This window comes from Aythya ferina (genome assembly GCF_964211825.1).
Source record: "Aythya ferina genome assembly, chromosome: 17".
In the NCBI taxonomy this organism is placed as follows: Eukaryota; Metazoa; Chordata; class Aves; order Anseriformes; family Anatidae; genus Aythya; species Aythya ferina.
In genome coordinates, this window is record NC_140316.1 from 11024713 (window position 1) to 11096422 (window position 71710).

General features: G+C 46.9%; 2 long non-coding RNA genes across 4 annotated transcripts; one reads left to right on the forward strand and one right to left on the reverse strand.

Moving 5' to 3' along the window:
- The first annotated feature begins 10022 nt into the window (after window positions 1-10022).
- Window positions 10023-12995, forward strand: LOC311446238. Its single transcript, XR_014698811.1, has 4 exons — window positions 10023-10516; window positions 10667-10883; window positions 11097-11115; window positions 12177-12995. It is a non-coding gene; the product is annotated as an uncharacterized lncRNA (long non-coding RNA).
- Window positions 12996-14387: 1392 nt separating this feature from the next.
- Window positions 14388-21377, reverse strand: LOC311420658. 3 transcript variants are annotated; one of them, XR_014684452.1, is made up of 4 exons: window positions 21175-21377; window positions 20722-20814; window positions 19979-20083; window positions 14388-14731 (listed from the first exon to the last, which is right to left on the reverse strand). It is a non-coding gene; the product is annotated as an uncharacterized lncRNA (long non-coding RNA). The 3 variants fall into 3 exon arrangements; XR_014684453.1 differs by lacking the exons at window positions 14388-14731; window positions 19979-20083 and adding an exon at window positions 20405-20543 and having other exon boundaries at window positions 21223-21377; XR_014684454.1 differs by lacking the exons at window positions 14388-14731; window positions 19979-20083 and adding an exon at window positions 20405-20543.
- Between the last annotated feature and the right edge of the window lie 50333 nt (window positions 21378-71710).

Consider the following 71710-nt stretch of genomic DNA (forward strand, 5'->3'; position numbering starts at 1 on the left):
TGTTACCTTCCTCCTGGTGTGTGGTTTCATGAATGCAGGAGAAAGCCCAGCTCTGCCTTAGTACTGTGATGCTGGTGCTGCAAGAGTGGCTCCAGTCTCATTAGGGTTGATATTATTCCCCTGCATATGAGGTGACCTGGTGCTTGACCATAAATAAAGAGACAGATTCCCTGTAGGCACTTTGGAGACATCAGCATCTCATGGGGAATCTGCTCGCTCCTCTACATATTCTTTGTCCTATTTTACTTTACAGAATAAGAGTGATATAGGGGTATAGGCTATCTCCAGTCCTTTTATTTTAATACACAAGATATATTAAAAGACAGACCTGAAAAAGCCAATACTTCCAGTGGTGAAAAGAGCAGGCTAAAAAAATGCTGTATGGTCCTGAAAAAACACCTGGTTATTTTAACTGCAACTGAATTAATGGGGAACTCAGGAGTTCAACTGATAAGCACACAGGTAATAATCAGCAGGAGTGATGCTGGTAATCCTTCAAAGGACAATGAAGAGACTCAAAGGACACCTGAGGTATCGCATGGTAAAAAAAATGCAGGACAGAAAATATCTAAATATAGCTTCTAAAAGTAAGTGGGATGAACTGTGCTGACAATAACTACAATGTTTGTGCATGTTCAGTGTACGGATAAAATCATTAACCAATTAGAGAGAGCATAACAAGCCATGATGGACGATAATTGCCATTATGAATGCATAATTCAGTATATAAGGGACCATTTCAGTATCTCTAATGAGAAACCTTAGCTCAGTTTCATTGGATTTAGACTGCTGAGAAGCTGGACCATGCTATGCACCGCTTGCTTGCTGATACACTGGGCCTGCTGAAAAGGGCCTGGGGGTTATAGTGTATGCCAGAGTGAATAAGAACCAGCAGTGAGCTTTCATTGCAATTAAAACAAATAGCACCCTGGGCTATGTTTGGGAGGAGAGTGGCTGGCGTGCTGAGGTTATGCCCCTTTACTCAGCACTGGGGGAAAACCTGCCTGCAACACTGTCCCCAGTTTTGAGCTGCCCCCATTCAAGAGAGATGCTGAGAGACTGGAAGGGATCTGCTGAAGACCCACCAGGGTGGGCCAGGGTTTAGAGACCCTGTCCTGCAAGGAGGAATTGTGAAGCTGGAATGCCTTCATCATCTAATGAAGAGGAGGTGCAGGGGTGATCTGATTGCAGCGTACAACTACCCGAAGGAGAGTTGCAGAGGTGGTGGAACCAAACTCTCCTCTATGAACCCAGATGATACAGCAAGGGACAATAGTCATTAACACAGACAGTAAAAATGCTCTTTATGTCTTCATTCTTTTTGAAGGAGCAGGTGTAAGAGGCTTATGGGTTGTGAGCGGCAGTATGGTGACCTGCCTGCAGGACCTGGGCAAGGTGTGAGCACATCAGAGGAGCTGCTGATTAGCCTCATCACCTGAACTTCAGCAGTCGGCCTTGGAAAACAGCACACGAGCAGCCAGTGGGTGCGTATTACCAGCCTGCTAGCTGCTGTCACCTCCCGGTGCTGGCTGTAGGAAATCCTGTGAGCAGCAAACCTCTTTCCTCTTCTCCTTCCCTGGCATCATCCGAGCAGCACAGCATCTCCACTGTCTGTCTGTGAGCAGCTCAAGGACAAGGACTGAGATGTATAACTTTTTCCTTTCTCAGAGGAGTAGAACAGAATAAGGAGCAGGAGGAGTGGTGGGAAAAGGAACCAACAAGCATAAGAGAACAGCCGGAACAGAGGGAGGCACAACGAGCCTCCCAAAGTGACGTGGGTGCCAGGCTGTGGTCCTTGGGTCCAGTGGGTGAATGGCAGGAGGCTGCTGGGCTTCCTGAGGCTTCCCTGAGCATCCCTACTCCACACATCCCCCTTTCCACAGAGCTGTGGTACCACTGCCTGCCCCGTCTGCTGCATCGTGGAGGGTGAAGAGGGCTGTGAGCCATTGTACTTGGACAGGAGTTTGTTGGGCTGCAGATGTTGTGCTCCAGAAGCACTGCAGCTTCTTTCAAGCCACAGGTTTGAATATTTGGGGATTAGAGACCCACAGACAATTCCTAGGCTGGCAGTATCGGCACTGCTGTGACCCCTGGAGACCACTGCCACTGGGCAAGCGGAGGGGCTGCAGCTCCAGGCAGCAGGGCACTGCACTACTGCGCTGGTTCTCTTCAGCCTGCTAAGATATTTCTGTGCTCCAGTAGCTTGTTCTGCAGTTTGTGAGTATGCCTTGCTGGTTGTGAGTAATTTATGTATTTATTATGCCCCCTGGCAGTGCTGTTTTACTAAAGCTGTCCCTTTTTTTATGTCGCTCTTTTATCCCTCTGGGAACAGGGTTTATATATCTTTAAAGAAAACAGAGTTATTTCATATTTTTTAAATGGGATTTTAAGTGGAGTAATGCAGATGAAGGGGAGCTCACAAACACAATAATGCTTTGTATCTTAAATAAAAAATACCTTTCTCAGGAAGGCATGCAGTGGTGATTTTTCTCTTGGGCTTTCTGCAGAAAGTGCTGGCTGTTAAAGGACTTTTCTATATGTCTCTAACCAATTCAGAGCACATTTTTCCTACATAGTTCTGCTCTGTACTAAAGAGGAAGGCTTTTATCAAGTGCCTTTTGTGTATCCAGATGGTTTCTCTAGGTGCTAAACAGGGCTTAAGAAGATGCCGGAGTCATTTGAGATACAAAGGGAAGGGAGCAGGGATGCTCCCAGACACTGATCCTGCTTAATTCAGGGAGTAAATGAGATCCACCTTATGCCTGGGGAGGGTCCTGCTGCCCCTGGCTCACCCAGCCTGTCACTATTCCTTCTCATCAATCTTAACTGCCTCTGGACAAACAGTTTTAAGGCTTTCCTCAGTGACACCAGGAGCATTGCAGGAATTTTGCAGTTGCTGCTATTTATAATGCAGTGAAGTGCAGGCTCCTTTGCAGCTCTCCAAACTCAGGGCCATTTTGCGCAGGGCAAAGGGAAGCAGTTTCTGCAGGTGACAGGACAAGCTGAGGGTCCCTCAGCCAGCCCCCTGCCAGCCTTGAGCAGGGTGTGGGAAAGAGGGAAGCGATGCTTGCAGGGAAGAGCTGAGCACTGGTTGTGCTGGCTCCGTGCCCACCTGGCAGGGATGGAGGAGGGATGGATCCCTGCTCCTCATGGCTAAAACAGGCACTTCCAGGTGGGCTATGGACACCGCTGTGGTCCCGTGTTTCTGGGAGGTCTCACCCAGCGACAGGGCTTTGAACATCCACTGCCTGGCCTCAGACATGAGCCGCTCAGCATCACCAGGGCACAGAGGTGAGGGTTTGCCCCCAGAATGAGGTGTACACCTTTTGTGGCACTGCTCCCTTTCTGTCATGAGTTCCTGGTTCAGGCTCCAGCCTCATCTCTGCTCCTCTGTTTAAATCTAAATTGTTGTTTTTAACTACAACCCACCTTTTTCACTTAATTTCTGTTCTAAGCTGCCTGGAGCAGGTGAGGATCCCTCACCACTCCCGACCTATGGGAGTATCTCTGAGCCATCATTAAAGGACAGAAGATGCAGCGTGAAAACAGCCTCTGGCAGCGCTGCTGAGTGCCTCCTGCTGCTGGCCTGGCCCTGCAGCTGCCTCTCCCTGCTTCATGCACAGGTAAGGGCTCAGGGGGTTTCCTTGAGCCTGATGTGGGGATGGTGAGGCCTCAGGCACCAGTTGGCAGCAGGGTCTGTAATCACATTTTTTTGGGGGGGAATGGCATTATCCCCACCGTGCTGAGCACAACACTGAGATGTACGGGACCAGCACAAAATGAAGATGGAAAACCGATGTCGGATGTCACAGACTGCACCCAGGGGCTGTGGCTGCAATCATGGCACCACAACCTTGTTTGCATTACATATGATGTGGGATGTTCATCGACAGTGCAATGCCATGAACCCATCCTCTTGATCAAGCTGCTGCCCTCAATATTGGCATTTGTCAGCACAGAGATTGTAGCCAGCAAACTGGCAGCAGCCATGGCAATGCCAGTCCAGCCCAGCTCCCTCCTCCCAGTACATCCCTGGAGCAAGGACCCAGACGCCAGCCCCAAAACCATCCCACTGCCCCAGGGGACCCCTCGCCATGCACAAGACCCCAGAACCTCCCTGGCCCCGCCAGGACACCCCTGTTCACTCTCACTGTGGCTGCAAGCAGATAGGCAGTGGAGGTCCAGCATGGCATTGGGTGGCAGCATCATGTCAGTAAATCATCTCTCTCTTTTTTGTCACCTCCTCCTAAGCAGACAGCTCTGTGCTGGAGGCATTTTGTTGCCTATTCATTTCCCAAGTAGCCTGCCCATTGCAGAGCTATTATCATCAATGCTGGCAAAATCTGGGGACTGGATCTAAAGGAAGGAGATGCTCAGTCACAGCACAACACCCAGAGGATGACAGGCAGACTCCCAGAGAAATACTGACTCAGCGTAGGAGTTGCAGCATTAGGTAAGCACCAGGCTTTGCCTCCTGGAGAGCAGGTCCAAGTTCAGCAGCCTGCGAACTTCAACAGTCCTCTCTCAGAAACCTACCCATAATTTATCACTCTGGTAAGCAGAACTAAATCAGAGCTACACCAACACTTAGCTATCAACAGCACCTTCAATCAGAGAGCCCACAGATCTATGTAGCACGCAATTAACCTTCTAGCTACAAAAGTAAATTACAACACAGGGTGAAGAACGACTCAGGAGCTTGCCTCAAAAAATGAGGTCTGGATTCCACCTTCTTACTGATGTTCAGTCTGACTACACCCTCATTTTGTGCAGCCACATAGGGAATGGCAGCATGAGGCCAGGGACAGAAGGCAGAGCTGTGCAGCACAGTGTGGAGGGCATCAGAGAGGGAGGAGGGCTGGGACTGCCTGGGCATGCCACTGCCTTCCCCTCTTGCTGGTGAGCAGAGGAATCACCCTCCTCTTCCACTTCACGGCACTGCAGCAGTGCTGTGTTTGTTGTGGACTTGTCCCACTTCTTCCCTCCTCCTTCACCCGTGGTTAAGCACATCTGAGTCTGGCACTGCCTCATTCTGACTTCATGGTGCTGACAGCTTTGGAGTTGAAATGAGCGGTGTAGCACAGCAGCAAGTCAGACCTAGTGACTCATCCATTTTCATGCATTCATCTCACACCCATATACCACTATTTCTCTGTTATTTCTTGCTTTCTGTTTTGGCGATTTGAGAGAAAATTCCTGCTTTCCCAGCCATGCTGGAAAAGCCACTCCATTAACTCGAAGCAGTTTGACTGTTCCATGGACTCTGGCCCATGAGCCAAGTAACAGTGAGCATGCACAAGCAAGGATGAGCAGTAGGAGAGAAGATGCCCAGAAATTACCAGACGTGTGAGACAGGAGCAGTGCACACCTGCAGTGCTCACATACTCATTTGTGGCTATGCCCAGCACTATGATTCCCAGGTACAGAGCTGTTCTTACAGACCAAGAGTTCATCTTTATCCACAATGAACTTACACTGAAGCCAGAAAACCACATATATATTTATATATATATATAAAAGCTGGATTTTTTTCTTTACACAGATATGCAAGCATTGGGGTTTTCAATTAGAAACAATAGAATGATTTACTAAAAATCAAGAATATATGAGCTAAAATGCTGGTGTCTGGGCAGAGACATGGGGCAGATTGCAAAGCCAGTGTTAGAGCCCCTGATCTGCCAGCATGTTAGATGCCAAAAAGGAACATTTCTGAGCAAAAAGTAGAAGAGGAAAAAAATCCGAAGTGAAACACCTGGAAGGGTGGTGCAGGAAAAAAATACCATTTGCAGACTTCTGAATGGTTCCCAGACCTTTGGGAGCATCTGCAGTCTCCTAGAAATATGAGCCCACTGCATTTTACTGTGTTCAAATGCAACCTGTGTCAAAGGCAGGTCCTCCCGTGGTGCAAAGGGAGTCACAACACAACAGGGAACAGGGCTGGAAGGAACTGCTTGGTGGCATTCAGCTCATCACCAGCTGAGATAATTCCACCCCCATCAGCCCTAACCTTTGCATTGAAACATCCAGTGAAAGAGATCTCATCACTTCCCAAAGCAAAATCCCTCGCCCTCTTTCATTATGGGAAGTTTTCCCTAATATTTACCCTAAATATATCCACTGCTGCAATTCCACCCTTTTCTTTCTTTTTCCTAAACATAAATGACAACATATTTTTTCATCTCTGCAGCTACCATTTGTACAACTACAGCTGGCATCATGTCTCCCCTCAGTCACCTCTTCCAGCGATGACAGTTCTGCCAAATGTTCTTCTAGACTGATGACTGCCTTGCTTCTGCCCTCCAAACTCATCCATCTTCTTATTGAACAAAACAGGCACGTCAAGACCCAGGTTTCTGGCAAAGCCTAACAGGTGCTGAGCAGAGCAGTCACTTGTGCAGGCAAGCACACTCGTGTCACACCGCAGATGGGTGCCCCTCTCTTCCCACCACACCGTGATGCTGTGGGATCCTCTTTGCTGGGCTCCCTGGGATGGTTTCCTGCAGTGCTGGGCGCTCCCCACCCTGTCTCTGGGCTGTCGATTTTTCCTCTTCCTTGAAATCACGACACATGACATCCATCACTGCTCATCTGAGGGTAAGGCCTGTTTTGCTACCATAGGAGGATATTAAATTGATTTTATGTGACTTGTTCTTGACAAATCAAACCTGGCTGTAATTCCCTGGCTCGTTATCTCCCAGGTGCTCACAAGTGGTTTGTCTGTTAATATCTTCTCCTTCTTTTCCAGGTATTTCAGGCTGCTGGCTGGTCGATAGATCCCCATTTCATCATTCCTTTTTTAAAGATGGGCTTTGCGTTTATTTTTCCAGACCTCCAAAATTTTATCCATTCTCCACACACTCTCAAAGATAAAAGCCAACTGCTCTGAGATTGATTCAGCCTCCTTTGAGCACCATATAGCAAATGCTGGCAGGCCCAGGCAATTTGAAACCCTCTAATGTACCTAAGTGCTCTCTCACCCATTCTTTCTCTGTTGCGGAGTAAATTCTTGACCCTTTGTCACTAGAGCTGTTTGCGTTAACCATATCATTGTCACCAACTCTTTTAGTGAGGGCTGAAACAACAGCAGATGTCTTTTGTCTGGGGCATCATTACTCAAGCCTTCCTCAGCCCCTTGGAGTAGCAGTGGGCCAGGGAGGACTCTCTTTGTCTTCATCCCAGTACTTATTTCATTATAGGAAGTTTCCTTGTTAGTCTTTACATCCCTCACTAGCTGTATGTCCTGTTGTGCTGATGGTGCTTTGATTCCTCCCCTTACCTCTTCTCCCCTTTTGTATCTGCTCTTAATAATCTGCCTGGTTAAAGGTCACCTTTATCATTACTCTGTCTGCCTCACACCTCCAAGCTGGGAATTTGACAGTACCCAGGCCATCGTCTTTCTGTCTCCTGCAGGATGCACCCTTTGTCCCCTGGTCCTGAGCTCCCTGCTGCAGAGACAGCAGGTTTCCTCAGTACTGCTTTGGCCACAGGTCAGCCAAATCACATTTAGGTCTAGTTTTGTGCCCATCCAGCAAACACACATCAACAGGGGCCAGGACCTTGGTCTATATAAAGCCTTATCTGCACCTGAAGGGTGTGCTGCTATGAACTGCAATTTAAATGTGCACAACTAAAATGATGCCAAGCCAAGATGGATGCACTTATTTTAATAACGAGAAACAGTAACAGGCCCAGGCTAAACACACACGAGTTATTTTTACTCTTAAACCAAAAGGATCCTCAAGGCTTGGCTCGAACCTAAAAGCACGATGCAGCTAATGCAACCCTTCCAGGTGGGGTGGGGGGCAGATGAGGGCACCCAGCCTCTTATGGGCCCGCCATGGATGTGTTGCTGCTCCTGATGGAGGAGATGAGGGGTACTTGTCACACCAGTGCCACTGCTGTCCAGAGCCACACTTGCTGTCTCTGCAGCACTCCCAGGAAAGAGGACAAAAAGTGGCACTTGTTATGGCTTTAAAAGTCATCGACTCCTTCTGTTCCCAGCAGGGTAGGAAATGGAATAATAGGAACCAGGAGCAATCAATCCCAGACTGTTAAATAATGGCACTTTGATAGGACCATTACATCAATTAATTCTAAAATGATCATTCAGTTTTAGGACCATGTGTTGAGCTGCTGTTTGAGCCTGTGTTTCTGCTATCTCATCCATCACCCTATGAGACAAACATGCCCCGAAGGATGTCAGCAGCCTGGCTGTGATGGGAGGTGTCAGCATGCGGACAGACCCTTCAGTGCTTTGCAGGCTGAGCGCCTGGAGGCACTCAGGGGTGGTGGGCAGATAGGCCTTGGCACAGGCTAATCATGGTAATGAAGGAACACATATTGTACATTCCTTTGTTATTCATAGCTGAGATCCCCTCGCGTCCCATCCCCTCTTAACGACTTCATGATGATGATATGGTCATTAAAGTTGGTTACTCGCTTAGGGCTCCTGCACATGAATTACGAGAGTAAAACATTAAATGGAGAGGTTCAGAGCTCTTGCAGGGCCGTCAGCTCTTCATGACTGCTAATTAATCCAGGGTGTGATTAACTACAGGCAGTGACACTTGTGTCTGCTCCTTTCAGAGCTGTACTGGGAGCCCAGCCGTGGGTAGAGTTAGTGCATCACCAGACTAGGAGCAGATCATGCTCTGGGCAAGTCCTGCTTGCTTTGTGGTCCTTGGGCATTAACTCACGTGGTCTTCAAGCCATGCTGAGTAGTTTGCAGCAAGAGCTGCTGGGCTTAGTGCCTGAGCTGCATCCCTAAGGTGTCTCACCAAGGGTTGTGGCTGCTGTGAGAAGGCTTAGCTCTGGACGATGGATAAATCTTGTTACATCCATAATAAGTCATTTTTCTGGCATTACAATGAGTGTCCAAACTGTGGAGGGCCTTGCTGGTCGTCAGGATCCAGCTGAATTTGATCAAGTGGAGCAGGACACAGGTGCCTGATCTCTTCATGCCCCGTGTTCCCCTTTGCAGGGGCTGCAGAGGGATGTTGACATGAATACATTGTGGAAGACCATTGGTGCTCTGCTCCCATGGGGCTGAAAGGCACAATGACCCCAGTGGGGCTGGCTGCAGCCCCCTGCATGGGGCATTCTCTGGGTTTTCCCTGAGCCCGTGCTGCATCACACACCTCCATGCAGCACGGGAGCCGAGAGGATGCCGCGCTGCAGGCGTGTTGCAGAACCCACTCACAAACTCTGCGTCCCTCAAGGATCCTGCCTCTTCATCTTGGTTATAGATCCTTTTGTTTCCTCATCTGTAATATTTACGTCTGACCTTTGGCACTCAGACATGTGTGCATGAGCTGTGGAGGAAAAACTGATGAAAGATTCCAGAGTCCTTCTGGGCCATAGGGGTGTACAGTGCTGCAGAGAAGTCTACCAAAGTACTATTGATTTCTCAAGGATCCCCTTGGGTTAGCTATGGCCTCATCAGTTTCAGAGAGAACTAATGGGCTCTTTCTTCTGCTCCAGGGTTATGAACTTGTCTTGCTGACAGTCTTCTACTTTGCTGGGATGGATTCCTGGTATCTTTGCTGGGATTTAAATCAGGCACACCCCATTTGTCTGCTACCCCATTCCCTTCCCTGCTCAGTACTGTACAGAGGGTAGTTTTTCCCCTTTTTTTCTCATCCCCACTCTTCTCCTGTGGTTGCCAGATCCATAACCGAGCACACGGAGCACCTCTGCTCCAAGCTGGCACTGCGGCAACGTGCCCTGGGAGCAAGAGCTACCGTGTGAGTGCAGGTTTAGTGCTTCTGCAGAGTAAAACAGCGATGATCCACAATGCCTTTTGTTCAGCACTCGACACTGTAATGTACTGTATGAACCCTGGAAAAAAGTGTTTGGCAAAAACACAGCAGTATGAAAACAGCACAATTCCTCAATGGATGCTCCCAGTGACCTGTGCGGTGACAGTCGTTAAATAAAGGCAGTTCTCCAGCACTGCTGTCGGACTGCTCGGGCTGTGCACAGCTCCAGAGCAGCTCAGGATGCAGTGCCTGTGCCTCCCCCAAAGAACCTGCACCATGGCTGTGCACAGAGCTACTATGGACCAGAAAATGGCAAAGCAGAGTTTGGGGCTCCAGCTGGACCCAAATGCTTCCAGAGTGTGCATCTCTGCAGCTCTTTCCCAGAAGAGAGGAAAAGGAGAGCAGGTTGGAGACTTCCCACTGATCCAGCGCTGAATTAGCTTCTGACCTGTTTGGCTTGTTAACTTCTCTGGACCTTACAAGGTGAATCCATGAGGGACCACAAGACCCACAGCATCTTTGCAGAAAATCATGTTCCAGGAGCTTTTTAAATGGGGCTCTTCACGGATGGAGTGAGTGGAGTCAGCTGGGCCAGGACTTGATTTAACCCTTGGTTTAGAGTTATTAAGCTCTGATTTTACCACCTTGCAAATACTATGAATCTAATGAAAACAGGTCCCTAGGAAACCTGGGAGATGAGTGAATCTTGTTGGGGCAGCTCTGAGTCTTGCATTGTAACTCTGTCTTTGGACTCAGAGGCCGGTCTCTGTTTTCATGTTCTCTGTGATACATTAAGGGTTTTAGGCTGGGCACTGCCCACAGTGGCACCCCAAAATACTGGAAACATATCCAGCCATAGGAGATAGAGATTACAGAAAACCCCTCTAATCTGGTGTTTTCTTCTTCAGGGATCCCAAGAGTGGGTGAAATAAGTGTGAAGAAACCAAGCCCAGGAGCACCAGGCAGGATGGTTCCCATCCCTGCAGAGACCACCAACGCAGGTCCTGTGTCCTTCCTTGGTGGTAGAAGACACTTCTGGAGAGTGCTGGCCAGGTGCAAACAAAGGCTTTAATTTTGAGGACCATCCATCCAGAACAAGCTGCACAGGTGTAGTTTGGACCACAGGTGAGCTTGTACGATATTTGCCCACTCTCTTAATCCTTGTGAGGTCTCATATTTTTATCACAGAGTACATAAAATGAATTCAAATAATGTAATACATATATTTAATGAAAATTAGGTCTATAGTTTTTAAACTTAATGAAAAAAAAAAGAAAAGAAAAAAGATAGCTTTAATACTGAAATTCCTGCAGCCCTCCCTTATTTCTATTTCCACAGTTGCTGATGGCAGGGTGTCGTGGTTCCGCTCGAGTGGGCAGCCGAGCTCCACCACAGCCGCTCTCTCACTCCCCCTCCTCAAAGAGGAATGGGGAGAAAATATGTGAAAAGGGCTCAAGGATTGAGATAAGGACGAGAAAATCACGCAATAATTATTGTAACGGGCAAAACAGACTCGGCATAAGGAGATAGTAAGATTTATTGCCTACAACTAACAAGCGAGAGAAGTGAGAAAACAAAGGAAAAAAAAAAAACAAAAGCACCTTCCCCCCCCATCCACCCTCTTCCACCTCCTCCCCCCGAGCGGCGCAGGGGAACGGGGAATGGGGGTTATGGTCAGTCTACAGCACTTCTTCTCTGCCGCTCCTTCTCGGTCACTCTCGTCCCCTGTGCTGTGGGGTCCCACCCACGGGATGCAGTCCTTGATGAACTGATCCGGCGTGGGCTTCCCACAGGCAGCAGCTCTTCCAGAACTGCTCCAGATATGGGTCCGTACCACGGGGTCCATCCCTCAGGAGAAAACTGCTCCAACCTGGCTCCCCTACGGGCAGCAGCTCCTGCCAGATCACCTGCTCCTGCGTGGTCTCCTCTCCACGGGCTACAGGTCCGGCCCGGAATCTGCTCCGGCAGGGGTCTTCCACAGGCGGCAGCCTCCATCAGTGCAGGGCCACCTGCTCCACCGTGGTCTCCTCCACGGGCTGCAGCGTGGAACCCTGCTCCACCGTGGTACTCCATGGGCTGCAGGGGGACATCCTGCTTCACCATGGTCCTCACCACAGGCCGCAGGGGACTTCTGCTCCGGCGCCTGGAGCACCTCTCCCCCTCCTTCTACACTGACCTTGGTGCAAGGCTGTTCTCTCATTCCCTTGACTCTCCCGGCTGCTGTGTGGCGCAGCGTTTTTCCCTGTCTTAAATATGCTCTCACAGAGGCGCAAAACAACATCGCTTATTGGCTCGGATCTGGAAAACAATGGGGCCCTTCCCAAACATGGGGCAGCTTCTAGATCTTTCTCACAGAAACCACCCCTATGGCTCCCTGCTACCAAAACCTTGCCACGTAAACCCACTACACAGGGACAGGCATTGGCAAGGAGCAGCTGGAAGCCCCAGGACAGGGCTGCCCTTGTTTCACCCATGAGGAGAGGGCAGCCCAGCTCTGCGTGCAGGGAGCATCTCTCCTGGCTCACTCCCCCCTGCCCCTTCCACCACCTGGGCTCAGAGCTTGAGCACCAGCACAGGAAGGGTCTCCAGTCCCACCAGTCCCATCACACCTTGCCAAGGCTCCAGTTCTGAAGCAGAATACTTGTCCTACCTTGCAGAAACACCTCTAAGTGACTTCCACTTCTGCCTGCAAGACATGGAGGCATGGGATGGTTGATGGTTCCCTCCACGCCGGGAGCTGGGGTCCCCTCAATGTGTTCCCCAAACCTGGCAGGCCTTCAAGGGCAAAACTGTCAGTCTCAAGAATCATCGGTGTGTGGTCTCCTGTAGGCAGGAAACAATTTTTAGAAAAGAGAAAGCTCAACATGCTTCGTGCAGCCCTTCTGGAAGGGTGTAGTGTATCCCTGAAACTAATCTTTAGCATCTATTTGGTTGTGCACCAGTTAAGTCCAGAGGAATACAGCCATATCAGCTTTGCAGTATAAAAGTAATTTATGAATTTATCCACTTCTTAACTTTCCATGTGCTGTCACATTTTTATTTTATATACAAATAAAAATATATTGGTGAGGAATGAAGTGTAATAGCTCCAGAATGGATGAAAACAATTTCACCAGCAGAGAATGAAGTGCAGGGGCTCAGCTGCATGTGGGAATCCTTGGTCTCCTGTTAGTCAGCAAGGGAATGAATCCTTCACTCTAACTAAATAAATAAAGAGACCAACTGCCTTGGAAAGAATAACATGTTGTATGTCAAAATATATTTGAATGGGCCCATGCCAGCATCAAGCTATAAAACACGGTGGATGGAAGCTTAACTGCTCCTGTTTTCGGGAGCTCTTGTATTTCTCTCTTCTGCAGAGATGTTCCTTAAATAGGTAAGGAGTGAAAATGAACTTCAAAAAGCTGCGTGTGTGGCTCTGTGCCTTGAAAGAGAGGAGAGAGAGATCAAAAAAAAGTTGATGGAGCCTGTGAAGGCAATACTGCATGTAGACAAGGTGCTAAAGCACAGGCAGTACTGGTAGGTGGAAGAGGGCAGGATGATAAATCCCATCAGCTGTGCTCAAGCTGCAGGCCAGCAGCAGGCCTGCAGCATCCATAAACATACACGAGCAGGTTCCTGGGTCACTGGTGTTGAGGAAAGTGGGGATGTTTGATCTGTGTAGGCCAGTGTGGGATGTTGAAGCACACCTTGGGGTCAGGAGGAATGGCCGCAGTGTCTCAGAGCTCTGATTGCACCCTGATGCAATAGTGTGGGTTAATTCTTGTGTTATAGGATAGCCCAGGCATGAGAGAACAAGACCCCACTCAGGCCAGTGGGTTGATCTCAGGCCAGGATGGAGAGCCAGGAAGGGGTTTGTAGGGTACTCACAAGCTGACTGCTTCCTACTGGTAAAAGAAGTAGTTTCACCCTGGGACCCCTGCACTGGCAGCAAACAAGGTTAGACAATCATGACAATTGCATTGGGGTGGGAGGGGGCATTTGCCTAAATCATGAAGTGGACCAAGCTGGGCAGAAGATGAGTAGAAGGGAGAGTACAGATTGCAACCCAAATGGTCATTAAAGGGGTTCAAAGCTCCTACAACTGATCAGGCAGGAGGCCCGGCCGACAGAGATCCTGGCTGCTAAATGAAAGGGGGATGGAAATTGGATAATCTGCACCAGCTGCTTGTATTTTTACAAGCTCATTCACTTCAGAAGAAATCCTCGCAGGCTGGACGGTGGCCAGCTCCTGCTACTGAAGGGAGCATCTGGAGGCAGTCCCAGCAGGACGCAGACGGAGGACCTTCCCTGTTTTCTTATCACTGTTGTGAAACAAACTGTCGCTAAAAGGGAAGCAAGGCGGGCGACTTCTGATGCTTAGGAAAACAAAATGCCTGAGACGTGAGCACTGATTCCTGCAGTAAATTATCACCTCTGAAAGGCTTTCTCATGCTGTCTGCAGGTCTGCCTCCTGCACAGCATGCTGCAGTTGAGAAGGACCTTGTATCTGTTTACAAAGTTTGCTAAATAAATTAAAAGACAAAACAAAACAAAAAAACACCTGGACTGCTGTTTTGGGTGGAGAAAGGGCTGCGTTTTTTCTTTCTGCAATTTAATCCATTTTGGTTTTAGGTTTTAATAACAAACAAATCTATATGTTCACTACTGATTACTGCCCATTTAAAGATATTCAGGCTGCCCTGCTTGTTAAAAACTCTTTCCCAAGGAAGAGAGCCCCATGGAAGGCCATGGATTTGGTCTTTTCCAGGCCTCCAGAAACCACTCCTTCTCTGTGTGCTCTTGGAGATGGGGATCATCAGGTCTGAGACTGCTCAGATCAGCCTGAAACACTCTGGGCTGAATTTTGTTGGGTTCAGACAATCTAAGAGTAGGAAAACTTTCATAATTCTTCAGTGCTTACTTCTTTTTCCATTTCAGCCCCATTCCCACGGCTTTGCCACTCTTGTTAGCTGCTGGAGCAGTCTGGCTTTCTGCAAAGACAGAGGAAAGGCATTAAGAGCTTTGCTTTGTGTCCTCTACTGGGAGCTTTTCCTGCCTGCTGAGCACCAGGCCAGGTTTTTCCCTGAACTGCCTCTCACAGTTTATGTGCGTACAGAGCAGCATCTCCTGCTCTTGATGTCCCCAGCTGATTGTTTCTTCTTTCCTGCCCTGCCCTTTCTTTTCACACCTGCAAATCTTCCTGTTATTGTTTCACTTTTATTTATTTATTTATTTATTTATTTATTTATTATTTTTTTCTCCTCAAGTTGACCCAGTTTCCAATTTCTCTGAGCAACTTATCTGCATTGGGAAGGTCTGCTCCAAAACACCTAATACAATTCACTTGTGGTATTACCAAGCCTCTTTAAGTGCTTTTCCCCTAAGGTTATTGTTTTTTTTTTTCATGAAAACTTATCAGGCATACTTTAAGGCCACTGTCTTATGTTATGTTCCCTCCTCCCTCTTTTCTTCACAGTGTTTATCATTTCATGGCCATTTCTGAGCTCTCTTTAATAAATTCCCTTGTTTGCAGCTGCTTGATATAGAGTGCAACACCTGGCACCCAGAATTGTCTTCAATTCCTGAGGACAGAGAGTGGAGCTTTTAAATGAGAACAGAGGACAGCAAATTACCAACAGCAACATATGAACTGCAAATAATGAATAATGAAAAGCAAATATTTGGTGAGGCACGCATGCACACGTGCGCACACACACTCACCACAATTCATGAATGAATAAAAGCAAACAGCCACTCCCGAAATACCTCAGCAAACAAAACCGGTTGACATAAATATTTGCAAATAGCACATCAGAGGCTGAGCCAGAGGGGTTTGCAAACATGGCCTGAAAACATGCAGACAGCCCTGCCCTACATGTAGCTTTATACCTGGCACTCCTGTCTTCTCACCAGTTACATCCCTCCCCTCCTCTCCTGGAAAGCCATTGCCAGTCTTTGTTCTTCTTTGCTTGACTCCCCAAGGAAGAAATTCCCAGTCCATAATGCCAAACTTCATGAAAGCAGGAGGCAGAGGGATGAGATTATCAAGAGCATCAGTGGGAAAGCACAAGGCTGATCAGGCAAGACCTCATGAGGCTGAGGATTGGTGCACTGGAATGGACATTTTTCCAGTAAAAAGTGCAAATTGAGATTGTCATAACTGAACTTTTATTGCCAAAATGCCCATTTTCATTGACCCAAATGGCAGCAACCAAGATACCATCCAGGTACTGCTTCCCATCAGCTGGTGCTTTTTGGCCATCCAGGCCTCAGCCTTGCATGTTACTGCCTTGCAGGGCTGCCTTAATTAAAAGAACCCAAGGTACCCTGACTGTTGAATGTGTAAAGATCAATTCTTAGGGGTTTCTTTAGGCATTTGACTTTCAGCCCAGTACGGTCCCTGGGAAAGTGTTCGAAGTGACATTTTTGGGCCAGTGCCCACACAGATTACCAAAGCTGGCAGAGATTCTCTGGCTCTCTCCCACCTGCCTGCATTTTATGTCCCCTATTTACAAGGTCTATGCACAGCTCTCACGTGCCAATTGGGCTAGTTTCAGGACATCTCTGTTTGTCAACATCAGTCCCACTGGAATACCAGTTCAGAAAGATGGGAAGAACCATGGGGAGATGTTGCTTGTCCAAAGCTGTGCCCCACTCCATGGCTGAAAGTGGCATTGCAAGCCCAGGGACACATTTCTGCAGGCAGGCTGCCTGCTTCTGCAGCAGCATCCTGCCTTCTGCTTTGGGTCCAGATTCCGGATGCACTGTGACGCAGGATGCACCGCTGTTTGGGCAGAGCATCAGCTTTTTCTGTCTCACACTTTGCAGATGGTAATTAATAAAGCTGTTGCTATTATGATTTGTTCTGAAAATGAGAAAGTTCAGATAAACAGAGGTGTGGTGTCTCAATTTTCTTGATACTATTTTTGAATGTGTGTTTCCACTGACTAAACTGTGCAGAGAGTTGAAGCTGTGTGAGGAGCACAAGGGACATACAAAGCAGAGAATGAGCACAGATCACAGCAGAGGATGTTATTTGTGATTTCTTCCATCTTGTAGTGACCCTGTGATCAGCTTGTCAATGCTCTTCACTAAATAAATCTGCTAGCTTTCTGTGGGTGGCAGTCAAGTAACAATTTTCATTTCTCTCCTCCTTCCTTACCCAAAGAAAATAATTTTTGGGAACACGCCTGAGTTTCAGAAGTCTAAAATTGTCTCAAAATTCCACATTTCACAATGTGATTTGTGTCTCACCTTTATCTCACTTTATAGGGTCTTCATTTTAATATTATTTTATAGAGCAGTGATAGAGTGGCAGAACGTGTATGGCTGTCAATGTCATACAGAATAACTGAGTAAAATCTGTTAAGTTCTATGTAATTTTATCTGTTTTTATTTTTAAAACCATTGAGAACCCTCTGCTTTTTCCCAGAGGAAGGTGTCTCCTGGTCACTGGGATGAGTCAGGCTGAAAGGCACAAAGTAGTCTTTGGTGTCATCATTCAGGCTCAGCTCCTCTCCCTCCAGCATCTAATAACATCTCTTTCATCCTTCCCTACAAGCCCTTTCATTTTGCTCATTAACTTAGCAGCTTTGGGCTGTCCCATTCTCATTTTAATGAGATCTTTCTTTATACTGGTAGATAAACCTGTGTACATCATTAGGTTCATGAGAGCTTGGTCCAAAGCCCCTGATGAGGACTGATTCCAAATGATGCTCTGTGCCCCAGGAAAGCAATATCACTCAATGTGATCAACACTTGGCTTGAAACAACATCAACATCTCTCTGCCCTCCATTTATGAGTTTGTCCCAAAGCATTCAGCAGGCTATTTCCAGGTCTACTGTTAAGGGCAGACCCTTTTAGGATTTACACTACTTTTAGGATTTACATTATTTCACCCTGGCCTTTGCTTTGAGCACAACAGCCCACCACACATAAACACTGGTCCTGCATAAAGTCCCGACGGCAGGTGTGGCAGCATTTTCCATCATGATTTGCCATTTACTCACCATGTCCTCCAAAAGCTGCGAGTGGCAGCTCCATCATAAGGAGAGCCATGAGGTGGCAAGTCGCCAGTTTAACTCTGGAAAAACTGGACCTTTCTGAACAAATTCCTCCAGCTTTGTCTGACATGTCTTGCAAACTCAGTCTGACTCACACCTTTCAAAAAAATAGTTTTCTATATGTATCCTGAAGGTACCCAAAGACATTGGTTTCTTGAGTTCCTTTTCACAGGGGTTTGGCACCAGGCTGGCAACTTGCTGTTTCAAGTAAAACTGATTATACGTATCAGAATGAAACACAATCTCACTGCTACCTTCGTTATTAAATATTTGGTATTAAACATAATGATCTTGTTGATTCCTGACTTTGTATGGCATTTAGGGATGGAGTCCCCAAACCTTTGGGGCTTTGCTCTTCTGTACTGGGAAGGCCTTAGCAGTTACTACTTGCTGTGATGAATACAGATGAGAAGGCAGCATCAGTACTTCACACGTTACCTTTTCCGGAACAAGTAATTTCCAACTTTCCTGCCTTCTAACAACTCTAGCGATTATCTCATTGTTAAGCACACCAGATTATGACACTGGTTTAATGTGTTACACTGGTGATAATAATAAGCAGCACGGTGCATCATTAGGTCTTAAAATATTCACTCAAAAGAGGGTAAAACACTCAATTTTACAGAAAACCAAGGCATAGAATAATGACAGGCTTGTGATGATGCTTCAGAGCAGCTGCATAATGTGGAGCAAAAACCCAAATTTCAGGGTCAGCTGTCACATTAATTGGTCTCTCTTTGGCAGGGTTAACATGGTCATGGTCTCATTGCACTGGCCATTGCATAAATCTATTGTCAGACATAGTCCCAGCTCCCCAGTGACTGTTTGTGCAGGTTGAAATAAGAGAGGGGCATGTGGTGACAGAGCATGAGGGGCAATAGCATTACAGCTCCCTGGACAGGTACTTATAGCTTACTTGTCTTTTAACATGGACATTTCACCCTGTCCCTGCTAGAGATGCCCACCTATGCTATCACAGTCAGCATTTCTAGAGAGCCTCTCTGACTTTTTGAAGGGCAGCTTTGCAGATTGTTTTCATGCACACACACACACAAAAGACAACAGAACAAAGAAAAAACCCTGCATTTCCTTCTCATGCACACCTGCCTCATGTAGGAAAAGTAAAAAGATCCTTCAAGGAAAAGGGAAAAGTTCACACTGTTCTGCAAAGAGAAGATTCAGTTGGGCAATTCCCAAAGGATGGCTGTCCCCTGGTGATAACCCTGGGGTGCTGTACTGCAGTACTCTCAGGTGCACTGTGCTCCCCATGGCTCATTTGGATGCCTCTGATTGCTGCACAGGTGCTTTGGGTCCCATTGTGAAACACACAGTCCTCACAAGCAATGAGACATCACTCCTGGTCCTGGTCCCCACTCCCAGGCACAGCCACATGGAGCTCTGCATCTCCCCACCATTGGGGTGTTTCTCTTCTGGGCAGCAGGAACAGCTGCACTGCTCTGTCACCCTGGCATTAGCTACAAAAACACCCAGGGCAGTGAAATGGACAGACACTAGTATTGTAGATTGTTTTGGGGGCAAATACCCATACAATTCCTAAAGTGTTTTACATATTAGGTAAACCAAAACTGGCCAAGGATGCATCCTGCTACATTGCTGCCACCTGGCCATGTATATACCCTTATTCCAAGCACCTGCTTCTAGGCAAAAGGGCTTCAGCAGCGGTAATGGAGGAGACCAAATGTTGCAGAACTGGGGTAAAATTTCTCCATGCAACAAGACCCCATCAGGCACACAGATCACTTACTCGTCACATTCATTAGCCTCAGCTGGGAGATGAGTGACATTTGTTCTTACCTCAGGAAGAATTTTACCAAAGAAAGGCCAGAGAAATTATGACATATTTCTGGAATGAATCAATCACTTTAATTAGACCATCCAATATACCTGGAAAAAATCCCGGAGATGTTTTCAAGCACAAAACCCTTTGTTCATTGCGGGACCCAAATGGCTCATTTTTTTTTTTCTTCGCCATCTGCACTCTCAGTCTGTTGGAAGCCACCACCTCTCTTTGCACCTTAGCCTCACTGACACCATCACACTCACACCTATGACAACAGTGTTTGTACAAATAATTTCTCTCATTCTGTTCCAATCTTGTCTATCTTTATACTTTCCTTTGTTCTCCCAGCTAGAGAGAGCAAGCAGGATCTTACCTCGTATGCATCCATCTGCTCCAAATACTGTTCCTTCCCTTGTGCTTGCTGCCTGCATCGCAGCCATCTCCATAGTAACTTGGGAAAATGTCTTCTCTCCAGGACCTGGACAGAAGAAACCGTGAATGCCACTGGAAGACCCAGCAGACAGCAACAAAGACTAAGCATGCCTTCTCCATCTCAGGAAATACATGGGGAAACCAGTTATTTTAAACAATGGGTCAGCTACCTCGTTAAGTGACATAGCTGGGACTGTCTGTAGGAAAACTGAGTTATTTTATAGTCCTTGACTATAGTCCAGGTTGCCAACTGATATTTCTAAAGAGTAAGAGCCAACCTTGAGAAGAAATCTAGCAAAGGATGGAGGGATGATAATGAATTTCATCCTCACAAAGAGCCGTGATGCTGAACGGATTTGCTAAGGTGAAAAAAGTAAATCAAAAACCACCAAGCACTGAGTTGGAAGGTTCAGAAGAACAATCCTGAGGTTTGTAGCAGGATGTCTGAAGCCAGAACAGGAACTTGCAGGAGCACTACTTCATACGGACTTGTTCCTGGAGAGAACCTAGATGAGACGAGGATAGGGGAAAGCATGAGGAATAGCCAGAAGATTGCTCTGACACTAGAAGCACTTCACAAAACAAAGAAAAACAAAGCTGATTTGTCCACGCTTACTCACTTTACATGTTGCTTGTCTGCAAAGCAGTTCCTACAGCAGTTAGGGGCACCTCTGTGAGCCTTACCTGGACCACACAACCCTGCTCGTACCCCATCCCTGCTGGGGATGCTGTGCCAGAGGAAGAGCTCTTGCTTGCAGGGTTGTGCAGAAATCGCCCCTGGAGCAGAAAGGAGAAGATACCCACCTTTCAGATCTTCCCTAAAGCTCAGAGTTCCCCACCTCTGCTCTGCAGCAGAAAGAAGCCCCGGCCCTGAGTGGGGAGGCACAAGAAGGGCTGTGACAAGCAGGGGTGTTGAGAGGATGTGGCTGCCTCAGCTGATAAATGCACGAGTGTGGGAGAAGGACACCTTTGCAACCCTCTGAGCTTTGTTAAACCTTTTCCCCCAAGCCTTGGTGACCATTTCCTTCTCCCTCTTTCAGGGAGAAACTCCCCAGAATGTTCCCATGAAGTTTTGTAGGGGCAGAGGTGAAAATAATGGTGATAACATCCCACTGACAACCCTTGAGAGTCCCTGACCCATCTGATGTGGAACAGTGCTCTTTCTTAATGGCTTGGACTCATTACTCCCTCATTGCTCAGGTTTCTTTGTCTTTCTCTGCTGCTCTGGGTGAGGCATTTCGTGTCCTGGCCTCCAGCTTCATTTGCAGTCCTTGTAGCAGCACCCAGCCCAGCCTAGGGGGATCTGGGTGTGGAAAATCTGTTTTCATCCTGGTTAAATATCGATGCAGCCCTCTGAGCCCATCATTAGATGCTTCCTGTAGAGTCAATATAAGCCGTGGAGACTGGGTGCAATTAATTTCAATTAAGGTGATTGGCTACATTTGATCTGATGAGTCACTGTCCAAAATCTCCTATTTTTTCTCCACAGGAATAAGGGGAAAAAAAGGGCACCCTGGGTGACTCTGTGTTAAAGCTTCCCGTTGACTTTTTTCTCTTTGACTATGGTTTATAGCCATACAAAAAATGACTCTTTCATCTAACTAAGGGTTTAGTTAACATATCTCAATTGTTCTCTGCTGGAAGGACAGGTGCATGAATTCATTTTAAATTAGAAGTTGGAAAGAGGTGAAAATCCCATAAAAAATAAATAGGCTGGAACAGGGAAGTGCAGAAACAAAGGGAGAAAATGCAATGGCATTCGGCTTGTATAATGCAAATGGGTGTGTTTGCAGAATAAGCACCACAAGAAAACAGTTTGATCATCTTTAAATCTAAAGGTGAGACTGCGTGGCAGGGTAGAGGTGGCAGATGGCAACAGGCAGTGCTCAGATCAGTCCCAGCACAGCGTAAATAGCCCGGAGACAGCAGGGCTCATGCTGGGAAGCCCGGCTCTCAACTGCCTTGGCAGGAGACTTGGGCAAAGTGGTGAGGATTTCCAGACCAGCAGCACCCACAGCACTGAAATGGGGAGAAGTGAGAGAAAGACACGGATGCATCTGGCTTGTTGAGCACACAGACTGAGCTGGGCTGAGGAAGGGGGAATCCATCGGCAGAAGAAAGGGTTTTCTTTGTGCTGATACACAGGACATGGACAGAAAATAAAACACACTCTTTTACCGAGAGCAAGGTAATGAGCAGAACCATTTTCCCATGATGTATAGCTGTGGCTGGAGGTCTGTTTGTTTGCCATTTCTCTAAGAAGGAGGAGGAAAACAAACACCGGGGTGGACTTCCCAGTAGTACGGCGCCGCAGGCTGTGGGACTCATTTTGGAGAGAAGGGCAGGTTATTCCATCACCTGCAACGCTGCAGCCCAAACGTCAGCAGGATTGGCCTCCCCAGGCCGTTAGGGAAGGACTGGACCATTTCGTGGAGCTTTTCTGCCTCCCTCCTTTGAAGCCATGGCTGTGGTTGTTATTTTCCCTTGCAGATGTCTCCAGCAGATTTTTTTTTTTTTTGTTGCCCATGAAGCAATTCATGTGAGCAAGCTAGCTGTGTGGGGTGGAAATTTATTTTACACTTAAACAGCTAATGTTTTGTCTGTACACATTTCCATGGGGACAGGCAATAAAGCATCTGGGACAGCCCCTAAATAATGGCAAGATTGTTGCTGGGTACCCAGGGATTTCACTGAACAGATGTGGCAGGAGAAGAACAATTTGTAAATGGGTTGATGGTAATTAGTGTCTGGTTTTTCCACATGATAGTCCAGGCTGATGGTGGGCAGCAAGTTCAGGTGAGCAGCAAGGAAACAAAAACAGCTTTTGCCATTGTTTTTCCAGGCTAGAGGAGCTGAGCTACCAAGATTATTAAGTAAAGTTATAGAGAATTTTTTGGTCATTCTCTCCCAATTATTTTTGCAGTTTTTAGGCAGGGGTTGTGACTCTGCACCCACTCTGTTTAGGGCCGGTCCCTGCAATGGTGGCATCAAACCCTGCGACTGAGTGGGGTTCTGCATTCAGAGCAGCACAGCAAAGTCCCTGAGCTGTACGGGCTTGTATCATGGTCCTTTGCCCAAGGACCTGGACAGGAAGGCAGGAGGCAGAGACGTGGCTTTCCCTTTGTCTTTCCAGAAAGGATTTGGTTGGGTTTTGGCCACCAATGCTGCTCTGCTGGATGGTTTGGACACTGCCTTTAGTAGCAGTCCCATAGCTGCTCTCATGTTGTGACCGCGGATTTGTACCGTGTCTACTCCACCATCATCCTACAAGGACACAATTAAAGACTCACCCCCAGTGCTTCTCCTTGGCCTGTTTTTGTGTGGCCGGGCCATCCATTTTTCTATTTCTGTGACTCCAGCAATGCCCAGGACTGATTTTGTCCCTCTCATCCTTGCAAACTGACCCAGGAGGCATGGTGCTCGCACACCAATCTGTCACTGATGATCGGTGTCACTGGCACAGGTGACACCTGTCCAGACAGGGCCCTGTCCTTTCCTTTCCTCCCAGTCATGACCCCAAGAGCACACCAGGCCCTCTTCCTTCTGTCTCCTGGTGGATTTTGGAGGAGAATGGCTACTCCTGCCTCAGTACCCTTAAATCAGGGTGGTTGACAGAGAACTTGCTCAACGTCTTGCGAATCCCACCAGGACTGAAAAAGAAGTTCCCCAGGGTAATGTCTACAGCTTGTCCTGCCAGAATGGGTGTCCCACGTGCTGTGCTTGCACAGAAAGGGCAAAAAAATCAGTGCCCTGGGAGGAACGTGTGGTGCGTGGGGCTTACAGGGACTGTGAGGGCAGGAGCCTAAGGACCTGGGTACAACTGTTCCCCACCTGCCTTCAGATCTGTGCTGGGAGCGCAGGGAGTGAGGAAGAGTAATGATTTCCTGGGAAATGGAGTAAAAATCCTGCAAGGTAATATAAACCCAGCATGAGTAATTGAGTCATGTTTGGCAAAGATTGAGTCTGCTGTAAAAAAATCTGTCACGCTATTTTTGTAAATAAGGGCTTCTGCCTTCTCCCACCTCATGGACATGGTCCATGAGGCTGTGCTGGTCTCACCCTCACACCAGCAAGATGCTGGGGTCCTGTCCATGCAAGCTGCATTGTGGACATCATCTGTCCTCCTCCTTCCCCCATGACACCACTCTTCTGCGAGGGGGGATGCCTTTTACTTCACCAGGGAACACAAGCACCTCTGTTTAAAAGCCAGGGATAGCTGAAGACTTATTTTCTTCATTTAATTCATGTGTACATGATTCCATAAAGTGGGGTGGAAATTAATTTACTTTCAAGTCTCCACACCGGAGGGAAAAGAAAAATAAATCAGCCAGACTATTTTGTTTTGGTAAAATAAAAATGTTTGATTCCAATTTTAGGTTTTTGCTTTTTGCAGATAATCTGAAATAAAATAAATAATGCAAAAACTAATTTGGAAAAAGAAAACAAAATGTTCCTTTCTGAGAAAACCAAAATATTTTGGGTTTGTTCAGTTTTTCTTCTGAGTTAAAAGCTGAACAGTCTTCCACAAATTATTTGGCTTTCAGTACGGATGGTTTGCAGGCAGGAACAGGGTCTTCAGCAAATTTCTGTCAAGTGCTCTTAGGAATTTCTCTGTAATATCGCTCATGAATTGACCATTCTGAAATATTCAAGACATATCTGATGAAAATAAGAGAGAGGCTGTGATTTGGCAGCTTGAAACTCAGCTCAGGAACCTTATTTCCAGATGAAAATTTTCTTAGTGATGAAAAAAATAAAAATAAAAATCCATACTACTAATTTGTTCTCATCCTCCCCACTCTTCACAAGGAAGGTATCAGAAAAACAACACCCTGCAGAGCCCCAGGCGGTCTGGTGCTGAGCAGCAGCACAGCCAGCCTTTTACTCTAGAGGCAAACAGGGAGTTTGCACCCCAAAGGTTGCAGACAGGGACTGCCTGGGGAAGCACAACTGAGGGTGGTTATCTGCTCAGAGCCATGGTTCCTCTGAAGGAGGCCAGTGGCTCACACTCAAGGTGATCGTGGACATTGCTGCTGTCCACACCAAAAGCCCAGCTCTGAGACGCGAGGTGTGGTGCAGCAAGTCAGGTCCCTCAGCTCTGCCACGGTCCTCGTGGGGTCTCTCGCTGCCCCTCGAAGCGCAGAGCACACCTAAGAGGAGCCAAACGCATGCAGGACCTGGGCAAGAGGCAGAAGCTCTCCTGCTGGCCTCGCCAAGGCTCTGCTGCAGCCATTCCCCTCCCACAGGTTCTCTGCTCTTTATGCAGAGCTTCACCTACTTCATCCACATGCAAAAAGATCTTGCACAGCTGAAGACCTGGAAGATGGGATCAGTATGGTGTTTTCTCTTACAAGGAGCTCCAGCTTCTGTTTTTGCTGATGACTCTACACAAAAATGCCTTTGACTTGGCTAGGAGCTACCAGACACAGCTTTACTCCTTTTCTGGTCAAACACTGGAAATTTACAGCCATGCTGGGATACAGATAGAGGCAAGGTTAAGGAGGAGGAGGCTGGGTGATGTTGGTCTCCTGTTCCCCTCTGCACAGGAACAACCCACCCACAGGCTGGTTTCTTTGGTCCCCACCTCAACCTGCTGCCCTCAGACTGGGAGAGCAGGGTGCCAATGCCCAGCATCGCAGCCACTGGGCAAAGGGTGAAATGCTCCGAAAATAATGGACAGCTTTTTGGGGATTAGAATATGATTTGAAAGGTGCAAGGAGTGAAGTCCTTCTCCATGCCAGAAAGTGCTTTATCTTTTCTTCAGATTTACTTCGCCGTGGGGCAGCAAGGTACCTTAACTCTTACCCTCTGCCCACCACACAGTTACAGCCTCCTCTTCTCACCTCCTCCAGTGTGGGGTTGTGTTGTCCCTCCCCCCATGACCAGTCCCTTTCCTCATCACACACATTTCTCCTTGATTTATTTCCTTTTCTTCCCTCTCCATGCTGCAGACAATGGCAGCGTCTTTCCTTCCCTTTCTGCCCCAAGCTGCCTGGCACAGTGGGTCTGTTCGCCCACTCCCAAAACGAAGTGTGAGCACTTACCCCTGGTGGCATCTCAGAGCAGCGTGGGAAGGATGGTCTTTGTCCTGGCACCAGAGTTGGCTCTTCAGTGGAGATGGGACAGTACGGATCTGGTTTGGCACCGCGAGCTGTGCTTGTGCCACAGGTGCCGAAGTCAGCAGCCCTTAGAGGGCCTGGGGCTTGGAAGGTCCTCACAATGCCAGGAGCACCCAGGCACTGGGCTATACGCAGACATTATGGTTTGCTAAATCCTGTTATTTTCCCTCTTTCTGGCTGTTTCCTCACTCACCCATGCACCGTAAGAGCATCTGGCAGCACTGGCAGGGCATGGTTGGACCGGGTGGGGACGCGCCTGTATGAGGGACACGTTGAGATCCACGCAGGGAGCATCTCTGGGTGCTGCCTCCCAGGAACCAGCCGCAGCAATAATCAGCAATTAGCACAGCAGAATGAGAGGCATGGAGCTGCTCACGACTGTGTGTAATTCTTGAGAGCTGAAGGCGTTGCTCGTCCAGACAATGAGCAGATCATCACACATGAAGAATCGGATTATCTAACCAACTGGAAAAATAGAAAAGAGATTAGACTTAATAGCTCAAAAGGCAAAGTCCTGCCCTTTGGGATAACAGGAGGAGCTTTTTCTCTGAACTGACGATTCACCAATTAGACATAATGAAAGAGGGAAAAGGTCAGCATCAGCACGTGTTGGTTAGCACTAGTGTAACTATGGATTGATGGAGGGATGGAGCTCTAAAAGCAGTTGCTGTAATTTGGGGATGCTACAGAAGTACTTTCAGCAAAGTTAAAGAAGTAGTAGTCTACTATACGAAATATCAGTAAGAATTTGATTGAACTGTTGCGTATGGGTTTAGTAAAAAAAAATTAGTTTTAAATTGCATCAGGAAAGAGGAAGGCTGTTGAATCAGGCTGTTTGGGGGAGTGGAGTACCTCTCTTAGAAAAACACACTTTGAAAGCTTTGTTTTGTCAGTATAGCAAAATGACTTTGAGAAGTTGGGTGATGATTCTTTATAAATACATCTGGGGGATAATATCAAATGTGGAAAAGCTATTAAGGGATAACATGGAAATAGATCAAATAGATATAAACCAGTCATGAGTACACTGAAACTGGAAATTAGAAGATTTCTAACTATCCAAAGAGTGAAATTCTCAAATGCTTTCCAAAATCCATTTGTCTGTATGGAGATGAGGAGGGGGAGGCAGGAAGGAGGGAACATAAATTATATGAAGATGGAGCTCTAGATGAAAAGGAGCTGTTTGATAGAGTAGAAATTATTCCAGGGCTGGAAGCTAAAGGCCCTGGGCATGTGATTTATTGCTGTTACACTGGATGGAGATTTGATCACTGCGTGCCAAGTGCATTTGCCTGTGCTATATTTATATCACATTAATCCCAGATTTCAGTCTTCTGCTGGTCACTTGCATGGTCTAGGAATCCTTGTTTACTCCTCAATTTGCCACTTGACTTCTTGCCCTGTTTTAGCCTTCCTCTGAATTACTGCAAGTATTGTCCACAAAGGGTGGGTTCAGAGCAGGGTGCTCCTCTGGTTGACAGTGGTCGGAAAGCTTTCCACTTGATAGGCAGGATTACAGTGATCTTCATCTCTGAGATTAGGAAAGAGTTCCTCTGTCAAGAGCTGGGATTGTCAGGTTATTTTATTAATTTAATTTAATTTAATTTAATTAATGAAATGGTCCATTTCTTAACATCACTTCTGAGAAATTAATCTCACTGAATTCCCTGCTATTTCAGGAATCCAGGAGGCTGGTGATGGCTTGGTCTCTGCTGGAAAGTTTGACAGGGATGCATTTGCTTTCTCACACTGCATTTGTAATCTGCAGGGCATTGAAGTGAGATGTTTTGTGGGCTTTGGTGAGAGCTAGCATTTGAAGAGGAGTTCTAGAGACCCTTCTTGGTTAAGTTTTTGTTGCAAGACTGCCCGTGCTTGCAGAACACTGGACTGAGACCGGTTGGTAACTCAGCCTGTGAAAAAAATGGAACTGCAAAAGGCAGTAGGAAGGTGCTGTCTGCTCGTCTTTCTCCCTGGGAAATGGTTATTATAGGCGGTCTGTTAGGCCAGGATCCCAGCCCCTTCACCTGTTCTCGTTTGGGAGCAACACCAACGCCCAGCTCCATCTCTGAAGTCACATGAGGCTCTCCTCAAGCATATGCTTCTGTGTCCTGACTATCCCAGGAGTGATCTGGAGAAAGGAAAGGAATCAAGAAAAGAGGAAAATTGGCTTAAATGAGCTAAGGCAGCACTTTCCACCTGCTGGGAACAATTCATGCATTTCCTCCTGAGTTCATCCAGCCCTGGCCCCCTCCTGAAGCCTTCACATGGAGCCAAGCTGGGTTTCTAAAAGTGGGGTTGCCTGTTTCCTCTATCTCTGTAGCTCATACCCTTGTCTAATGTGGCACAAGAGCAATGCACAGGCACCACGTAATTAAGAACAACTGATCAAAGGAGCTGGAGCTGTCATCTGTGAATCTCACATCCCTTCTCCAGCACTTGTATACACTGCACACTTCTTGAGCAAAGCATCCTGTCTGTGGGATGCCCTTAAGCAACTGTGAGTGGCGCATCCTCCTCCAGCTGCCTCAGCAAAGGAGCACTCACTGCTCCTCAGTCAGCGATGATTGCATTTCGCAGGCACATTTGGGTTGGCAGGTGAGTGATGGGGAGACAAAAGCTCCTTTTGTGCTCTGACGGTGGCAGTGGGAAGGCTGGGGAAGGCGAAGGGACTGCAGCAGCATGCAGTCTTTCCTCTCAGCTACGGACAGATGATGACAAGAACAGTTTCAGGACTGCTGGGAAGGAATCAAAGTGGAAATGTCATACATGCTCCTGGCCCAGTATAAACTGGGATTCATTCTGAATTCTCCACCCTTCATCATAGGAGAGTTAGGTGCACTGGCTTGTACTGGTCCTTTCAAGAGTGGTATGTTGCCTGAGCTGCTGCCAGCTTCTCCATGCTCAGCTCTTCTTCCATGCACGGCTCCCTTTAATTTTGCTTTGTCTAAGCTTGGACTTTGCTCACTCATATTTCTCCTTTTCCTACAAGGGAAGCGTGGTCCTAGGGAGGGCTACAGCACCATCCCAGGTAGGCCTGAGACTGACAGACTTGGAGCCATGCCTCCCCCTCACCAAGTCATGAAGCCCCTTTCGAACTCAAAGCGTGGTTGCAGCTCTCTTATTTTAAACTCTAAATGCTTTGTGCAAATATTGGCTCAGTTAATAACTAAAACTAACAATAGCTATTTGTTTATTAACACCCTAGAATACAACAAAAGTTTGAGAGCTAATAATGAATAGGGAAGTGAATGAAGCAAGCAGAGTTTCTGCCTACTGGTTTTGTAAAAACCCAGAAAAGTCTAACGTCTAAAATATTCCTCTGTCTCCATTATTTTTTCTGGTTTTCTGAAGTTCAGCTGTTGACCTTGAGTGCCCCTTTGCAACTAGGCTCATAGGATCCCAGCGGCACCCTCCTTTATTTCCAGAATGACTTATCTTCCTGCTCAGAAGTGGGTCTTGTTCTTTGCTGACCACTCGTCCCACCTTCCATTGTCTTCCCCACCATGGCTGTGTGTACCAAAGCTTCTGCGTGACTCTTTTTCTCACCTGAACTTTGCATTTTCTTTTTCCTTCCTGGTATTCACACGTTGGGTGCTGTGTGAGGTCTGGGAATCAAAGGTTTCAGAGGGGCGTGATACACATGGATTCCCTCACTCCATGCCAGACAAGGTGTTGTTTCAAGTGTCCTGGCCAGTTCAGACCCACCTGGGACCTTTCCCATGTAATGCATAGTGGTTCATCCATCCTGTGTCTGTTAAAACCTTTTTTTTTTTTTTTTCTGAGTGTAGCAGAACACTAAAAATAAACCCATGGCTCTCAGGTGGATTTCAACTGCTCCCATTTTCCAGTGGGAATCTGCTTGTTTTGCACACTAGTATCAGTAATGAGCGGAGCAAATTTATAGCAAAGAAAACTTCCCAGCTCTCTAAATTATTATTGTAATGATATATTGTAAACCTGCACTACCAAACAATTGGCTTAGTTGTTTTACATTTATGGCAAAGATGATTTAGATCTCAAGTGGGAAATAAAATGCGAAGAAGTGAAGTTTATTATGGAAAAATACATTAAGAAACCATCTTTCAGGCAGAGTAGTGGGGGAGGTGAATGTGTACTGGTGATGGCTGTTTCAAGTGTCTTGAAATATGAGTTATCATTTCACCAGTTTAGCTGAGTATGCCTGTCAGATATCTGCGAGGCTGAATGCTGACCTCTAAAGCTGAACTTGCTCTGGAAGTATGTTAGATGTCTGTCATTCCCATGAGCTGCCAAGATCTATCTGGGAATTCATTGTGTACAGTCTGCATTGTACGAGGCCTTGCCAGACTCAAAATCAATACTTTGTGTGTGGTCAAACAGCGCTGACAAGGTCTGGTGTGGGAGACACAAAGTTTATTATCTGAACAGCTAGAAAATAAGTCTCTTTCAGTAGAAAATTATGAAAAAAAGAAAAAGGATCCCCAGCAAAATTCAATAGCAAATTTTGAATTTTGGATGTAAATCTAAATCTTTTTTTGTCCAGTGTATTTCTCATCTGAGATGCTATCACTGGAGTGTGCCTCAGGCTGTTGGTCTTATGGTTGTGGAGATTTTGGCACTGGTGAGGAGCTGCAGTCCCTCGCAGCACTGACTTGGTCACCAGGCGGCAGGAGGAGCTGCGACCACAGCAGAGCATGGGGACATGAAGAAGCTGCTACAGCTCTGGAGGCAATATCACAGCAATATTTCAGCTGTGGGGAGCTCAGCAAGAACATACTGTTTCCATGGAGCATATGCACATTTTACACACACAAAAAATTGGTTTAGACAAAACCCCAAGTTTCTTTCAAAACACATTTGAGGCAGAATTTTTAACCAGCATTTTCTGTATCATCACATCATCTGAGACTGCAGTGCCTTCCCTTTTTCCAGTGTCTACATTTCCATCTCTTTGTCTGCCTGCTGAGCCTACAGCCATTTTCTGCTTGTAGTGGATTCTGCTTTTTGCAGAGGACATAAAACACTGTGCTCTCATTCTCTCTATTCTCTCTCTTCAATACTCAGCCCTTCTTATTTATTTATTTATTTTACAGGAAAAAAAAAATACAAGTGGAGAATACTGCTTTTGCTTTTTTATGTATGAGAAATAAAGTAGGAAAGCAGTAGCAGACAGGTACAGAACTTGTATCCATTTAAGTGACACTAAACCTGCTCTTTCAAAGCATAACTACTATTGTCTATTAAAGTCACTTATGAACATTAGTAACACCACTCAAGAGCAGTTTGCTTCATAATTTAGCCCCACTCCTCTGTGACAGAAGAAGCAAATAGAAAAATGAAAACTGGTTGTGCACTATAAAACTCAATTGATGGAGACGTTCTTGGAAGGTCTGACTACAAGATGGGTGGGTAATTGATACTAGTGCACAACTTAAAAATGGGGGCAATGCCTGGCCGTGTTAATACATCTGCATTAAACCACTAATGTAGCTGTTGCTATGCCTACAACGGGTGCACCTGCGCTGGCAGCGATGCAGAGCTGGTGGTTATGGCTCTACCCTGGGTGTAGATGGCTCACACTCCTCTGGCTGGGCAAATGCCTCAGCCCCTGGAGCCAGGGGGAGCTCAGAGACACCCAAGAGCTCCCTGCTCAGCTCTCCTGTGAGGACTTTGTCTCCTTAGCAGTTTCCTCCCTTGCCCTACTCCTTGGCTTGGGAGGTTCCCACCATCAGAGCTGTCCCACTGACCTTCCAGGGCAGCTTGCTTGCTGTCCTGTGGTGAGGGGACTGCTCTCCTCACAGACACCTCATGGGTTTTGTGGGAATTTTTGCCCACAGTGACGTCTGTAAAGTGCATTACTGTTTATCTACATCCTTTTCTCCTTAGTCACGCCTAGAACTCCTTGTAGAGCTTGATATGTTGGCAGCTGCCAACTTTGTTCTGCAACTGCCATGGTGAATCAGTCCTCACAGACATATTTTTTCTTATCAGCTGCCTTTCTAGATGTATATTATAGTAAATTAGTTTAGAGACTTATCTGCTTCTGGGGAAAGGCATGGCTGCTGGACACCCAACTGTGCATCCAGTAAGGATGGGGTGAGACCTGACCACATGCTTTCCTGTCTCAGCACAGGAAAGACTTTTAAAAGATGCTTACTAAGAGCATGAGCCAGCAGAAAAAAAATAAATCAGAAAAAGCCAACAAATGTCTTGCAAAAGCAGCTTCCTCCCTGATAATCTGAGCCACCAAGTGAAACTGGATGTGTAAAGTGGCTCACGTGCTGATTTCCATATTTCTTTAAACTGGAGAAATGCCACAGGCCTGGTGGAAGGCTGGGCCTTTGTGGACAGTCAAAAAATTCAGGTGGACTGTATCTGAGCTGGCATCAGGACTGCTGTCATACACATGGGTTTTCATGAATGTGAATGCACTTACAAAGATGACAGGAAAAAGCCTGGAAAATAAATAACGGGAGATCACAGAACAGAATCATAGAATGATTCAGGTTGGAAAAGCCCTCTGAGATCATCTAGTCTATCCTTTAATTGAGTATGGACATGTCCACCAATACATCATGCTACCAAATTCTACATCTATGTGTTTCTTGAAGACCTCCACAGACGACACCCCCACCACTTCCCTGAGCAGCCTGTTCCAACGCTGTACAACCCTGTCAGTAAAGAAATTTCTCCTAATATTCAACCCAAACCTCTCCCTGGCACAATGTGAGGCTATTTTCCCTTGTCTTATCACTTGGTGCTTGGGAGAAGAGCCTGATCCCCACCTCACTACAGCCTTCTTTAAGGTAATTGTAAAGAGCAGTAAGGTTTCCCCTGAGCCTCCTTTTCTCCAGACTAAACACCCCCAGCTCCCTCAGCCGCTCTTCATAAGACTTGTGTCCCAGATCCTTTGCCAGCTTCACAGCCCTTCTCTGCATATGAAATAGGAGACAAATCTAGAACAAAGAAAATAAACATCTGCCTGTCCTGCATGGGGTAAAGAGAGTAGCAGAGCACCAAGAGAAGACACATATGCCCCCTTCATGAGCAAGTTCCATCTTAAAACTTGCTGCCTTTTTTTTTTTTTTTCTTGCTTTTTTATTTTTCTTCTTTCTACTCATTGCTATCTGTGAGGCTGTGCCAGAGCCTCATTACTCCAGCTGTTAGGAGCATTCTTCCAATTTCCAGCCTAAATTTATGTCTGGTCAGTTTATAGACACATATCCTTGTGATAATATTGCTTTTAGCTTAAATGGCTCTCTTCCTCCTTGGAGTTTCTGCCAGTGAATTTATAGAGAGCAATATCCCTGCTAGGAGGGCTAGATTAGGAAAAAAAAAAAAAAAAGGAAAAAAAAAAAAAAAAGGAAAAAAAAAAAAAAGAACACTTTCTCACCTCAAACTCTTTGTGTTTTTCACCATATAACATGTTTTTTCTCCATTGCTCATCATTCAAGGAATGCCCTCTTCAATTTGAGCCTTTCCTCATGACCACGAGTGAGCAGCAAGGGCACAACAAGAAGCAGATGGAGAGAGAGAGGCTGCTGCTTCCCTGCTGGAAATACTCTCCTGATTCATTTTGGACTGCATTTAAATGTTGGTTATGTGCACGACACCTTCATCCTGCGATCAGATTGCATCAAGATCCATTTCATAGGTCGCTGCTGGCTGATGAGCACTGGGAGAGTGGCGTGCAGCCATCCCTGGATCCCCATGGCTGGTGTCTGTGGCAGCCCGGCCACCCCAAAAGGCATTCAGTGTCCTTCAGGGTGTCACTGGGGACAAGCAGGGCCACTGAGCCTCTACTTGGTGAGCCTATGGAGCAACAGCGGGGCCTGACATTTAATTCTTGCAGAGGGAAAAGATTTTTCCATGGGAAGCCTGAAGAGTAGTACATCACAGCCTGGCAGTAATGCCATGGCCCCTTGTGCCCTTTATCATTGTCTCCTCAGGTATTCTCCATTTGTTTTTTCTCATTTGAGTTCTCTTTCCTGAGCTCACTGCTTCACATTCTTTTTCATTGAATTTTCTCTTACTCAGTTTGCAACATTTCTCTTATTTATTGAGGTTAGTTTTGAACTCCAGCCCTGCTCTTCAAAGTGTTTGCTCCTTACAGCAAAAGTTCACCCACAAATTTGTAAGTGCATTTCCTAGTCCATCATCCGTGCCATTAATAAAAACGCCGAACAGAACCTGACCCCTGCAGGGCTCCACGTGCAGTGCCGAGCCAGCTCGGCAGCACACCTGCAATGACTGCTCTTTGAGTGCTGTTTTGAAGCGCTGCTTCTGTCTGTTTGTCTCCTCTGCCCAGAGCTTCCCCCTTTTTGTTTAGTTTCATTGTCAGGGCATGTTCCCCTCTGGCCTTTGTATTTATAGGCAGCCTTTATTGAGCACTCTCCCTGAGCAGATGTGCAGGCAGCCACAGGAAATCTGTGCAACACGGTGTTCAAATAGGCAGCTTAATAAATCACAGGTGCCGTGAAACGATCTGTCTCCAAAGAGCTGATGCAGAAGGAGTCACAGCCACATCAATGGGATGAGGAGCATATGCCAAGCTGTGTCACGTCTTGCCAATGCTACAGCGACTGTCTGGTGGCACTAGGACTGAAACCACCTTCATGGGGGCATGGGCAAATGGGTATGGGGCCTGTCCTGACATCACAGCCAAGGTTTTTGCTTTTTCTCCCCACGTTCTCTGCAGAGATCTGCATTGCCCAGCGATGCACCACAGCTCAACACTGAGCTCCCAGCTGAACGCCCAGACCCACGGATGCTCAGGATCAGAAAATCTATTCCTGCCTGCTCTGAACTTCTAGCTTGGCTCAGCTTTGACCCTTTGTCATGCAGACAACCAAAAGTTTGCATATCCCACCTTAAAAATCTCAGTGTCTGAGCTGAACAAGCCTAATGGATTGTCTGCATTGAGCAATCCCATGTTACATCAGCTCCCATCACCAGTGGTGTCCACAAAGCCCCCAGACCACCCCTCTGCCCAGGCTGCTGTCCTGCATCTCGCAGACCCCTGGGGCTGCCCACTGCTGTGTGCTCGCTGTGCTGAGGTTGATCCACAACAGTCTTTGTTCGAGGGCTGTGTCACATAGATCAGTGACAGCGTGCACAATGTGTGGGTGTTTGCTTTGTCAGTAATACTTCATCATCTTTTAATTCATTAAATATGTTTGTCATTCATCTCTATTAGAGGTTGACACTGCTGCTGTTTGCTCTGCCCTGTGTCAGTGTGCTTGTAAATTTATACAATAACCAAGAGAAAATCACATTTGTCTTCTTTCGGATTTAGAAAATGTATTTGATGAGCTTTTCTCCATGTGTTCCCACATCTCACAGCCTTCCACCCCCCAACCTCCCCTTCACCCTGCCCAGCTCCCAGCCCATCCACGCACTTCCCATTCTTGCTCCAATACATCCATCACACATCTCAGCTCCATCCAGGACGTGTCCTGGGATCCTTCAGCCCCAGATCCTCTTATCTCCCACATGCACATTCTCCTTTGCTCATACCATGGTTTACTCCCCCAGAATCAACATCTGTGGGTGAGCGTGCATGTGCCTGTGCACGTATGTACGCAGGGATTATACTCTCTGGTTGCCCCGGCTCTTCCTGCCCTTCCTTGATATCCCACCTGCAGTGCTAGGTCCAGTTTGAGGCTCCCCAGTGCAAGGAACGTGTGGAGATGCTGGATTGAGTCCAGAGGAGGTATCGAGGTGGTCAGGAGCTGCAGGATGGGAGATGCAGAGGGACTCCTATCAGCCTGGAGATGAGAAGGTGAAGAGATTTTATTAGTGTCTTCACTCCTCTGATTTGAAGGTGTAGAGACAGAGGCACACAGGGATGGGGCAAAGAACTGAGCACAAGCTGTGTGTGAAATTCCAGCCAAATACAGGACAGAAATTTCCCACAGTGAGGGTGGGCAAATGCTCAGAGACACAGAGAGGTTGTACAGTCTCCATCTCCAGAGATACCTGAAACTTTGCTGGATGAAGCTTGACTAACCTGCTCTAGATATGCTCTTTGCAGGGATTTGGACCAGAAACATCCTGAAGTCCCTTCCAATAAAATTTGATCAGATTATTTCTTATTTTTCTGTCTCCAGCCCCTATTTGGTTTATACCCTCTGCCTGTTCCCCAGGGTGAGGCAGGACCAGCATGCAGCCAATTAGGCACCAATTAGGCCTGAGGGATTAGCATCTGAGAAGGTGCTGAGCAGGTGATTTTGAGGTTTGAACCAGCAGCTGAGAAAAGGCAAAAGGAGCAGATCCCATTACTGGGCTGTGTGGTGGGAAAATGTCCTGTGTTTCAGCACATGCCTTCTTAATGATACTGTTGTGTTCAGCAGCTTTGAAGACCCAGGTGCCCTGATGAAAACACTGCTCACTTTGTCTTGGATTGGGTTGGCTAATTAGGAAACGCTGGTCTTTGTCTGCCTCTTTAAAAGATGTGTTTGCTTTTGCTAACTGACACCATGTTCTGCTTGCACTTTTCTATTAATCCCTAAATACTGTAATGGTGTGTTGCAGGCAGAGATTTGTCAAGGCTAATTCTATTACTGGGCAATGTTTGCTTTAAACTTTTATCTATTAAAAATAACAGGCATTTGCAGAAGGGCTTGCAGGAGGAGCAGCAAACCCAGAAGTACCCCATTCACAGACAAACCCTTCTAGCAGGCTGCTCCCCTGCTCGTAAGAAACCTTTCCCACTGAAGCTTTCCGTTCCTCTGGAACAGAAAACAGGGCTAACTCTTCATGGATGCAGAGGAAGAACACGTCTAAAGCAGACGGAAGTGCAGCCTGAAGGTTAAAACTGTACTCATATAAAGTGATGAAAGTTCACACCTAGATTTCTGCAGTGTCTCACACCTGGATGAGACATAGATCCTTTGGGAGACTTGAGTGGCTTTGCCCTGTGCCTTTCCAGCTCCCTCCATTTAACCCACTCTCCCTGCTAGGTCACCTTTGTCTGCAGGAAGGAGCACGGGGAATTCTGACAGACTTTCTTTGATGTTTTTACTGCATGTAAAAACACTGGAGGATAAAGGGAACCTGTACATTAACAATAATTGTTGCATCTGCACTTGTGCTTCTACCACCTGTGCTGATGGAAGTGCACAGCAATAAAATACTGAGAGACTCCTGCTTCTGGCTGATTCACTTGCTCTGGAGCTTTGCTTGTGCTTTTACCTCCAATTTGCAGCTGCCCAGTGCTGTGGCAGTCACAGCACAGTATGCTTTCTGCTGCCAGAGACACACTGTTGAGCAGTCCAAATAGATTTGTCTGGGTGATCTGGGCTGGGAGCTCTATGGGGTATGCTGGTCAGGTCCTGCTGCACATGGTGCATCACACTTAGGATGCCATGAGCCTTCACAATGCGTCCACCTGAAGATCCTCAGCTTTCCTTGTGTGCAAGATCAGAATGATCAGCCTAAAGGCTTTGGATTTGATTTGTTTATCCACAGCCTGTTTAATGTTTTGAAAGCAATACATCATGGATTAGGGTAGTTGCTAATACTCTCTCTGACCCATCAGGGTTTCTGAAATCACTCATCCTATGCCTTTCATTCAGCACACAACAATCACACCATTTGCTCTATCAGGGCATACACTGATGCTTCTGTTTAAGAGCAGCAACATCGCCTGTGTCCAAAGGACCTGCCTTTGTGAGCATGTCTGCATAGCCAACTACCATAAAGCTGCAAGCTCCTGCAGAGCGCAGACCCAGCTGTACTTGGATGTGCATGCTAAGACAAGAGAGCTCTGCAGCTGTGGGCGCTAGCTGTGATCACTACGTCTGTGGTTACAGAACCAACTGTGCACCAAGGCAGCTGAACTGGTGTTAACGTTCAGCAAAAATGCAGCTCTCATGGAGTCCGAAACAGGACAGGCTAGAGGACCAGTGATTCTCGTAATGAAAGGAGTCCTCCAAATGGGGAGTCTCAAATTCTGGTTCCTGTTTGCTCATATATTGTTGACTGCTGAATATAAATGGAGTCTCATGGCCAGGTGCTGCAATGGCAGTTTTCATCTGCCCTCTGAACTGTAATGGCCAGTTCAGTGGTTTGCAGCCACCCAGAGTGCTCTGACAGAAGGTGCTGTGTGCAGGGCAAAGTGTTCTGGCATCTTTACTGCTCCTCTGTCCAGTCATCTGCAGCTCTTTAATTTCTGACATGGATGTGTCCCAGAGGAATGTTTTTCCTGAATCAAATGTTGGCTCATCCTACCTGTGCCCCATGAACGTCAGTGTAGTTTATAGGACAGTGAAGAATGGAGTTTAGCACAGCAGGCTATTATGTGATGCTGATACTCCTGTGAGTCAAACAGAGAGAAGAGCAGATGGAACAATGGCTCCATATTCAGAATGCAACTGATTTGATCACATTGGTCTTTACGCTGACAGAAAATCATTTCAGGACAATTACAGAAATTGTTTGCATCTTCCGAGTCTCTGGTTGAGAGAGATCTGATCAGTCAGCGTTTCTGGGAACAGGTTTTGGGGTGCCCAGGCTTGGATCAGGATTATATGAGTTTTGCACTTTGTTCTCCCTAAATCTTGTCCCTCTTTTTGTGAACAAGCCGTAGCCATCATTGCTGGGGCAATCAAAGTCATGGGGAGAAGCATCAGTGAAACTGAGCTCCTCTGCCAGGGCTGCTGGGGCTGCTGAGTTTCAGCAGCCAGTCACTTTTATCTGCTCAGGCTAATTCAGCATTGTCCCTTTGAAATGTGATCTTGTCACTGAGCTGAACTGTCTGAAGTCTGCTGTGCCAGGTGCACATCTGTGCTCAGATCCACTATTAACAATCATGAAACTGTGGCCTCAGTGAAACGAAGGGCACACTTGTCTCATCTCCTGAAAATGTCGATGAGAAATAAGACAGTGATGACAGAGATGCAGAGCGCAGATTTCAAGCAAGGCTCAGTCCATGAACCTCTCCACGCAGGAGGACAGAAAAATGTGCTCCCCTCTGAGACAAAAGTGCTTACCCTGAGACCTGGTCCTGCACTGGTCCCAGTTCTGCATTGGCATGAATTCACAGACTACACCCAGCCTCTTCTTGTGCACCTCTCATCCACCTGTGGGTTACAAAGTGCCCCAGAGCACCTCCATCTGAAAAAGAAATACTTGGGAAAAGAGGAGATCTTTGATCTGTCTCTACCATTTTATGGGAAAGGACAGAGCCAGATGTTATTACCAAAATGCTGGACAGGTACTGCAACTGTAAGCTGAGAGAACATTAAGACACTCCACTGCAGCATATGGATGCCAGAAAATGCAAAAATGCAGTGTTTTTATGTTGTTGTTTTTGCTATTATTTGTCAGTTTTTTTTTTTTTTTTTTTTTTTTTTTTTTTTTTCCCCCCTTTTAATTAGATATTGCTTTGTCATCAGTAGCTGAAACCCTAAAGCTCTCCCTCACTGGGTCTGGGCCATGGGGCTAGAGTGCCCTCCAGCATGTCCTGCAGGAGCCTGCCCAGGCTACTCAGATGTGCTGCAGCTCCCTCCCCACCCCTGAGCCTGAGCTGCCTCCCCTGCAATAAGGATCTGGGCTGGATGCATTGCTGGGCACCAGGCTGGGGGGGGGCACCATCGCAGACACCCATTCCTGAGTAAAGATTCAGCCTTAACTGCTTGTCAGAGGTCTGCCTCCCATCACTGCTCACATCCTCATGCCGACGCTGCGGGCTCAGCTGCATCCCCGTCCTTGTTCTGGCATTTGCTGAGCAGGCTGACTACAAAATGCCTCTTCTCCGAGAAGCTGAAAGAGAGAGAAAAGTACAGGCAAGAGGAGCAGACTGTGCGTGGCAGCAGCCAAGACTTGCCTTCTCCTGTCCCTGCCCCTCGTCCTTCCCCTCCCTGCCTCAGCCCTTCTCCAGCACTCACGGCATCAGACAGCCCACCTGCGAGGGTCAGTGCATGCACCTCAAGGCCTTTCCTCCTCCTGGGCTGGGGCCACAAGGTGGACTCCAGGCTCGATCTGGGCTGTGAGCGCCTTGTGCCCAGACAGCACCACTATGCAGCGACCAGCCAGCTGTGTGGGAAGGAGAATGTCCCACAGCTGGAGCCAGACAGGAGACCCCTGACCCCCATCCGCACCCTGAACAGCTCCTGCAGCCACGCTTGGTGCCGGCTGGAGAAGCCTGACTGGGAGAAATCATGACTCTAACAGACCTGGCCAAAACCAGGCTCAAGCAGAGTCCAGTGTGCTCTTAGCACAGCTCTTACATACACGGACCCCCATGGAAACTGAGCAGCCCTCATATATCCCACTGCTTGCATAGAAATATTGCTCATTGGCTGCAGATAAAACATCCAAACAAATGCCTTTAAGAGGAGTCTAACAAAGGTTAGCATTGAGAGTGAGCTTTGGTACCTGGGGGGAGCTGCAGGCTGCTGCTCTGAAGTGATGGAGCAGGGCTTTAGAAGACAACATCTGCACAGCAGCCACCCTGCTCCTGCCTCGGGCTGTTCAAACTGCCCCTCACAGAGCATCTCCCCACCCTTTTCTGTCCTTGTCGCCAGAGATGTGGCAGTGGCTCCTACGTGGCCCTTCCAGTAGCCACAGGGACTGAAGGAGTATCCATAATCCCCATCTTCAGAAAAATACAGATGTAGAACTGACGTTTGTGGAGTCAGTGCTAGACACAGAAAATGACTGTGGGCAGAACCTTCAACTTCCAGCTCTCATGCACTCGCATCCAGCTCAGCCTCTGCTTTCCTTCCAGCTTGCCAGTCATCTTCCCTCTCTGTTATAGATAAAGCTGTGGAAGCTTTAAATATTTTTTATGGATGGCAGAATGTGCATCCATGAGATTTGGTTGAGAAGACTTTTGTGTGGAAAAACTGTAGAAGCTGGTGCGACAGACAGACTGGTATTCTCTCCATCTCAAAAGTAAGCGGTCGACACATGGCTGGGTGGGATTCTGCCCTCTTGAGTCCTGTGCTGCACTCCATGGTCCTCAGGCAGTGCTGTAGACCATCTACAGAAAGCAGCTGGAGGTCACAGAAATGCTCATTCAGGTTTCTTGGCAGGTTTTGCCAAAAGACCCAGTTTAGGGACATAAACGGAGCATTTGCAGTCGTTAAAATCATCAGTATGCAGGAATGTCCCACGTCTTGTCATGACAATGCCAAGGTCTGCTCTGCGATCAGGGTCCAGGCTTTCCACGCCCCTCGCTGGCTCTCAGCTCCCTGAAGGGGCTTGTGCAATTGTCCAGCCCTGCTGGTATCGATGATACATAAGTGACAAAATAAAATAGAAATTACTAATTTCAAGCTTCACTGGTAGGAAGGAAAAGAAAATCAATGCTTGGCAAATGGAACCAGGAGAAACTTGAAGAAAAGAAATGCTCTCTCCTAGCTTCAGTAGCTTGTCTATGACAAAGGCAGGGGGTGAGGCTGTAAAAAGGGGTCTTGACAGTGTTGCTGTTTCAGCTGCGGCATGTTAAAGCTGGCCTTTTGCATATTAATGGCAAAATAAGCTCCCTGTTTGTTCAAACAGCCCTCTCAAGTCCTGTTGACATTGTGTCTGTGCTGTGCCCCTGCAGAGTGGCAGCGTGCTGGGCTGCACGGAGGCCCATGCTGCCCTGGCAGGGCTTGCACCCATTTTGCAGAGCAGGAACTGGCCTGCAGGAGGGATGCCCAGTGGTGCTGGTGAGGTCCTGTGCCCACCCGCCCCCAAAGCTGTGCACCTCAAGAGACCTCTGTAGCCCACGGGCAGGATGGGTGCAGAAGGCACAGCAAAACCAGGACAGGGGGAGAAAGCAGCCGGGATGCAAAGTGCTTCAGCCAAAGCCAGGGCTCAGTTGTGCACTGCAACATTTGGAGGAGCTCATCAAATTTACAGGCACATCGGCTCCCAGGGTGCTGGGAGCTAAGACACGGAATTTCAGAGTCAATTTTCAAAGGCACAGCTCACATTTAGAGACCCAAATAAGGGGCAGATGCCTGAAAAGGCTTTGGTCTTGCAGCTGTCATTGTAGCACTGTAACGAGATTTTTAAGATTTTTAAAAGGCTACGGGTCCAGGGGTGCTGAGGGCACAAAATGCGATCACAGGCTGCAGAAACTCTCCCTGAAAGGAGGTGGAAACGATTAGGAAGTACCCCTATGGTGAGCAGATGAATAACATCTGTTTAACTGCCTGTAAAACAGCCAGGTACAGATAAGTCCTCTCGGCCTCCTGACACAGGTAGAAGCATATTTTCAATTAAACTGAAAGATCGAAAATCCGGTGTTGATGAAAGGCCGTTCTCTTTTGCACCATGAGGTGGGATTCAGCTCCACCAGCTAGAGACATCTATAACACAGACCTCTGCACCTCAACTGGCTATTTGAGGCTTCTCTTTAAGACAGGAGGGACAGGCATTTTCAAGCAGCAATTTGTCTGACCAAATACAAATATCCATTTGCGGAAGCGATAACTCCACGCCTCACGCTCTGCTGGCTATATCTGCTAGATCTCTGCTGATAATAAGACTGACTAGGAAGGCCAGCTCAGGTTAGACACCTTGCCTAGTCACTCGAGTTTTTCTGTGGAATATTAAACTGTGGAATTCATTTCCACAAAAAGGATATGGAAGGCAAAAGATAAAACTATATTCAAACAGAGACTGGAATAAATATGAAAAACAGGAATAGCCACAGTTATTATAGGTGGTGTAAAGAGCATTTTGGAAGAGATATAAAACTGCTTGCCTCTAGTCTTGAATTCATTATAAACTCTCAGGATTATGATTAAGATCATCACATGGGGCACCCTATTTCATATCTACCTGCTGGGTGATCAGAGGTAGGCTACTAATTTGGATGGACTGTGAATCAACTTGAAACTGTCAATAGTTTTACCTGCACATGGTTTCCCAAGGCTTCCCGAAACTCTAACAGCTGGTACTGAATTGCAAGTAGTGTGAAATCAGAAGTTTAATGGAATAGTATAGATTAGACAGGAATACAGCAGAATACAGTAGAATAGGACAGAAGAAGACTAGAAAATTAAAACAAATACACCTGTGAAGGAAACAAAAAGCACATGGAAAAGGATGCTTTGAATACCATCCACGAGTGCATGGCATAGAAAATGCTCAGGCAGGTAGGTGGTTAACTCTTGGTCTCACAGTGGTTTTGGCATACAATTAGTTACTGTGGGATCAAATTATAAACCAGACAGTGCAACCCGTCTGCAGGCCAGTGAACAGCTTTATGAACGGTCCTAATGGACCCAGCGTAACTAGTTAGCATGAAATACACTCCACAGCACACCAAGCTGAGCCTCAGGACTGCTCCTTTCAAAAGTGACTAGAGAAGCAGCAGCACAGGTGGAACTTGGCTGCCCACCCAAGTAAAACCACCACACATGATCACCCTGCTGTCCCCTAGGACTGCCAGGTCCCTCTCTGCAGAGCTGCTCTCCAGCAGGTCAGCCCGCAGCCTGTACTGGTGCTTGGGGTTATTCCTCCCTAAGTAAGTGCAGAACCCTGCACTTGCCTTTGTTGAACTTCATGAGGTTCGTCTTGGCCCATCTCTCCAGCCTGTCAAAGAAGCAAGCTATAAGCATGGCTCAAGACTCATATGCCCAAGACATGATATGAATAGAGAAGAGCCTGTGGCACTGCTTTGGGGTCGTTTGATAGAAGGCGTGGAGTACGAACCATCATTTTTTCCAGCTAGAACACAGTAAAGGCTGTTATATACCACTGCTCAGCAGAAAATCTGAATGCCACATAAATAAACTTCTTACGAAAGTACGAATTCATAGCCAGCCTTTGCCTGATCCCTGGGGGATGGAGATAAGTGAATGCAGATATAAAGAAGATAGTAATAACCCTCAAGTCTAAGGTCTGACTAAGATTTTTTAACAAGGAGTGCATGAAAACATATGGTGTAGTAGAAAGTTCAGAGGCCATCTGTTTTCACTGACTATGAAAAACTTTATGCTGCAGCAGTAATCAAGATAATGACAGCTCATGTAATACTAGAAGTAAAAGAAATATGCAGCTGGTTATAAGTAGGAAAATGTGGTAGTAACTTGTTTTAAGTGTGTCTTGAAATGCAGCCTAAGTTTTCTTGCCAGCCTGACCGGGACCTAACAGCTGAGGGAAAAGCTACAAGTACTTAGCTCTTCTTTAGTTTCAGATGAGAAGAGTTTTATTACCAGGAGCCATAGTTAACAGCTGAAGAAAGGAAATTAGGAGAGTGAATTGGGGATAGCACAGATCCAGCAATGAGGGCCTGGCCAGAACTGGAGAGCAAGCCCATGACAGTAGCTTCCATCCTGTAGGTGCCTGCTGCTAGTTCTTTTGGCCCCCACAGACTGCCAGGCACCCGTTTGCACGTTGCAGGGTTACAGTGTGCTCATTTATATTGGGTTGCATCTCAGGGAACCTGAGTCAAAGGCTTTCAAATGTAACTGCAGTAAAAAGGGGGCCCTGAGCTTTGTCTGTGAAGTGTCTGAAAAAAGCCAAAGACTTCACTTCTGGAAGTGTCTTTCCACAGGGCAGGCCAGCTTTTAGCTTTTCCAGTAGTTACTGCATTCATTATTAATATACTTTGCATGCTTTAAAGGGCTCTAAGCACAAGACTGACAAGCAGTAGGGCTTCTCCTGGCTGTTAACAGCCATCTGGGCTGTCTCATTTCTGTGCCAGTATGTTCTGTTTTGAAGACCAGCACTGGTCTCCAAAGCAACCTAGTGCATGGTGTGGAAGATGCCTACCGTGCTGAGGGTGGATCTGTTCTCTCCCAGCTTTTCTTGACAGCAGCTCTTGTAAGATGCTAATACATTGCATTACACATGCACCTTCCTGACAGCTAAGAGCTTAATACCCAGTACAATGCCTACCTTATTGAGCAATAGAGGTACCGCTGTTCTGCCTTTGTACAGGGAGCTGAATATTGCTTTAATGCATTCATATTTAGCTTAGGGTCCCCAGAGGGCTCTTGATTTATCTGTGCTCCTAGGCTTCCTATTTGGCGCTGATATTGTGTGTCAGAGAGCAGAAGGGAACGATTTGCTGCACCTTATCTCCATTCAGATGATAGTGACGCTCCCTGATAACTCGCTAATCCACAGAGATAAGAACACTGCAAGCAGATTTTGTGGCCCTTAGTATGAAATATGTGCAGGGATTTATGTTATTCTTGCAAATACTGAAATCATACATTTTGCTGTGTGAGCCACAAACTTCATGTCACTACGACAATTAGCTTCCAGGATCAGGCGTATTTCAAACGGCATTAACTAGATGAGCAGACAATGTGATATAATAAAGAGAAAAATAAGATCAGATGAGCAAGACACTTAATGTAACATCACTTCTACCACTACACACTATTACCAGAGAAGCAGAATTAGAAGATAAATTTTCCTGCTTTTTTTTTTCCCCCCCCTTAATAGATTTGTTATTTTGTTTGGAACTTGGTGGTAGTGGTGGGGAGTATGGAGGGGAGAAGGAAGAGGAAAAACCTCTAGATTCTCGGGGAATAAATATGTGCCACAGACATTTAAAACTCACCGAGAAGTGACAGCTCTGGACATAGGGGTTTCATCCTCCAAAGGCTTTCATGGCTGCAGTAATCATCAGGGCTGAACAATGTTTGGGTAGAAAAAGCCAAAGCTGGGCCTTGTGCATAACCTCCGCTCTGCCCCCGCACCCAGGCATCATCCATCTCATTAATGCTCAGTGTCACATCTTTACAGGGGATCTTGCATCTTATCTACTGTAGCCATATCGATGTTCTGGTTACATTTATACAGTTGTTGTTCATTTGTTTGCTTGTTTGTTTTTATGCTAGTTTCTTGGTTGTGGTGGCCTGGGCTGTCTTTACAGACTTGGATTCTTGCTGTGCTACAGTTCTGTATTTCAGTTCCCATGAGTTGTTCACTGGGACACCTTGTTTTCGTGTCTGACAGGCACACCTCAGAGCTGGCTCTTTCCCAGAGAACTGTCAGATCATAGCTGTGAAGTTTCATAAAGTGTGAGTAGGTCTTCCTGCACTTGGATGTACAAATCTGTGAAGCAGAAGGACCCAGTAGTAGCTTCTAGATAGTGAAAAGTAGTCTGAAAATACAGATGGACCTGTAAAGCCAAAATATGTGAAGAAAGAGAGCTGCAGCAGAGTGGTACAAAACCAGGGAACATGTTCTAGTGAGTAGAAAATTGATCCTACATGGTTCTCTCACAAATGCTGAGTTTAGCTCTGCTGTGAATAAGTGGTTTAAAAGCTGAAGCAGGTGGGTTTTGGTAGTCCTCCTCCACCTCCCATGCTCACACAGATGTCAGAGGTCTTACAGCCTGAGTGGAAGGTGAAGCATGTCCCTGTGGACTCAAAAGCCAGGATCTTCATCTGTCCATGACATCTGAAAAGGCATGGGAACACCCTTATTGCAGCTAAGCCCACCTAGCACCTGCAGAAAGTTTCAGGGTTTGTGCAGTAGCTGAGATGCAGAACAACAGTGTTTAACTCTTCTTTCTCCTTCTAGGCCTCCAAGTGACTTTTCACTACCTGCAATAAGGTTTAAGTATAAAACAAGAAAGGCAAATGTCTCAAAGGCCTCCCCAGCCTACACCTGTAGGCAGACACAGCATCACAAGGCTGCTCGACCTAATGGGCAAAATCCAAGGAGACCAGTGGCAGAGCTACAAATTACTTTGAGAAACCAGGTAGGAGTTCTTTATGGCAGCAGTTCTCCTACAGAGTTACTCTGCACTCCAGTGCTGATGTGGCTGTGCTCCCAGTTATGTTGTCAGAGCTCAGAAACACTATCTTCCTCCAAAGGTTTCACTACTTCATTTACGAGAAAAGGGGCAAAACCTTTTAAAATGTTCCCAAAAGCCCCTTGGGTTTTTCATTCACTGAAAAAAAAAATTGCTGGATTGATTCCATTTTGCATTCTAGAAACTCTGTCCAGGGATGTTTGAAAGGATGCCTCGAAGCAGAGATCCCTGTGTAATCAGAAATGTCGTGACGCCTATCTAAAATAGAAAGGGAGAGACAAATGGCATTAAAAGCAGGAGTCCAATAAGAGGATAGAGAGCTTTGAGAATTAGTTATTTGACTCTTTTTGACCTAAATCTCTGGTTTAATAAAGCAAAATCTTTCCACGTGGTGCTTTTTAAAGCCCTTGAACAGAAGGTTTTTGCAGCTTGCCCAGGGACTCAGCAGAGGATAGAGCTTACCAAGCCTGTCAGCCAGCAAAAGGAAGGGTGGTCGAACCACTGCCTAATCCTGCTCACCCTATTCTGCACCTCACTCTGCACGCTCTGCTCAGCATGGAGTAATGATCTTTCTATTGCTGTAACCTTCACATTAACATGCATAGGGGAACGGGTGGAAGCTGCAAGGCTGAGACCAAGCGTTGATTTTCCTGCAGGGATGAAGCAGGGCAGCGCTTCCAGCGCTTTGTGGGAAGGTGACTAGAAGAAAGGGGATGTCAGGGTGGGTGGTTTCAGCATAACACCATCCCGCAGCCTGCCTCACCCTCCTCATGTGCTAGTCTGCAATTGTCTAAATGATGGGAAGGTGATTGCCTTGATGCAATTGCCTAACCGTGGACTCCCCTGCTGGGAAGCGGTGTAGAAGCAGAGGACTGCAGGTCTCCTGCCCGTGGTTTGCAGCCACTCCATGGAGCCAGAGCCAGGGGCTGTGGGGGATGGCAGGCGGTGATGAGCCTGGCATTGCAGCTGAGAAAGCACAAGGGAGTGGGAAATAAAGTCAGTGGGTATGTCTGGCATTACAGATCTCATGCTAGTAGTTATGCTGGAAGGAGACCCTGCCAGAGGCTTATGGCATTTAACCTCCTAGGACCGTGTCCCTAACCAGGCGTCTCTGCTGTGCTTCCCTCCTTGGCAGAGAATGAGTTCACCTGAGCATCCTCTGCTTGAAAAAAGGCCATCTTCCCTGGAAATAAAGAGACTGTTCACTGCTCTGAGCTAATCCAAATCCTCTCAGGCAGGCCCTTGCAGTAGGGAAGATTTCTGTGCTCCAGGATCTTCAGGATCTGCTCATCCCAGATGAGGGCTGACAGTGATAAAGAATACATGTTTTCAGTGTTTTCACTTTCCCACCACTCAACTCCGGAGTCCTGCTTCACTGAAAGAGCCCGCAGGGATTCCAGAGGGATCAGGGTTTTCATTCCAGTCTCTCGTGAACTCTCTGGAAATCAAGATGACGCCATCATTTCCAGCAATGAAGAAACTGTGGTTGTCAGTTTAAAGACCATATATAAAGCTGGTCCAATTTCAGCCAGCCACGTGCTACTTAATGCATCTATGCCACTGCCGTGCATGCTACTGCAGTGCCTTGAACTTCAGATATGTAAATGCAGTGCTACAATGGCACTGGATTCTTGTACAAATTGGCCATTCCTTCTAAAAAACACCCCAAGTCCACCCAGAATGGGACAGTCTCCAGGGAAAGTGTAGACTGGACAATTGGATCAGATTTGGCAATGTGAAGCAAGAAATCATTCCTGTCAAGTACAGACCAGCACACAGCCTGGAAGGGAGACTACAGGGACCCAGGAATCCCTGCCATATGTGTCTGCAGCTCCCAGCCCCACTCCTTTCCATCTAACCACAGCCAAAGTCAACCCCCTGCAAATGACAGTGCTTGTGAGATTTCTGGCCAAGTTTCCTACAACCAATAAATGCTCAGAAACCTCCCAACCTGATGATTGTTAAACGTCCCTGAGCCCTTCAGGCCGCCAGCAGCTGCAGTGTCTCCCAGGGCTACCCTCTGACACGCATACCGAAGGGTAAGCTGGGCTGCTCCAGGCTTTGACGGGTTCTGGCAGCTTTGATTTACTTCATGTTCAGGGTGAAAGGAGGGGTAGTTTTAGCCTTATAAATAAAGAGAAAATCCCAAATCTGTTGAATTAAAGACTAAGCACCAGCTCCTATAATCACTCTGCAGAGTCCCTGGGATCTTCTCTCATTTATAGAGTGATTTTATTTCACTTGAATGTACTGCACAAGCCTGATTTCAATTAATCCTTCTCTGCCCAAGTCCTTTAGGCATATGGCCTGAGAGGTTCCTGGCATGGAGCGAGTAACTCTGAGACCTCCTAATCCAACATCTGCCAGCTGATAAATCCCCATGCTCTTTTGAGCGGCCCAGTAATAACTTTAATCACCCCAAACTGTTCCAGCTTGCTTCTGTGATGCTTCCAGTACAGAAGGGTGATTTAACATCTGATGCTGCAGTGGCAGGCAGTCCTCCCGCTGTCCTCTCACAGCCACTGCCACTGATGGTCCTTGGAGGACCATCACTGGCCAGGACCTTGGAGCACGGGTTCCTCAGAAGAAAAGTGCCTGGTGCGCTGCACTGCCCTGCTGAGTGAGCAGACTAGAGCAGCTCAATGACTTTGCAGGATGCAAAGAAGCAGCTGTGCTCAGTAAGGAACAGCAGAACACCTCGGGCTACAAAAAGCCTGTGGAGCCCAGGAGGGGAATGATGAAGTCCAAAAATGCGAGATGCCATCATGGGCTTCAGCTCATCTGTGCAGGATTTCCCAGCTTCAGGATTTCCAAGCCATAACATGTTCGAAAAGAGCCTACAACTTAGTGCCTGAAGAACAGTGGCCATTACAAGGTCAGCATCCAGTCTGAAGGAACATATAACACTGAAAGTCTAGAGCTCTGCATCCTGAAATGTAATGGTTAGGGGCTTTCAACTTCAGGAGGTGGACAGAGAGAACATCATGCAATAAGGTAGCACTACAGGATTCAATGGACAATAGACAATATGGTTTCACAAAATATTTAAAGTTGGAATTTACTTGGGGGGTGGTGGGAGCTTGTTTCTGGCTTGTGCTGTGCAGAGCATTCAACCAAAAGATTATAATGCTCCCTTCTTTTTCTGTAAGTATCAGCATTGCACTTGTTTCAGGCTGTATAGTCTTGTTTGCCTGTTTACCAGGTGCAGATGAAACTTCCCTACTGGCTGATAAATAGGGGAATTTACTCTCCTCTTCTGTTTGTTCAGTAGCAGAATTGCCTCGGGAAGCAGAGGAATGGAAAATATTTATCCATGAATGACCTCAGCAAGGCAACATTCCCAGGGGACACTGTCCCTGAGATGGGGAGAGAGTTTCATGAGTATGAAATCCTGGAGGAGCTGGGGCAGGCTTGCCCTCAGAGCAGGGAAGAACACAGTGCTGGTGACTACGTGTTAAGGTCAGGATGAGCAGAGCATTCTGCAGCATGCCTGTTTTCTGAGTGCAGCACAGCAAAAGGGTTGGAAGATCCTGAAGATCCTGACATTCTCCAGCTTCCGTTTTTTATGAGAATTTTGTTTAAATGCTATAAAATCACATGCACCACCCAGGATCCATACAGGAGGGTTTGGAGGACAAAAGGAGTTTATCTTGCCTGGGTTCCGTCTGAAATGCATCTTGCCCAGTGAGGAAGCTGCAATTTCCAGTGAATACATTAGTTCATTGAGTCTCTTTGACAGTGACTGACATTCCCTTATCTCACCTGTCATTGTACAGCATCACAGAATAATACACCAGCAATGTTCAACAAGGACTGTGTGCACTTCTACTCTGACTTGGTGCTTACACCACAGCCCAGTGACAGGGGTGCATGTGACTAAATCTATTTTGTCACTGGTTTTCAGTTCTGCTGTCTCTCTTTCTATCAGTGTTTCCAGAGGCTTGGTGGATGAGGGCTTGGTAGAGTTAATTTGTAAAAATGATAAGCAGGCTTCTTCAGCCCCTGAAGTTACAGAGAATTTCCGAGGAGGTTCCGACTCATGCTATTGGAAGCCTCTTTGTCTCCCTGCCTGGCAGGTCAGATTAATAATGTAGCTTCCTATTGCCTAATGTCAGCGATGCTGTCTCAGCAGTGCACAGCCCACCAGATGCTGGGAAGTCACATGCCTGAAGGGGAAATGCTGGAGTGGACACAGATAGTCCCACTGAGGCCCCGTCTCCAGCAGCTCGATTTGATTAAACAAGTAAATCAAAAGGCTGCAGGAGATCAATGTTCCTGACAGATGGAGGCCTTTCAGAAGTGGCACTTGCTCTGAACATGATCCATCATTGCTGTGGGAAGGGACCCCAGAGATGCCATGGGATCTGGCTGCCCTCTCGTGCAGAGGCAGAGCTCTGTGCAAGCAAGAGCCTGTCTGGCAAAAGGCAGCAGGTCCAGCACAGTGGTGAGGAGCTAAAGGTCTGCCTCTGGCACTCCTGATTCCCCTCAGGCTTCTTTCCCCAGTGCTAGGTTGTGGCCAGACGTGGCCCCTCACTGTTTTGTTCAACACAGCACGTTTCCCTGGATGCAACAGGGTGTTCATATTAGAAGTGTGGCATGGAGGATGAAAAATGAGGAAGTGGGGCTCAAATGGCTTAAATCAAGGGCTGGGTGGTGGCAACCACGTTGGGAGCGGGGCTCTTCTGTGGTCCTCTGCTCTGCCCTGCCCAGAGGCTGCTGCCCAGCAGGGAGGTTCATACTCCCAGGTCCAGTGCATACGCACACGAGCAGCTGCTGCCCTATCCAAAGGCCTCACTCTAACAGATCCTCCACCTTTGTGTGAGCAGAATCCACCAGCAAACCCCTTGAGTGGTTTCTCTCTGCTGGTGAGGTCTGGACAAGGCAGTGCTTCAGCAAGCACAGGGTCAGGAAGGAGAGCTGGGACAGTGGGAGACTGCATGGGGAAGGTGAGATGCATGGCAGGATCCTATGCCAGACCAGGGCTGGGAGAATGGTCATGTCCAAGGGGACAGATGCTGTCAGCTCTTGGGCAGAATGGGAAAGTTCTCTATTTTTGAGGCAGCTTTTGGTGGGGCTGTAGCAAAATCTCTTTCCAATCTGAAGACGGTGTCATATTTTCTGGCTACTAGGGCTGTTCTTCAGGTGTGATGTTTCCAGCCACTAATATATCAAAGTTCACTTGTCTTCTGCTAAAATAAAGTATTTGCCTATAGGGCTATTCTTCTTGCCCTTGAACAGTCATACAAAAAGTCTGTATAGACCGGCAAAAGTTCAGTATAGACTGGCAAAGATACTGGGTAGGGGTGGGGGACCAACTGTGATCTGGTAAGCAAATTTCAGTGGTTACTGAAAAAAATCTGGTTGCTTACTGTGCTCTCAAACATCCATCTTTTGGTATGTCTCCCCAGACCCTCTAAGCTACTGCCATGATTATTTTGGATCCACTGTGGGTGTTGGCTAATTCAATTACCGTTGGTTTCTGGAAAGATGCTGAGAAGGAAGGAAGGTACAGATATGACCTGTAGATTGAGCAAGACCAGTTTACTTTGTGCAGGAGCTCTTAGAGTGCTTATACAGTACATTTCCATAAGTAGCAGAAGGCTTGCCAGATTTTCTTGAGGGTAATTTTAAAAGTTCCAAAGATATTGTTCTAAAATATGATTCGTTTGTTGGTTGGGTCATCCTGTGGGATGCTCAGTGAAAGAGAGGCAAGAAGCTTGACATTGAAAGATTTAAGAGTTTGTGATAGGAATCCAGGTCAAACAGAGCTTTCAGGTGGAAAAAAAAAAAACACCTCTGTTTGCTTACCTCCAGGCCTGCCTTCACTCCAACAACCTTTTAAATTTCATGGACTGCAAACAAACTCCACATGGTATTGTATAGTATCAGGAAAAGCCTTTTCCCTTCCATCATACCCCAGGCTTGGCTGTGTATCTGCTGCCTGGTCTCAGGACTCATTTTGCCTGGCAGGACCAGCTGATCTGTCTTCTTCTTCCATGTATCAGTCCAAACCTTTCTGAACATGGTATTTTCCAGCTCTGAAAACAGTCTGTGGCAAATTCCACAGACAATTTACATGCTCTATGGATAGACTGTTTTTTTTTTTTTTTTTTTTTTTTTTTTTTTCCCCTGCTTGTTTTGAGCCTGCCATCTGACAGATGCAGAATGCTTCCTGGAAGAAATGGCAAACAATTGTCACCTCTTTTGCAAGCTGGAGATTCATGGTCTGTTTATCTATTTCTCACACAGATGTCATTTCATACCTTTCATCATCTCTGTTGCCCTTTTCTATGTTTTCTTCCCAGTTGTACAAGTCTTTCTGAGATGGGGAGATCAGGATTGCAGAAAATATTCAAGAAGTGAATACACCATGGATTTCCACAGTAGCATGAGGTTGTTCTCAGTATGGTTTTCCACTCATTTCTGACTTAGCAAGATTTACTTTTTTGATTACTGACAGGGGAAAAATCCCTATCTTTAATCTATCTCTCACTGGATTCTTCTTTTGAAGCATTCTTCAGTGACTGTCAGGAGGAAGAAACCCTACCCTGGGAGTCCAGCTCTTCTAGTCTGCTCAGGGCAATGCAGAGATTAGCCAAGGGTACTGTATCAGTTTATTATTTGTGCCATGTTGACTGGAGGAAGATTCACACGATGATTTATAAGATATATACCTAAAATACTAAGGTCTAGCAAACACAAGGCTGTTGAATATGTGCTACTAAACTGCATCCTCTTATTATCCTACGTATTTAAAGCAGCATGGTCATGATATTAGTTTCCTGTCCTACTGTTTTCCCTGCAGAGACCCACATGAGTTAATATGAGGAATCTTTGCAATTATCATAGTGTAATTATCTGTAGCAAAGATACACTTTGAGATGGAGGAGAGATGACTAGTTAATGCTACAAATCTATAGTAATTAGAATTAAATTCAGAGAGTATTGGATTCCCCTCAGTGACCAGCTCATTAATCTCCTGAGTCATTTAAAATATTTTTTATTATTAACATTCTTTTGTGAGTTTTTTTTTTTTTTTAATTTCAAACAGAAATTTTATTTTCTTTCCTTCCTGCACTGAAGTGTTTATGGGCCTCAACCACCACAACTAGCAGTTTCAAATTTGCATTTTTAATCGAAGTGCTTTTTTGATTTTATTTTACTGGTTATCTAGGACCATTTTCGCCTTGCCTATTAACATCGCCTGATGGCCTGACCAGTTTATGTCATACAGTGGAGTCTGTTTTGACCTTATGCTGTTGTCTGACAGTGACCAAATACAGATCGAAGGCTTGAGCCATACACATGAATTTGGGGAAATCTTGATACAGACCTCAGTCTTTAAATAAAGAATTGTTTGTGCTGAGGATGTATAACCAAGAAACTGAATGATGTAGTTACTGGTTAGAATCTAGAAGCAGCCTCGAAATGCAGCCTGTTGTAAACAGTGTAGGTACAATTTGAGAAAGGAACCAATACTTCAAAGATTTTTTTTTTTCTTTCTGCTAGAATAAATCTCAATAATGCACTTCCATTTGCAGTAAGGAAGCAGTATTTTAAACTAAGTGAGGCATCCTCTGGAACATTTAGATTTTTTTGGGTAGATTATCTTGATGAATTTACTTGTGGGTTCATGCATCTCAATAGCACCCACAGAAAGCATCAGCCTTTGTGAAATTGCATTAAATTAGCAGTTAAGTGTTTGGAGACTTAGTTTCTTAATATTGTTTAGCCAACCATATCATGCAGATTGTGGAAAGTGCTTTAATCTGCAACATACAGGACTTCCCGAGGGATTAGCCGCAGCCCTGATATGTTAATACGGCAAAAATGGATGATCCAATTAAGCTCTGCTAAACCATGGCAGAATGTAAGGTCCATATGTTGGCTTATCCTTATGGTTTGTGTATTAGTTGGAAATTGCTAGGCAGCCTGTACTGGTCACTGGATTCTGAGGCTTCATCAGGGTTAGCAGAGAAAGCGAAAGCTCTTTGCCTTTCTGAGGAGGGCTTTCCCCCTTCCCTTTACAGTGTATGCTCTCTCACAGGGCAGTTTTCCAAGAACAAAAACATCTGCATGTGACCAGCCCATTTTTTGCTATAGCCCAGGGAGGCAAAAGCTTTCCCTGTATGCTTCTGGGCCCTAACACCATTCCCAAAGGGCAGCTAAGTATGAAGAATTATTTTCATCAGCAGGTAGAAAGGTGCCTTGATAACTTCAGTATGACTATATCCATACACTCACCTAGGCTTAGTGCAAAGGACTGACCTGCTGGGAGACAGGAAATATAGTTAAAAGGTCTGCAGTGGGTCCCTGACCTGTCATGCATTTGTATCTCCACTTAAGCCCATGGGAAATACGGTTCTGTAAGCTGCTTGATAAGTTTTTTTTTTTCTTTTTTTCCCCTCGGTGTGCTTTGTGCTGCCTTGTCATCTCCACACAGACCAGACTCCATCAGGAAACGCTTTGCAAATGAGTTCCCTGCCCACCTTCAGCAGTGTTTCTGTGTTGCTTATGTGGGAGATGTAATATCTGGGCTCCAGGAGCAACTGGAGTTGAATAAACTGTTTTGGGATGAGGTGGGAAAAGCGGTCCTCCAAGAAGCTTCTAGGGCAGTCCTGTTCTCTGCCACAAGACATGCCCTGCTGTCCACCTTTGCAGACTCTTGTTGTTGAAGACATTTCCTGCTGGGTGACTGTTCACAGCAGCTCCTCCAAATTGTTAGCTCTTCTGAAGAGAGAGGAGGTGACAGAAGCCACAAATGATTAGGACTTCCCACTACAAAAACTATAGTAATAATACTGCAAGAGTATATCCCTGAATGAAATTTTTAGGTTTCTGCCTCTGTACTTTGACTCTGAATATGAAAGGCAGTCACCAGTCTGGTGATCACCTTAATTATGTGCGTTACTGCACAAAACATACGGCTCTACATTGCATGACTTCCTTATAACATTATATTTTGTCCTAATGGTTTTCTGTATTACTACTTTTCAGTCTGACATGTACTGTCATAACTAGGAACTATACGTGTAACTGGTTACCTGTGTACCCTGAGAACCACATGACAACCAAAATGAGTAAGTGATTGGAGAAACTATTATATGAGAAGAGATGAGAAGTGTATGGCTTGTTTGGTATGACTCAGTGAAAGCTGAGGGAAGATATGATTGCTGGCTATAGAGTTGTCAGCAAATAAACATCCAGACTCAGAAGCTAAACAAGTTTCTATTGAAACAAGAACTAATAGATGAAAACTAACTTTGAGCAAGTGTAGGCGAGAAAGCAGAAGATGACTGGTGCTTTGGAATAATCTCCTAATCAGAACAACTGGAAGAAAAAAACCCAAATGTGTTCTAACGTAGCTTAAAAACTTTTAAGGATTATACAATGTACTACTTAGTAGCAGTGGCCTAGCCTTTACCATGTGCAGATCCCTTGCACCACTATTTCAGGGCTAAGGCCTGTGTTTTAAAGCACAGATTTTTTTTTCCCCCTCAAACTGTGTTCTCTGGTTTAGTATCAAATCAATAAATATAGGCTAATTCACACTGTATTGCTGGTGGATTTCTTGATAAGCAAGTCACACATGCAGGTTGAACTTCTCAGGTTGCCCAGAGAAGCTGTGGATGCCCCATCCCTGCAAGTGTGTTAAGACCACCAGTTCCCCTCCAAGCTGTAGCATTCTGAGTCTATGACCAGAACTTGTAGAAGCCATCCTTTTCTTTCTTCCCTCAGAGTTGCATTCCTAGCACTGCTGGCTGGCAATGACCATTCACTGTGTGAGGCCACTACACCAGAGGAGAGTTTGCTGCTACTATTTGTGATGCTGGGTCAGGTAAACACACAACATCACCAAAATGATGTCTATTTGATGCTCCACTGTTGCATGATGCATGCAGTGCGACAGTTGTCACAAGTGTGCTACCCATCTGCCTGTGGGAAGACAAGGTTGTCTTGTTTAGAATTCCAGGACTCCTCTGCACTGGTCTGTCTCATGCCATTGAGACTGTGCTGCTGCTATTTTGGGATATATATATATTTAAGGACACCTCTGTTACTCTTAAATTGTGAGTTAAGAACAGAAGACAGTAGTTACACAAGTAGTTACTAATTTCCTATGGTACAGAGAATAGCATACGACACCTTCTGGTGCAGAGAAATAGTTCAGGTTTTTCCCTTTTGAAGGTATAGATACACGCTGCCATTTCTTGGGGCACTTCTGAATACTTCTGATTTGTTCAGTTCTCTTTTTGATTGTATTACAGTATCCCTTCCCCCATATTTCTAGCTGTTATTCTCTCTTATTGATTATTTATTTTTCAGACTGGGACAATATTAGTATACTGTACCTTTTAATTACCTTTCAAAAACTTTGCGTTTGGGGTTGTTCAACTGGCTTGAATAAAAATATATTGCTTTGCCAGTTAGGATTAAGAAAGGATACTTTTCTTGCCTCTTTCTTGTCCTTGGCATTCCCAGCTAAGAGTAAAGTTCATACTGGAAAACATGATTTTATCTTTCTTTCCTAACAGTTTAAGGAATTTTGCATTTAGAGAGGTTCAGGAGTTCACCAAGCAACATGATGGCTCTCTGCTTATTATGGAATTCTCTGGTTAGTTATACAAATTGAAAAAAAGTTTAAAGTGTTATAGACACCTGCTTTCCTTATCAATTTATTCATGTTCATGTGCTTAAATTAAAAGGCTAAAAAATTTATATGTTTGAATTGTAAGCTCTTTGCTAATGTGCCAGCTTCTACCAAAGATGGAATGATGTTCTGAGGACATTTAAAAATAGCAACCAGTAAGGGCTGGGGCCATTTTCTTGATACACCAAAGTTCATCATTTACACTCAGCACTGCAGAGCCGGCTGATGATCATTATTGGATTTCAAGTGCAATTTTGGTGATAGCTTTGTGCTCCTGGGAGGTAAGACATTTCAAAGGAAGAAAAGGATCTCTCCCATTCTCAGTAAGGGTTATAGTCCTTGGGCACAAGGCAGATACCATGCTTGTGAATCTCTCCTTATATTTTCCTTGCTTTTTTTACAAGTGCACAAAATAAAACATTTCATTTGGGAATGCATGAAATATTTCATGCTGAATGGAACACTTTTTTTTTTTTTTTTTTTTTTTTTGTTTTAGCAAGATAAATAACATTCCAGTGTGATCCAAGTAAAACCTTTTTTCCACTTGATTTTTCAATTTCGTTGTCAAACTGAAAAATCAGCTATTCTCCAAGACCAATAACAGGCAGCTCTGTTCTCCCATATGGAACAGCAATGTCCTGATGCTGAACAAAAGAATATTTCCTGACAGCATCATTTGTTGTAAGTCTTAAAAGATACTCTGATCACAAAGAAGAAAGTGGAGCAGAGACTCCAGGCTTTCCTCACCAGTAGTGCAGCTGACCAATTTCAAGAGGCAGCAGCAGGAAACCGTCTCCTTTTCCTGCATCAGGAACTTCAAAACATCCCAAAGAGAAATGATTTTATTCCTTTTTCTGACTCACAGGCTCTTAAAACAAGTGATTTGCACCTTCAACAATCCTGAAGGAAGTATTTTCAAGATGAAGAGTGGAAACAAGCATTCACTGAACCACTGTGGATGTCATGTGGGCCATCAGAGAAGTCTGGTCCCACCTAGCAGAGACTCCTAGGGAGAAAAAAGACTAGCACAGAAGGAAACTAACTGCTTCAGCTCAGAACCATCTGGGGTATGGTTCCCAAGCCCTTTGGTGCAAGAAGAAGTGTCTGGCCCTGGATATTAGTAGCTAGTTTGGCAAACTCCAGAGGAACCAGCTGAGATCATGTTGCCTCTGCCTGTGCTACCCTGCACTCTGAACTTGAAGGTATGGTGGCATGGCAATGCCAGCTGAGGTATGCAAAACTGCAATCTTCAATTAACATAGCTTCGATACAGCCACTCCAGCAAAAACAAACCAGAAGGGTTTATTCTGTTCCAGGGAAACCATGACTGGAAGAGTGATTCCATCTTGTGCAGCTATTTTAAATACTGTTTTAAAAAACAGTATTTAAAAAAACAGAAAACCAGGGCCATAGTAGAAATCAACAGTTCTAGTGGAAGGTAGTATCTTTATAATCAAATCTGGATCATGGCTCTAGAAAATCAAAACAAAAACAAACAAACAAAACAGTTTACATGAGCTTTTTGTTCCTTTGTAAAATGGAAACCACTTAGAACAGAAGGGATTCAGGTGTTCCTCCAAACCAGCTCCCTGACAAAGGCAGGAGCAACTGGTGTGACTCCTGTTATTTCTACCCACCCTGATCTTGAGATTCCATGGAAAAGAAGGACGTGCACTTTCTCTAGGAAAACCTACTTCATTACTTTATGAGCTTCCCTGCTAGACAGATCTCTCTATTGTTCTGTGCTGCATTTTCAGCCCACACTGAACAAGGACAAAAATATTCCTACCTTTCGTTTAACTGTCCTCTGTATATTTGAAGACAACTACCACGTCTGCTCTCAGTTATCTGTTCTCTAGACTAAAAGGACCCCAGTTCATCTAGCCTTTCATAAAATCATGGAGAAACACCGGTTTAGGCAAGGTGACTCAGGACATCTCCCACACAGGTCATGTTTCCAGACTTCCAGCCTTTTATTTCTTGCTTCTGGACTGCTTCCAATAGCTCCACATTGTTCTTGGAACAATGCTCACAAGAGAAGTTCTCAAAAGAGTCAACTATTGCAGCTGAGACATTATAGAAAGCAAGTGGTCTACAGCACAGATTGCATGTGTATTATATGTTATATTTATCCTTCCGTAGAACTCAGATATGCCATAGGATAACTGTCTTGGTCATGACGTTACAAGCTCAGTCCCTGTTATAAATGGCTCAGGATTCAAATTAGGATTAAATAAAAAAATAGGATTTATTAAAAGAATATAAAGGAATAGAGGTAAGCAAACAGCGCTGGGTGCACCGGGAGTCTCCGCTCCACCAGGACGCACACCAGTTACATCAAGCAGCTGATTTTTATGCTCCTAGATTAATACATATTCATTACTACTTCTAAAAAAAATAGATTATTAAAATTAGCTTCCGGGGTGCAGTCCCTCCTACTGGAGCATGCGCAGTCTCCTCTGGGGTCTCTTCTGGGGGTCTCTAGGGGTCTTTCATGCTGAAGGCTCGTAGTCTTCCTCTCCCCCTTTGTACTTACTGGGCACCATACCAAGTTTATAGAACATCCTCTTCAAGTCTTGTCTCCCAGCCGTCCTTCAGCTTCTTTCTCCTTCCTCTTTATCTCTCGGCCCCCAGTAACCAGATACCAAAGATCCACATAGTATCCCATAACAGTCACTAGTTGTTATCAGTTGTTCTGAAACTCCCAGACACACCAGTAATTAAAACATTCTTCCTCAGCCATTCACAGACACATCTATAGCAGTGTTAGAAATAGAAGTCCGGAATAACAAAAGCAAACAGGTTCATAAATTTAAGAAGTGATAAATTGACTAGAATGAGGGGGAGACTGGGACACACTGCATCTGTGGTTCAAGAATTAAATTGCCAGTGCAGGGCCCAGAGGCAGACAGGATTCAAACAGAATTGTTCTTTATGGACACTAATTGTTAAAACATCCCTCACAGTCCCTACCTTTCAGTTCTTTCGCTTCTCTGTCTCCAGATCTGTTCCCCTAGTGTTTCTTTGTTTGGCAATTAGTGTTTTTTTGTTTGTTTGTTTGTTTTTGTTTTTTTTTTGTTTTTTTTTGTTTTTTTTCTTCTCAACTTTATAATTGTGCATTTGTCCTTTCTGAAATGCATAATGTTCCCTCTCCCCCCCACCCACTGGTCCAACTTGTCAAGAACATTCTGAATTCCAATCCTTTCTACTAAAATGCTTCCAGCCCCTTTCATCTTAAGGTCATGTGCTAACATAACAACCACACGGTTCATTCCTTCATTTAAGATAGTGAAAAAAAAATACTATCTGACCTGGGTCAGGTGTCCACAAATTCCCATCTGACTCAATGTTTCAGTTTAATAGTGAATTGTTGATAACTGCTCCCCGAGTGCAGCTTTTAAACTTCTCAGGAGAGCTTTCATACAGATGATGTTTGTTCAACTTTCTGATGAGAATATCAGATGACCCTGTGGCAGAAGTCTTTCTAAAATCAAGATACATGATTTCGACCACATCTTCCTTCTCTACAGAGCCCATTACTCTGTTGTAGATGGAAATTGCATTAGTTTGACATAATTTTTTCTTTACAAATCTGTCAGCTGTTGTTATCGCCTAGCTGTCTTCTGGGAGTTAAAAACAAATATGATTTTGTATTTCGATCTGCATTTCTCTAGGAGCTGTTAAGTCTATAATTCTGATTCATCCTTATTTTATGCGTAAAGAGATCCCAGTCTGCCATTTTTCGTCCTTTTGAAAACTACTCCATCTTACTTTCAAAGAAAACCACAAAACTGTGTTGAGATTACAGGCTTCTGAGAACTGGCTGAAACAGAGTAATTATTTCTTAGGTCACAATGATTTGAAAGAATTTATGAACAATCTCATAACTTGGTTAGACGATGAACTTTACTTCAAGTAATTAATCCCGTTTGTTAATAGCTTTCCCTCCCTATTGACTACTAACTGGTGCTTTCATAGGTCTGTCTCTTAATTCTGAAGTGTCTGCAGTACGTTTCCATCTGACTTCTTATCTTTCTTACTACTAGTATTTCATTTGGGTCTTGATCTTCTTGATTTTTTCTCTGGTAATCTAGGTTATTCTATGAAGCTCTCCTTAGCAAGATGACCTACTTTTCCCTTTTTTTATCTTGGTTTTGCTGCTACTGATTTAACTGAGTTCATCATTCCTGGTTCTCATTTCACATTTTCTTTATAGGGATTAGTAGCACTTACACCCTTGCTATCAGTTGACATAGAAAGCTATAAGTCCTCCTGAATATCCTATTCTGTTCATGTGTATGTTCTGTTCAACACAGATTTTTTCTCTCTGGATCCTAAACTCGGATATCACTACGTAACGCAAAAGAGAATTTGGGCTTCTTTGGCGGATGGTACATGCCCGGGAGCTACCATGGAAACCACCAGATTAAACGAAGGAAAACGTTTTGCCTCCCTGCCTTACTCCTGGACTACAGCAGCGTACCCGTCTGGGGTCGCTACCTCAATTTGGGCCAAACTGGCAAGTACGTGCATGCCCAGTAGCTACCCGTTCCTCCTCCCAGGCATACTTGCGGAAGTTTTTGGCCTCTGCCACACAATGACTTGTGCATTTAGTCCGCACACCCCTTCAGCCTAGGTACCCAAGAGCATTGGCCAATTTTGGAGCGAGCTGCACGTCAACAGGCTTCTCTTGCCTTCTCTTGATCTGCTTGGACAAAAGTTTCTGCCTACGTCCAGACGCAGATTGACTTTGGGATCCTGTCCACAGATTGCTTCAGGGGAGCTACCCGAGAGCTTGGCCCAATTCTGGAGAGAGGTACCTGCCAGGGTACCTTCGCTTTTCCCCGCTGATCCCATGTTCCAAATCTTCTGGGCTAGCTCCACATGCAGAATTGCTTGGCAATGCCAGCCCAGGACCCCTCCACGTTAGCTTGCTCCCAACTTTGCCTCTCCTTTCCAGGTAGCTGCATGCCTGCAAGCCACCACTGCTTCCTCCACGAAGCTTCTGGAAATGTTTGGGCTTCTTTCTGACACAGATTTAGCTCTGGGTACCTGCAAAGCCCTTCAGGGGACGGACGCCACAAGTCTGGACAACTTTCCTGCTAAGTGTATGCCTGGTAGCTACCCTTGCCTTCTCACCTCGGCATGCTTCTGCAAGAGGTTGGCCTTCCGCCAACACGCATTTTTTCTCTCTGCCTCCTAAACTCGCAGATCTCTAGGGATATCTCCAGGACAGGCAACAGGGAATTAAGGCTACTTTGGAGGTCTTACATGCCCGGGAGCTACCTTGGCCTCCACCACATTGCACTTAGGAAAAAGTTTTGCCTCCCTGCCTTACTCCTGGACTACAGCAGCGTACCCGTCTGGGGTCGCTACCTCAATTTGGGCCAAACTGGCAACTACGTGCATGCCCAGTAGCTACCCGTTCCTCCTCCCAGGCATACTTGCGGAAGTTTTTGGCCTCTGCCACACAATGACTTGTGCATTTAGTCCGCACACCCCTTCAGCCTAGGTACCCAAGAGCATTGGCCAATTTTGGAGCGAGCTGCACGTCAACAGGCTTCTCTTGCCTTCTCTTGATCTGCTTGGACAAAAGTTTCTGCCTACGTCCAGACGCAGATTGACTTTGGGATCCTGTCCACAGATTGCTTCAGGGGAGCTACCCGAGAGCTTGGCCCAATTCTGGAGAGAGGTACCTGCCAGGGTACCTTCGCTTTTCCCCGCTGATCCCATGTTCCAAATCTTCTGGGCTAGCTCCACATGCAGAATTGCTTGGCAATGCCAGCCCAGGACCCCTCCACGTTAGCTTGCTCCCAACTTTGCCTCTCCTTTCCAGGTAGCTGCATGCCTGCAAGCCACCACTGCTTCCTCCACGAAGCTTCTGGAAATGTTTGGGCTTCTTTCTGACACAGATTTAGCTCTGGGTACCTGCAAAGCCCTTCAGGGGACGGACGCCACAAGTCTGGACAACTTTCCTGCTAAGTGTATGCCTGGTAGCTACCCTTGCCTTCTCACCTCGGCATGCTTCTGCAAAAGGTTGGCCTTCCGCCAACACGCATTTTTTCTCTCTGCGTCCTAAACTCGCAGATCTCTAGGCATATCTCCAGGACAGGCAACAGGGAATTAAGGCTACTTTGGAGGTCTTACATGCCCGGGAGCTACCTTGGCCTCCACCACATTGCACTTAGGAAAAAGTTTTGCCTCCCTGCCTTACTCCTGGACTACAGCAGCGTACCCGTCTGGGGTCGCTACCTCAATTTGGGCCAAACTGGCAACTACGTGCATGCCCAGTAGCTACCCGTTCCTCCTCCCAGGCATACTTGCGGAAGTTTTTGGCCTCTGCCACACAATGACTTGTGCATTTAGTCCGCACACCCCTTCAGCCTAGGTACCCAAGAGCATTGGCCAATTTTGGAGCGAGCTGCACGTCAACAGGCTTCTCTTGCCTTCTCTTGATCTGCTTGGACAAAAGTTTCTGCCTACGTCCAGACGCAGATTGACTTTGGGATCCTGTCCACAGATTGCTTCAGGGGAGCTACCCGAGAGCTTGGCCCAATTCTGGAGAGAGGTACCTGCCAGGGTACCTTCGCTTTTCCCCGCTGATCCCATGTTCCAAATCTTCTGGGCTAGCTCCACATGCAGAATTGCTTGGCAATGCCAGCCCAGGACCCCTCCACGTTAGCTTGCTCCCAATTTTGCCTCTCCTTTCCAGGTAGCTGCATGCCTGCAAGCCACCACTGCTTCCTCCACGAAGCTTCTGGAAATGTTTGGGCTTCTTTCTGACACAGATTTAGCTCTGGGTACCTGCAAAGCCCTTCAGGGGACGGACGCCACAAGTCTGGACAACTTTCCTGCTAAGTGTATGCCTGGTAGCTACCCTTGCCTTCTCACCTCGGCATGCTTCTGCAAAAGGTTGGCCTTCCGCCAACACGCATTTTTTCTCTCTGCGTCCTAAACTCGCAGATCTCTAGGCATATCTCCAGGACAGGCAACAGGGAATTAAGGCTACTTTGGAGGTCTTACATGCCCGGGAGCTACCTTGGCCTCCACCACATTGCACTTAGGAAAAAGTTTTGCCTCCCTGCCTTACTCCTGGACTACAGCAGCGTACCCGTCTGGGGTCGCTACCTCAATTTGGGCCAAACTGGCAAGTACGTGCATGCCCAGTAGCTACCCGTTCCTCCTCCCAGGCATACTTGCGGAAGTTTTTGGCCTCTGCCACACAATGACTTGTGCATTTAGTCCGCACACTCCTTCAGCCTAGGTACCCAAGAGCATTGGCCAATTTTGGAGCGAGCTGCACGTCAACAGGCTTCTCTTGCCTTCTCTTGATCTGCTTGGACAAAAGTTTCTGCCTACGTCCAGACGCAGATTGACTTTGGGATCCTGTCCACAGATTGCTTCAGGGGAGCTACCCGAGAACTTGGCCCAATTCTGGAGAGAGGTACCTGCCAGGGTACCTTCGCTTTTCCCCGCTGATCCCATGTTCCAGATCTTCTGGGCTAGCTCCACATGCAGAATTGCTTGGCAATGCCAGCCCAGGACCCCTCCACGTTAGCTTGCTCCCAATTTTGCCTCTCCTTTCCAGGTAGCTGCATGCCTGCAAGCCACCACTGCTTCCTCCACGAAGCTTCTGGAAATGTTTGGGCTTCTTTCTGACACAGATTTAGCTCTGGGTACCTGCAAAGCCCTTCAGGGGACGGACGCCACAAGTCTGGACAACTTTCCTGCTAAGTGTATGCCTGGTAGCTACCCTTGCCTTCTCACCTCGGCATGCTTCTGCAAGAGGTTGGCCTTCCGCCAACACGCATTTTTTCTCTCTGCGTCCTAAACTCGCAGATCTCTAGGGATATCTCCAGGACAGGCAACAGGGAATTAAGGCTACTTTGGAGGTCTTACATGCCCGGGAGCTACCTTGGCCTCCACCACATTGCACTTAGGAAAAGGTTTTGCCTCCCTGCCTTACTCCTGGACTACAGCAGCGTACCCGTCTGGGGTCGCTACCTCAATTTGGGCCAAACTGGCAAGTACGTGCATGCCCAGTAGCTACCCGTTCCTCCTCCCAGGCATACTTGCGGAAGTTTTTGGCCTCTGCCACACAATGACTTGTGCATTTAGTCCGCACACCCCTTCAGCCTAGGTACCCAAGAGCATTGGCCAATTTTGGAGCGAGCTGCACGTCAACAGGCTTCTCTTGCCTTCTCTTGATCTGCTTGGACAAAAGTTTCTGCCTACGTCCAGACGCAGATTGACTTTGGGATCCTGTCCACAGATTGCTTCAGGGGAGCTACCCGAGAACTTGGCCCAATTCTGGAGAGAGGTACCTGCCAGGGTACCTTCGCTTTTCCCCGCTGATCCCATGTTCCAGATCTTCTGGGCTAGCTCCACATGCAGAATTGCTTGGCAATGCCAGCCCAGGACCCCTCCACGTTAGCTTGCTCCCAATTTTGCCTCTCCTTTCCAGGTAGCTGCATGCCTGCAAGCCACCACTGCTTCCTCCACGAAGCTTCTGGAAATGTTTGGGCTTCTTTCTGACACAGATTTAGCTCTGGGTACCTGCAAAGCCCTTCAGGGGACGGACGCCACAAGTCTGGACAACTTTCCTGCTAAGTGTATGCCTGGTAGCTACCCTTGCCTTCTCACCTCGGCATGCTTCTGCAAGAGGTTGGCCTTCCGCCAACACGCATTTTTTCTCTCTGCGTCCTAAACTCGCAGATCTCTAGGGATATCTCCAGGACAGGCAACAGGGAATTAAGGCTACTTTGGAGGTCTTACATGCCCGGGAGCTACCTTGGCCTCCACCACATTGCACTTAGGAAAAAGTTTTGCCTCCCTGCCTTACTCCTGGACTACAGCAGCGTACCCGTCTGGGGTCGCTACCTCAATTTGGGCCAAACTGGCAAGTACGTGCATGCCCAGTAGCTACCCGTTCCTCCTCCCAGGCATACTTGCGGAAGTTTTTGGCCTCTGCCACACAATGACTTGTGCATTTAGTCCGCACACCCCTTCAGCCTAGGTACCCAAGAGCATTGGCCAATTTTGGAGCGAGCTGCACGTCAACAGGCTTCTCTTGCCTTCTCTTGATCTGCTTGGACAAAAGTTTCTGCCTACGTCCAGACGCAGATTGACTTTGGGATCCTGTCCACAGATTGCTTCAGGGGAGCTACCCGAGAGCTTGGCCCAATTCTGGAGAGAGGTACCTGCCAGGGTACCTTCGCTTTTCCCCGCTGATCCCATGTTCCAAATCTTCTGGGCTAGCTCCACATGCAGAATTGCTTGGCAATGCCAGCCCAGGACCCCTCCACGTTAGCTTGCTCCCAATTTTGCCTCTCCTTTCCAGGTAGCTGCATGCCTGCAAGCCACCACTGCTTCCTCCACGAAGCTTCTGGAAATGTTTGGGCTTCTTTCTGACACAGATTTAGCTCTGGGTACCTGCAAAGCCCTTCAGGGGACGGACGCCACAAGTCTGGACAACTTTCCTGCTAAGTGTATGCCTGGTAGCTACCCTTGCCTTCTCACCTCGGCATGCTTCTGCAAAAGGTTGGCCTTCCGCCAACACGCATTTTTTCTCTCTGCGTCCTAAACTCGCAGATCTCTAGGCATATCTCCAGGACAGGCAACAGGGAATTAAGGCTACTTTGGAGGTCTTACATGCCCGGGAGCTACCTTGGCCTCCACCACATTGCACTTAGGAAAAAGTTTTGCCTCCCTGCCTTACTCCTGGACTACAGCAGCGTACCCGTCTGGGGTCGCTACCTCAATTTGGGCCAAACTGGCAAGTACGTGCATGCCCAGTAGCTACCCGTTCCTCCTCCCAGGCATACTTGCGGAAGTTTTTGGCCTCTGCCACACAATGACTTGTGCATTTAGTCCGCACACCCCTTCAGCCTAGGTACCCAAGAGCATTGGCCAATTTTGGAGCGAGCTGCACGTCAACAGGCTTCTCTTGCCTTCTCTTGATCTGCTTGGACAAAAGTTTCTGCCTACGTCCAGACGCAGATTGACTTTGGGATCCTGTCCACAGATTGCTTCAGGGGAGCTACCCGAGAACTTGGCCCAATTCTGGAGAGAGGTACCTGCCAGGGTACCTTCGCTTTTCCCCGCTGATCCCATGTTCCAAATCTTCTGGGCTAGCTCCACATGCAGAATTGCTTGGCAATGCCAGCCCAGGACCCCTCCACGTTAGCTTGCTCCCAATTTTGCCTCTCCTTTCCAGGTAGCTGCATGCCTGCAAGCCACCACTGCTTCCTCCACGAAGCTTCTGGAAATGTTTGGGCTTCTTTCTGACACAGATTTAGCTCTGGGTACCTGCAAAGCCCTTCAGGGGACGGACGCCACAAGTCTGGACAACTTTCCTGCTAAGTGTATGCCTGGTAGCTACCCTTGCCTTCTCACCTCGGCATGCTTCTGCAAAAGGTTGGCCTTCCGCCAACACGCATTTTTTCTCTCTGCGTCCTAAACTCGCAGATCTCTAGGGATATCTCCAGGACAGGCAACAGGGAATTAAGGCTACTTTGGAGGTCTTACATGCCCGGGAGCTACCTTGGCCTCCACCACATTGCACTTAGGAAAAAGTTTTGCCTCCCTGCCTTACTCCTGGACTACAGCAGCGTACCCGTCTGGGGTCGCTACCTCAATTTGGGCCAAACTGGCAAGTACGTGCATGCCCAGTAGCTACCCGTTCCTCCTCCCAGGCATACTTGCGGAAGTTTTTGGCCTCTGCCACACAATGACTTGTGCATTTAGTCCGCACACCCCTTCAGCCTAGGTACCCAAGAGCATTGGCCAATTTTGGAGCGAGCTGCACGTCAACAGGCTTCTCTTGCCTTCTCTTGATCTGCTTGGACAAAAGTTTCTGCCTACGTCCAGACGCAGATTGACTTTGGGATCCTGTCCACAGATTGCTTCAGGGGAGCTACCCGAGAACTTGGCCCAATTCTGGAGAGAGGTACCTGCCAGGGTACCTTCGCTTTTCCCCGCTGATCCCATGTTCCAGATCTTCTGGGCTAGCTCCACATGCAGAATTGCTTGGCAATGCCAGCCCAGGACCCCTCCACGTTAGCTTGCTCCCAATTTTGCCTCTCCTTTCCAGGTAGCTGCATGCCTGCAAGCCACCACTGCTTCCTCCACGAAGCTTCTGGAAATGTTTGGGCTTCTTTCTGACACAGATTTAGCTCTGGGTACCTGCAAAGCCCTTCAGGGGACGGACGCCACAAGTCTGGACAACTTTCCTGCTAAGTGTATGCCTGGTAGCTACCCTTGCCTTCTCACCTCGGCATGCTTCTGCAAGAGGTTGGCCTTCCGCCAACACGCATTTTTTCTCTCTGCGTCCTAAACTCGCAGATCTCTAGGGATATCTCCAGGACAGGCAACAGGGAATTAAGGCTACTTTGGAGGTCTTACATGCCCGGGAGCTACCTTGGCCTCCACCACATTGCACTTAGGAAAAGGTTTTGCCTCCCTGCCTTACTCCTGGACTACAGCAGCGTACCCGTCTGGGGTCGCTACCTCAATTTGGGCCAAACTGGCAAGTACGTGCATGCCCAGTAGCTACCCGTTCCTCCTCCCAGGCATACTTGCGGAAGTTTTTGGCCTCTGCCACACAATGACTTGTGCATTTAGTCCGCACACCCCTTCAGCCTAGGTACCCAAGAGCATTGGCCAATTTTGGAGCGAGCTGCACGTCAACAGGCTTCTCTTGCCTTCTCTTGATCTGCTTGGACAAAAGTTTCTGCCTACGTCCAGACGCAGATTGACTTTGGGATCCTGTCCACAGATTGCTTCAGGGGAGCTACCCGAGAACTTGGCCCAATTCTGGAGAGAGGTACCTGCCAGGGTACCTTCGCTTTTCCCCGCTGATCCCATGTTCCAAATCTTCTGGGCTAGCTCCACATGCAGAATTGCTTGGCACTGCCAGCCCAGGACCCCTCCACGTTAGCTTGCTCCCAATTTTGCCTCTCCTTTCCAGGTAGCTGCATGCCTGCAAGCCACCACTGCTTCCTCCACGAAGCTTCTGGAAATGTTTGGGCTTCTTTCTGACACAGATTTAGCTCTGGGTACCTGCAAAGCCCTTCAGGGGACGGACGCCACAAGTCTGGACAACTTTCCTGCTAAGTGTATGCCTGGTAGCTACCCTTGCCTTCTCACCTCGGCATGCTTCTGCAAAAGGTTGGCCTTCCGCCAACACGCATTTTTTCTCTCTGCGTCCTAAACTCGCAGATCTCTAGGCATATCTCCAGGACAGGCAACAGGGAATTAAGGCTACTTTGGAGGTCTTACATGCCCGGGAGCTACCTTGGCCTCCACCACATTGCACTTAGGAAAAAGTTTTGCCTCCCTGCCTTACTCCTGGACTACAGCAGCGTACCCGTCTGGGGTCGCTACCTCAATTTGGGCCAAACTGGCAACTACGTGCATGCCCAGTAGCTACCCGTTCCTCCTCCCAGGCATACTTGCGGAAGTTTTTGGCCTCTGCCACACAATGACTCGTGCATTTAGTCCGCACACCCCTTCAGCCTAGGTACCCAAGAGCATTGGCCAATTTTGGAGCGAGCTGCACGTCAACAGGCTTCTCTTGCCTTCTCTTGATCTGCTTGGACAAAAGTTTCTGCCTACGTCCAGACGCAGATTGACTTTGGGATCCTGTCCACAGATTGCTTCAGGGGAGCTACCCGAGAACTTGGCCCAATTCTGGAGAGAGGTACCTGCCAGGGTACCTTCGCTTTTCCCCGCTGATCCCATGTTCCAGATCTTCTGGGCTAGCTCCACATGCAGAATTGCTTGGCAATGCCAGCCCAGGACCCCTCCACGTTAGCTTGCTCCCAATTTTGCCTCTCCTTTCCAGGTAGCTGCATGCCTGCAAGCCACCACTGCTTCCTCCACGAAGCTTCTGGAAATGTTTGGGCTTCTTTCTGACACAGATTTAGCTCTGGGTACCTGCAAAGCCCTTCAGGGGACGGACGCCACAAGTCTGGACAACTTTCCTGCTAAGTGTATGCCTGGTAGCTACCCTTGCCTTCTCACCTCGGCATGCTTCTGCAAGAGGTTGGCCTTCCGCCAACACGCATTTTTTCTCTCTGCGTCCTAAACTCGCAGATCTCTAGGGATATCTCCAGGACAGGCAACAGGGAATTAAGGCTACTTTGGAGGTCTTACATGCCCGGGAGCTACCTTGGCCTCCACCACATTGCACTTAGGAAAAAGTTTTGCCTCCCTGCCTTACTCCTGGACTACAGCAGCGTACCCGTCTGGGGTCGCTACCTCAATTTGGGCCAAACTGGCAACTACGTGCATGCCCAGTAGCTACCCGTTCCTCCTCCCAGGCATACTTGCGGAAGTTTTTGGCCTCTGCCACACAATGACTTGTGCATTTAGTCCGCACACCCCTTCAGCCTAGGTACCCAAGAGCATTGGCCAATTTTGGAGCGAGCTGCACGTCAACAGGCTTCTCTTGCCTTCTCTTGATCTGCTTGGACAAAAGTTTCTGCCTACGTCCAGACGCAGATTGACTTTGGGATCCTGTCCACAGATTGCTTCAGGGGAGCTACCCGAGAGCTTGGCCCAATTCTGGAGAGAGGTACCTGCCAGGGTACCTTCGCTTTTCCCCGCTGATCCCATGTTCCAAATCTTCTGGGCTAGCTCCACATGCAGAATTGCTTGGCAATGCCAGCCCAGGACCCCTCCACGTTAGCTTGCTCCCAATTTTGCCTCTCCTTTCCAGGTAGCTGCATGCCTGCAAGCCACCACTGCTTCCTCCACGAAGCTTCTGGAAATGTTTGGGCTTCTTTCTGACACAGATTTAGCTCTGGGTACCTGCAAAGCCCTTCAGGGGACGGACGCCACAAGTCTGGACAACTTTCCTGCTAAGTGTATGCCTGGTAGCTACCCTTGCCTTCTCACCTCGGCATGCTTCTGCAAAAGGTTGGCCTTCCGCCAACACGCATTTTTTCTCTCTGCGTCCTAAACTCGCAGATCTCTAGGGATATCTCCAGGACAGGCAACAGGGAATTAAGGCTACTTTGGAGGTCTTACATGCCCGGGAGCTACCTTGGCCTCCACCACATTGCACTTAGGAAAAAGTTTTGCCTCCCTGCCTTACTCCTGGACTACAGCAGCGTACCCGTCTGGGGTCGCTACCTCAATTTGGGCCAAACTGGCAAGTACGTGCATGCCCAGTAGCTACCCGTTCCTCCTCCCAGGCATACT